This window comes from Herpailurus yagouaroundi, unplaced genomic scaffold (assembly GCF_014898765.1).
Source record: "Herpailurus yagouaroundi ecotype Mexico unplaced genomic scaffold, PumYag 67383, whole genome shotgun sequence".
Taxonomy (NCBI): Eukaryota; Metazoa; Chordata; class Mammalia; order Carnivora; family Felidae; genus Herpailurus; species Herpailurus yagouaroundi.
The window spans coordinates 1,183,024-1,240,623 of NW_024420199.1; the positions used below are offsets into that span (position 1 = coordinate 1,183,024).

Consider the following 57,600-nt stretch of genomic DNA (forward strand, 5'->3'; position numbering starts at 1 on the left):
TTTTTTTTTTTTTTTTTTTTTTGTCTTCTGAATATAGCCATTACTTTCAGGAGCAGGAATGCAAAAGGATACTAGGTAAGCTTGAGAAAAACATAGAAGACACTAGAGATTCCCTTACTGCAGAGATAGAAGAACTAAAAACTGGTCATGTAAGAATAAAATATGCTATAATTGAGATGCAAAACCAAATGGTACAATAACAATGAGGATGGATGGAGCAAAGGAATAAATCAGTGATATAGAAAATGAAATAATTGAGCTGAAAAAAAGAGGGAAAGAAAGGTATTGGATCACGAATGTAGACATAGGGAACTCAGTGACTCCTTAAAGTGTAATAATATTCACATCATATGATTACCAGAAGAAGAGAAAGACAAAGGGAAATAATGTCTATTTGAGCAAATTATAGCTGAAAACTTCAATAATCTGGGGAAGGAAACAGATGTCAAAATCCAAGAAGTAAAAAGAACTCCCACTAAATTCAACAAAAGCTGGCCATCACTAAGACATATCATAGTCAAATTCACCAAATACATAGGCAAGGAAAGAATCCTAAAGCAGCAAGGGAAAAAAGTCTTTAACCTACAAGGGAAGACAGATCAGATTTCCAGCAGATCTGTCCACAGAAACTTGGCAGGCTAGAAGGGAGTGGCTTGATATATTCAACGTTCTGAATGGGAAAAATGTGTGGTCAAGAATACTTTATCCAGCAAGGCTGTCATTTAGAATAGAAGGAGAGATAGAGTTTTCCAGACAAACAAAAACTAAATGAGTTTGTGACAACTAAACCAGCCTCGCAAGAAATAATAAAGGGGAGTCTTCACAGGGGGAAAAAAGACCAAAAGCAACAAAGACTACAGAGGAACAGAGAACATCACCAGAAACACCAACTTTACAGATAACACAATGGTACTAAATTCATATTTATCAATAATCAATCTGAATGTAAATGGACTAAATCCTCCAATCAAAGGACACAGGGTATTAGAATGGATAAGAAAATAAGATCCATCTATATATACTGTTTATAAGAGACCCATTTTAGACCTAAAGACACCTGCATATTGAAAGTGAGGGGACAGAGAACCATCTGTCATGCTAATGTATGCCAAAAGAAAGCTGGAATAGCCATACTTAGACAAACAAGATTTTAAACTAAAGACTGTAACAAGAGATGAGAAAGGACATTATATCATAATTAAGATATCTATCCATCAAGAATACCTAACAATTGTAAGCATTTATGCCCCCCAATTTGAACAGCCAAATACATAAATCAATGAATAACAAACATAAAAAAACTCACTGATAATAATGCAATAATAGTAGGGGACTTTAACACCCTACTTACATCAATGGACAGATCATCTAAATGGAAAACAACAAGGAAACAATGGCTTCGAATGACACACTGGACCAGATGGACTTAGCGGATATATTCAGAACACTTCATCCTAAAGCAGTGGAATGCAATTCTTTTCAGGTGCACATGGGAAATTCTCCAGAATAGATCACATACTGGGTCACAAATCAGCATTCAGCATTACAAAAACATTGAGATCATATCATGAATTTTTTCAAACCACAACAGTATGAAACTTGAAATCAATCACAGGAAAAAATTTGGAAAGACCACAAATAGATGGAAATTAAAGAACATTTTACTAAATAATGAATGGGTTAACCAGGAAATTAAAGAAGACATTAAAAAAATACATAGAGGCAAATGAAAATGAAAACACGAGAGTCCAAAACTTTTGGGATTTGGGAATGCAGCAAAGGCAGTCCTAAGAAGGAAGTGTATTGCAATATGGACCTACCTCAAGAAACAAGAAAAGTCTCAAATACACAATCTAACCTTAAACCTAAAGGAGCTAGAAACGAAACAGCAAATAAAACCTAAAGCCAGAAGGGAAATAATAAAGATTAAAGCAGAAATAAACAATATGGAAATGAAAAACAAACAAACAAACAAACAAACAAACAGTAGAACAGACCAACCAAACTAAAAGCTGGTTCATTGCAAGAACTAATAAAATTGATAAATCTCCAGCCAGACTTATCAAAAAGAAAAGAGAAAGGACCCAAATAAAATAAAAAATGAAAGAGGAGAAATCACGACCAACACCAAAAAAATAAAATCAATTATAAGAGAATATTATGAAAAATTATATGCCAACAAACTTGCCAACCTGGAAGAAATGGATAAATTTATAGATATATACAAACTACCAAAAGGAAACAGGAAGAAATAGAAAATTTTAATAGACCCATAACCAAAAGAAATTGAATCAATAATCAATCTCCCAGCAAACAAAAACCCAGAGCCAGATAGCTTACCTGGGAAATTATACCATATATTTAAAGAGGAATTCTTCCCAAACTTGTTAAAAATAGAGATACTAGAATTTAAATAAAAACTTGAAAAAAATACACGTCATATTTTTTATTTCAATAAAAGATTATGACAACATTGAAGGAAAAGTTTTAAAGTAAATCATCCACAAGCCCTCTAACACAGCAGCTATTTTCACTTTTGCATTTCCCTTATAGTCTGCATCCAATTTAATTAACTATTTAATTTTGTTTCATTTTATATTTTAAATCAAATTATATATATTAAAGTACACATTATGATTTGATATGTCTATGCATAAAGAAATGATTATTACTACAGTCAAACTTATCAATATATTATCTTCTCACATAGTTACCATGTTTTGTGATGAGAGCACCTGAAATCTGCTCTTTTACCAAATATCCCATATTCAATTCAGTATTATTAGTAATAATCATCATGCTGTACATTAGATCTCTAAATTTTTTTTGAGACAGAGAGAGTGCAAGCAGGGTAGCAGGGCAGAAGAGAGAATCGCAAGCAGGTTTCATGCTGAGTGATAAGGGGCTCAACCTCATGACATTGGGATCACGACCTCAGCCAAAATCAAGAGTTGGATGCTCAACTGACTGAGCCACCCAGGCGCCCCCAGATCTCTAGACTTATTCACCTTAAATAATTACAACTTGCATACACATTTTTTACATAGTTGCAATCCAAATAAACACAATTTAGTATTCTACCCTTCTTTCATAGCATCATATACTAAACATTTTCTATATCTCCACCTGATCTTCAATGTTTTCATGTTTTCATTTGAATTTTTGTGATTATAATGATTGTAGAAAATTCGGAAAGTACAACAAAGAATAAACTGGGAAAAGAGCACAATTTAACTATCAAAAGGCAAATGCAAAAAACATACTGGCCTATTGTCTTCTAGTCTTTTTATAATTGGTGCATTTTTCCTTACATAATTGAGATTATAATCTAGGTATTTATAGATCTATATGCTTTGTTTTATTAACATTATGTAATGAGAATTTCCCTATGCCCTTATGGGTTATTATACACATACTTTATGAGAAGTGCATGATTTTCCATTGTTTGGAAGCTCCCTAATGTAAGATGGTTTTTGATATTTCCCTAATATCAGTGATGCTTCAATGAGCATTGTTTTAGTTAAGATACTGCCAACTGCTTAACAAATAAACAGTCTCATGTGTAATGGCTTAAATTAGAAATTTGTTTCAAGCAATGGAATGAATTCTGAGTTGGGTCATGGTTTTACTTAATGCAGTCATTCAAGAATGCAGAGTTCTTCTGTCTTTTTTCAATGAAACTAAAAGCTGATTTTTTGAAAAAATAAAATTTATACCCTCCTAGCCAGACTTCTCAAAAAGAAAAGAGAGAGGACCCAAATACATAAAATCACGAATAAAAATGGTTTTATCACAGCCAATCCCTCAGAAATACAAGCAATTATTAGAGAATACTATTAAAAATTGTATGCCAACAAATTGGACAACCTGGAAGAAAAACCTAGGCACCCACACACTACAAAAACTCAAACAGGAAGAAATAGAAAAATTGAACAGACCCCTGACTATTGAGGAAATTGAATCAGTTATCAAAATATCACAACAAATAAGAGTAATGGGCCAGATGGCTAGGGGGAATTCTAGCAGACATTTAATGCAGAGTTAATACCTACCCTTCTAAAACTGTTCCAAAAAGTAGAAAGGGAAGGAAAACTTCCAGACTTATTCTATGAAGCCAGCATTACTTTGATTCCTAAACCCGGCAGAGACCCAGCAAAAAAAGAGAACTATAGGCCAATATCCCTGATGAATATGGATGCAAAAACTCTCAATAAGATACTAGCAAATCAAATTCAGTAGCATATAAAAAGAATTATTCACCATGATCAAGTGGGATTCCTTCCTGGGCTGCAGGGCTGGTTCAACATTCACAAATCAATCAATGTGATACATCACATTAATAAAAGAAAAGAAAAGAACCATATGATCCTGTCAATCGATGCAAAAAAAAAAAAAGCATTTGACAAAATTCAGCATTCTTTCTTAATAAAAACCCTCGAGAACGTCGGGATAGAAGGAACATACTTAAACATCATCAAAGCCATTTATGAAAAGCCCACAGCTAATATCATCCTCAGTGGGGAAAAACTGAGAGCTTTCTCCCTGAGATCAGGAACACGACAGGGATGTCCACTCTCACCGCTGTTGTTTAACAGAGTGTTGGAAGTTCTAGCATCATAAATAAGACAAGAAAAGGAAATCAAAGGTATCAAAATTGGCAAAGATGAAGTCAAGCTTTTACTTTTTGCAGATGACATGATATTATACATGGAAAACCCGATAGACTCCACCAAATGTCTGCTAGAACTGATACATGAATTCCAAAGTCTGCTAGAACTGATACATGAATTCGGCAAAGTCGCAGGATACAAAATCAATGTATAGAAATCAGTTGCATTCTTATACACTAATAATGAAGCAACAGAAAGACAAATAAAGACACTGATCCCATTCACAATTGCACCAAGAATCATAAAATACCTAGGAATAAATCTAACCAAAGATGTAAAAGATCTGTATGCTGAAAACTATAGAAAGCTTATGAAGGAAATTGAAAAAGATATAAAGAAATGGACAAACATTCCATGCTCATGGATTAGAAGAGTAAATATGGTTAAAATGTCAATACTACCCAAAGCTATCTGCACATTCAATAAAATCCTAATCAAAATTGCACCAGCATTCTTCCTGAAGCTAGAACAAGCAATTCTAAAATTTGTATGGAACCACAAAAGGCCCCGAATAGCCAAAGTAATATTGAAGAAGAGCACCACAGCAGGAGGCATCACAATTCCAGACTTTAGCCTCTACTACAAAGCTGTAATCATCAAGACAGCATGGTATTGGCACAGAAGCAGACACATCGGCCAATGGAATAGAGACTCCAGAATTGGACCCACAAAAGTATGGCCAACTAATCTTCGACAAAACAGGAAAGGATATCCAATGGAAAAAAGACAGTCTCTTTAACAAATGGTGCTGAGAGAACTGGATAGCAACATGCAGAAGAATGAAACTAGACCACTTTCTTACACCATTCATAAAAATAAACTCAAAATGGATCAAGGACCTGAATGTGAGAGAGAAAACCATCAAAACCCTTCTGCATTGCAAAGGAAACAATCAATAAAACTAAAAGGCAACAGACGGAATGGGAAAAGATATTTGCAAATGACATATCAGACAAAGGGCTAGTATACCAAATCTTTAAAGAATTCACCAAACTACACACCCAAAAACCAAATAATCCAGTGAAGAAATGGGCAGAAGACATGAATAGACATTTCTCTAAAGAAGACATCCAGATGGCCAACAGACACATGAAAAGATGCTCAAGTCACTCCTCATCAGGGAAATACAAATCAAAACCACACGTGAGATACCACCTCATGCCAGTCAGAGTGGGCTAAAATGAACAAATCAGGAGACTATAGATGCTGGAGAAGATGTGGAGAAATGGGAACCCTCTTGCACTGTTGGTGGGAATGTAAACTGGTGCAGCCACTCTGGAAAAACAGTGTGGAGGTTCCTCAATCAATTAAAAGTAGATCTACCCTATGACCCAGCAATAGCACAGCTAGGAATTTACTCAAGGGATACAGGAGTGCTGACACATAGGGGCACTTGTACCCCAATGTTTATAGCAGCACTTTCAACAATAGCCAAATTATGGAAAGAGCCTAAACATCCATCCACTGATGAATGAATAAAGAAGTTGTGGTTTATGTATACAATGGAATACTACTTGGCAATGGGAAATAATGAAATATGGCATTTTGTAGCAACATGGATGGAACTGGAGTGTCATGTTAAGTGAAATAAATCATACAGAGAGAGATAGATACCATATATTTTCACTCTTATGTGGATTCTGAGAAACTTAACAGAAGACCATGGGGGAGGGGAAGGAAAAATAAAGTTAGAGAGGGAGGGAGCCAAACCATAAGAGACTCTTAAAAACAGAATAAACTGATGGTTGATGGGGGGTGGGAGGGTGGGTGGTAGGCATTGAGGAAGGCACCTGTTGGGGATGAGTACTGGGTGTTGTACAGAAACCAATTTGATAATAAATTTCATATTAAAAAAAGGAAAGAAAGGGGGCGCTTGGGTGGCTCAGTCGGTTAAGCGGCCGACTTCGGCTCAGGTCACGATCTCACACTCCATGAGTTCGAGCCCCGCGTCGGGCCCTGTGCTGACTGCTCAGAGCCTGGAGCCTGTTTCAGATTCCGTGTCTCCCTCTCTCTGACCCTCCCCCGTTCATGCTCTGTCTCTCTCTGTCTCAAAAATAAATAAACGTTAAAAAAAATTAAAAAAAAAAAAAAAGGAAAGAAAGGATGCTGTATTTTGTCAACTGCTTTTTCTGCATCTATTGACAAGATCATATGGTTCTTATCCTTTCTTTTATTAACGTGATATATCACACTGATTGATTTGCGAATATTGAATCAGCCCTATAGCCCAGCAATTAATCCCACTTGACCATGGTGAATAATTCTTTTTATACGTGTTGAATTCGATTTGCTAGTATCTTGTTGAGAATTTTTGCATCCATATTCATCAAGGATATTGGCCTGTAGTTCTCTTTTTTTGCTGGGTCTCTGGTTTGGGAATCAAGTTAATGGTCGCTTCATGAATGAGTCCTGAAGCTTTCCTTGTCATTGTATTTTTTTGGAACAGCTTGAGAAAGATAGGTATTAACTCTACTTTCAATGTCTGCTAGAATTCCCCTGGGAAGCCATCTGGCCCATTACTCTTATTTGCTGTTATACTTTTGATAACTGATTCAATTTCTTCACTAGTTATGGGTCTGTTCTAATTTTCTATTTCATCCAGATTGAGTTTTGGTAGTGTGTGGTTGTTTACAAATTTGTCCATTTCTTTCAGGTTGTCCAATGTGTTGGCATATAATTTTTCATTGTATTCCCTGAAGATTGCTTGTATTTCTGAGGAATTGGTTGTAATAATTCCATTTTCATTCATGATTTTATCTATCTGGGTCCTCTCTCTTTTCTTTTTGAGAAGCCTCACTAGAGGTTTATCAATTTGGTTTATTTTTTTCAAAAAAACAGCTCTTAGTTTCATTGATCTGTTCTACTGTTTTTGTTTTTTTCTTGGATTCTATTTTGTTTTTTTATACTCTCATATTTATTATTTCTCTTCTTCTGCTGGCTTTTGGTGTCTTTGCTGTTCTGCTTCTAGTTCCGTTAGGTGTGCTGTTGGATTTTGTATTTGGGATTTTCCTTGTTTCTTGAGATAGACCTGGATTACAATGTATTTTCCTCTTAGGACTGCCTTTGCTGCATCCCAAAGAGTCTGGATTGTTGTATTTTCATTTTCATTTGTTTCCATATATTTTTTAATTTCTTCTTTAATTGCCTGGTTGCCCCATTCTTTCTTTAGTAGGATGTTCTTTAACCTCCATGCTTTTGGAATTTTTCCAGACTTTTTCCTGTGGTTTATTTCAAGTTTCATAGCATTGTGATCTGAATGTGTGCATCATATGACCTCAATTCTTTTATATTTAATAAGGGGTATTTTGTCACCCATTATGTGATCTGTCTTGGAGAATGTTCCATGTGCACTCGAGAAGAAAGTATATTCTGCTGCTTTAGGATGTAGAGTTCTAAATATATCTGTCAAGTCCATCTGGTCCAGTGTATCATTCAGGACCATTGTTTCTTTACTGATTTTTACCTCTAGATGATCTGTCCATTGTTGTATGTGGAATATTAAATTCCCCTGCAATTATTGCATTCTTACAAAAAGATTGCATATGTTTGTGATTAATTTTTATATATATTTGGGGGCTCCTACATTCAGTGTATAGACATTTATAATTGTTAGCTCTTCCTGATGGATAGACCCCTAATTATTATACAATATCCTTTTTCATCTCTTGTTACAGCCTTTAATTTAAAGTATAATTTTTCTGATATATGTATGGCTACTCCAGCTTTCTTTTGACTTCCAGTAGCATGGCAATAGTTCTCCATCCCCTCACTTTCAACCTGAAGGTGTCCTCAGGTCTAAAATGACTCTCTTGTAGACAGCAAATAGATGGGTATTTTTTTTTTTAATCCATTCTGATACCCTATGTCTTTTGGTTGGAGCATTTAGTCCATTTACATTCAGTGTTGTTATGGAAAGATATGGGTTTAGAGTAGTTGTGATGTCCGTAGGTTTCATGCTTGTAGTGGTGTCTCTGGTACTTTGTGGTCCTTGCAACATTTCACTCACGGAATCCCCCTTAGGATCTCTTGTACGGCTTGTTTAGTGGTGACGAATTCCTTCAGTTTTTGTTTGTTTGGTAAGACCTTTATCTCTCCTTCTATTCTGAATGACAGTCTTGTTGGATAAAGGATTCTTGGCTCCATATTTTTCCTGGTCATCACATTGAAGATTTCCTGCCACTTCCTTCTGGCTGCCAAGTTTCAGTAGCTAGGTCTGCTACTACTCTTATGTGTCTACCTTTGTGTGCTAAGGCAAGTTTATCCCCAGCTGCTTTCAGAATTCTTTCTTTATCCTTGTATTTTGCCAGTTTCACTATAATATGTCATGCAGAAGATTGATTCAAGTTACGTCTGAAGGGAGTTCTCTGTGACTCTTGGATTTCAATGTCTGTTTCTGTCTCCAGATTGGAGAAGTTCTCAGTTATGATTTGTTCAAGTGCACCTTCAGCCCCTTTCTCTTTCTTCTTCTTCTGGAATTCTTATGATATGTATATTGTTCTGTTTGATTGAATCACTTAGTTCTCTAATTCTCTCCTCATGATGGTGGATTTTTTTTATCTCTCTTTTTCTCAGCTTTCTCTTTTTCCTTAATTTATCTTCTATTTCTCTTATTCTCCCCTCTGCCTCTTCGATCTGTGCTTTGGCCACTTCCATTCTTTTGCACCTCATGTATAGTATTTTTTAAATCATCGTGACTAATTTTTAGTTCCTTGATCTCTGCAGCAATAGATTCTCTGCTATCTTCTATGCTTTTTTCAGGCCCAGTGATTAATCTTATGACAATTATTCTAAATTCTTGTTTAGTTATATTGTTTATATCTGTTTTTACCAGTTCTTTAGCTATCACTTCTTTCTGGAGTTTCTTTTGAGGAGAATTCTTCCATGTCATCATTTTGGCTAGTTTTATGTCCCTTTTGAGTCTTAAAAACTTTTTATGTGCTCTGCACTTGCAAGCACTGCTATATTAAAGAGGGGTCATACACTGCCCAGGGCCTGGCCCTTCAGGAGGTGTTTTTTTTTTTTTTTTGAGAGTTTTATTTGCTCTCTGTTGTGACTTTGGTTATTTTATTTCCCCACTCATAGTGATGTTTTGGACCCTCCACCAGGTGTGCTTTTACTTGTTCCTTGAAGTAGCCCTGGATAGGAAAACAGACAAACAGGAAACAAATACATGCAAACACACAAATAAAAGAAACAAACAAACAAACAAACAAAAATATCCAAAAGCAAAAAAACCAGAAACACCAGCTACAAGTAAAGAACAGGGTGGGGGCAGTGCTGATGGAAGAGCACAAAGAGAGAAATGACAGGGGCGGGGGGAAAGAAAAAATAAACATTGACCAGGAAGAGTAAAGGGCTTAATCCAGAGAGAGAGAAAGTAAAGTGTAGGAGGTGGGGAAAAAGAAATGAAGATAAAGTTACCCAGACAGAGAAACTATACAGCTTGATTATTCCAGCGAGAGAGAAAGGAAAGTAAAGGAGGTGTAGAACATATATCAAGAGAATGGTGGGAATGTAGATCCACATGTCCATTCTGTTAGACAATTTGGCACTATTATATCAAATTTTAAAATGCAAATATACTTTGATGCAGCAAATTCACTTATAAAAATGCTTGCACATGTGTACAAGGAGATGTATACAAGGATGTTTATAGTTTTAAAAGATTATAAACTACCTAATGTTTCATCTGTAGTCGAAAGATTAAATAAATTATTATACCTTCTTGCTATGAAATACCACTGTGCAGCTGTTAACAAATTGGAGCAGACCTATCTATCCTGGCATACAGAGGTCTACAAAGCATATTTTTAAATTAAAGGAGTAGGTATCATAAAAATGTATAGAGTATGATCCAATTTTTGTGAAAAATCAAACACCTCAAATTCTATACATGTGTTTGCATGTACATAGGAAAATTTGTGAAAAGATGTACACAAAATTGTTAGCATTGGAGTTATCTCTGGGGGAGTAATATAGAAAGGACAGTGATGATGAATAGAGGCTTTCATTTTTACTTTATATACTTTTTGTATGGCTAACATTTTGAAATTTTTTTATTGAGAATATTTGTAGATATTTTATGATGAGAATGCATTCTATTTGTGTATTACCTGAGTAATTAAAAAAAACATTTACAAAAAGTGAAGATAAGCAAATGGATTTGAAAGCTTTTCATATTCCTTCATATTGGGAGATAAGAAAGTGAAGATGGCAGATTCAGGAAGTGTAGGAAGTGAGTAAGACAAGATGCAATAATTCTAATTCTACCTCTCTTCCAATTCTACCATATATATTTTTAAAAATCAATGATACTTTAATTCAGTAGTTTGTTTAGGATCTTGTATAACTCAGAGTACAATTATGAGGGCAGTTCTATGGTATAAGAGATTTGTGATATCCTTATGGTTACACCTCTTATGAAAAAAAAAAGACCTCTTACAATTGTGGGAGGAACATATTGCAGGAGAGAAATAAAGGTCTGAAAAGAATAGTTCAAAGATCACCATAAAGATTACTAATCAGCTCCAGAGGAGGTGTAAAAGTTGGAATTTGGAGAGAAATCTAAAAGGCATGTCAGGTTGTGAGAGTTGGGCTGTGAAAGGGGCTGATGCAGAAAACTGTGGAAGATTGCTGGTTTTGTTTGGTTATACTGTCTCAGTGAGGTTGCAGTGAAGTATCTGGTGGTGAGCCTTAGGTAAGGAATAAATGTTGGAGATGGAGCAGAAAAACATGAGGGCAAATTGAAATATATCCATGCCTCTGTCTGTCTCTTCCTGCTTCTAACCAAAGGTGACATTTTTAGTGTAATGACTACTGCTTTACTTCAGCCTCTGAAATCTCTAACAATCTCACTTTTTCCAAACTCTAAGCAAACACTGTCCAAGGAAAAGGATTTTGGGAAATATAGTTTCCAGTGTACCCAAGTTGACAAGAGAATAAAGTAGCATAGATCCTATTCAATAATCACTAAAAGATAATAGGGGCATTACATAAACTGAAAGATAGGGTTGTGTATTTGTACTGAGGTTGGATTGGAAAAAAGTCTCTATTTTGTAGCTCTCTTTGAACTGGGCCTTTTGGTTTTGCTCTGTGACTGAGTTGCAGCGTTGTTTCCAGAAGTCAGAGATTAGCAGGAAGTGGTCCATACTAACAATTCATTCATGTCATTCAGCCAGTGAATATTTATCAGAGTCCCTAATATGAGGTTGGTGCTATGCTGGTGCTGGGGATATAGACTGAGCAAAACTAGACATGGTCTGTCCTTGTATAGTTCCCCTTCATAAGGGTGAATCACAAACGTGTGTGTACAATTGCAAGAGATATAAAAATTGTACATTTGGTAAATATTATGAATGAGTGTGTTATTATGGGGCATAGAGGATATTTAAGTGTTCAAGGAAGATTTGGGCTACAATTTAAAGACAAGTAAGAGTTAACTAAATGATAGACAATGTTGGTGGTCATAGTGGGAAATAAAGTACAGAATGTATGTATTTCTGTGCAAGAGTGAAGGCATGGATCTTCACTGAACAGAAGCTGAGAATGAAGAGAAACTGGGAAATTTTGATGGCTAATGACAGCAGCTCTGTGGGAGTTGGTACTAAATGGGTTTCTAGGCTTCCCAGTCACTTGGAAGCTAGTTTTGGTTGGGTTGGAAACTGGGCTTTTTGGGTCAGGAATAAGCTGGAGGTTAGAGCCTCTTAACTACAGCCCCATGGAAACATAGAATGTCTCCCTCCCCTGTAATTGGGGTTGAGATGTAGGTCAAACCCCAACCATTTCTATGATTTCAAGAAGACGAAGCAGTTTCAGTGGATGTGGCATGTACCTACCTTCTTGGTGGAGCACATTCAAAGTATATGCTACCAAAGCTTCTCTTTTAATATTAATTTGAGGAGGTATTAGGGTGCAGGTAGAGCAGAGTCTCCAGCTGCATCCTTAACTTGACACTCGTATCTGCAGGTCCTTGATTCCGTGTGGGTGACAGTGGGTCACAGAAACTATTGGCTCTAGGTAACATGCTATCAAACCCTCAATCTCTGATGGGGAGCCTGGATGAAGCATAGACTGGGATCCATGGAGCCAAGACAAAAATGGAGTTGCCAAAACCAAAAATATAAGCAGAGCTAAAAATTCTGCAGAAAGTCAGGTTTCCAGAGTTAGGAGGGGAATAGTCTGCCCATAGTCAGTTATGGGGATCTGTGCACAGATACAGGACTGACATGGTAATATATCAGAAACAGTGACTAAATATAGTAGTGGTGATGGTGGTGAGCATGTCTGTGACATTGGTCTAGAAAGATAAAGGCTGTCTGCTATTGTTTTATTTTCATTAATGGGGAGGTCAGGTGTTTATGGAATATCCAGTTAGAAATATCTTTGCGACTCCATGTGTGCAAAATCTTTCTCAGTTGCTGGTGTGTAAGATAAGGAATTTTAGCTAGATTGTAAGTCAACTATTTTACTGTGCATACTTTTATTTAGTTCAGCTGATTTTTTTGATAGAAAGACTTTCTCAAGGAAGGAAATGGTATGTTGATATGCATCATTCTGGCCAAGCTCCTTATCTTAAAATTTATGAGCACTTTGAATAGCTCTAGAGATAACTCTGGGCTAGAGTAAAATCTAGGAGTCATCAACATATTCCTAGTATTTGAAACTATGGAGTAGATAAGATTTCCCAGGACCCATACAAAGAATGAGGAGATAGCCAAGAACAGGACCCAGAAGGATAACAATATGTTTTATAGTTCATCTATTGAGCATTTTCTGTGCTAAGCACTTTGCATGCAATAACTCTAGAAGTATGATTATTCCTATTTTGTACAGGCAAATCAAGGCTAATGGTTACTAATATTTTGTACCCAATTTCAATGTGTGTGAGTTTTTCCAAACCACCAAGCAATTCTGTGACAGGAACTGGGTGTCCTACAATTCAGCTCAATTCTGACGCTGTCTACCTGAAAATAGCATCAGATCCCACATATTAAGAGCTCTGTTTCACAAGACTTCCCCCTCCCCACCTTCAGATGCCAATTGAAAGTCCAGTTTGTCACCTGTGCTTCTGATCTACTGACTATAGATTGGAGATTCCAAATGGCCCCCTCCTTGGGTTTGATTAATATGCTAGGGCAGCTCACAGAACACAGAGAAACATTTTTCTTACTAAATTATTACCAGCTTGTTATAAAAATATAATCAGGAACATCCATATGGAAGAGATGCATAGGGCAAGATATGGGGATGGGGCATGGAACTTCCATGCCCTTTCCCAGCCCACTTCTTTCCAGCATTTCCATGTGTCCATCAACTTGGAAGCTCTCTGAACCTGTCCTTTTGTTTTTTTATGGAGGTTTCACTACATAGCCATGATTGATTAAATCATTGGTCATTGGTGACTGATTCAACCTCCAGCTCCAACCCTTCCCATAGGTCAGAGGGTAAGACTGAAAGTTCTGAGTATGGAAAGGGTTTACAGTAAGCAGGGATAGATAAGGGATCCTTGGGGAGGCTGATTGAAGCTGCAGGCTCCACCCAGGCCCAAGGCTCACCAAAGAGGTAGGGCCTCTGCCCTCCTACTTCGACTCCTCCGTGCTAGTGCCATTGCATCCCCTGCCCCCACCCCCTGCCGATGCAGGTGGGAGGCTATAGCTACGGAAAGGATTTTGGAAGAAAAAAGATAAAAGTATTCCAGATCTGGCCATGCTTGGTGCCATGAATAGAATCTCACAAACTGTTTTACAATTCCTGATAAGGTCCCAATAAAAAGTCAAAGACAAAGACCCTTGGCAGCAAGCCAGTCGGGAACCCTCTCATTCTTGAGAGCTTTGTACTTCCCCTTAATAAACCCTATAGCTTTGGTCACTCTCTGTTGTCCAGGAAATCCATTCTTCATGACTCCATGAGACAAGGTCTAGCATCTCTCCCACCCTCCTGTAACAGTTCCAACCCTCTAATCACATTTTTGGGTCCCTAGCAACCAGCTACCTTCCTTAGGTGTGGTGCAAAAGTCATCTTGTTAACATAGCAAATGACATCTTTATTGCTCTTATTGCTTAGGAAATTCCAAGGGTTTTAGGAGCTCTGTGTCAGAAACAGAACAAACACCAAATCTATATTTCCTATTTTAAGTCACTATATCATAGCTACAAAGCTAGGAAGTAGCAGGACTAGGAATATAACCCAAGCTCTCTGATGCCAGAACCTACACTCTTAATTTCTAAGATCTACCAGGGAACTGTCTGGAAGGAGAAACCTCCCAAGAGCCTCTTACCAATAGCAGCTTATGAGATAGAAGGTGCTTGGGGGCGGAATCATATGGGGGTCCAAAATGGTTCACTGGATCAAGGTCTGTAAACAACAAAAAAGGGAGCTGAAATGGGCTCATGAGAATTAGGGTCTGGGCACACACCAGAGACAGTTCCTAATATCAAAAGTGGCCTTTATAGTTTGTTTGATGGAGTGAATGTGTTACACAAATTTTCTTGATTTGTTTTTATAGGTATTGTGCAACTGAATAAAGGACACTTCATTTAGAATAGAGTTGATAGGCCATTAGGGACAATTCTCATGCCCTACTGAGGCAGAGAAGCTAAAGGGACACCACGAAAAACTGATTTTTCTCTCATTTTCCTGCTTCTGTTGCTAGTATTTACACCCTCTTCCCCCTACACATACCTTACAGGATAGATAATGCATGTCTTCCTTGTAAGGGTCAAGGATTTAATCATCTCTTTGGAGTCTTTCAGCACAATAGATAATATATAAGGTGTGACCACGTGGGGTCATCATGAACATTTTCCAAGATCACTCATTCATCCAGACCCCTGACTCTAGGGCACAAGTGACTTATGAAGAACATCTAACCACTCATCTTTCTTCCTAGATTACTAAGAAAGACACGTGCACCAAACTATTATTCTCAATAAAAACCCTAGGCCCCAAGCAAAGAATGAGGCTCACTCTTCTTTCATTTCTGAGTCTCCCAGATGCTCTGTCCATATCTACACTCTCTATGCCTTCAATAAACGTTACTTTTACTTATTCTCAGCTCACTTTGATTTCTATTCTGTGTGAAGCCAAGGACCCTCTGGGCTGGTACTGTGGGACCCCCTCTGTGTCCTCAAACCCAGCCAGCCTGTATAACTACCACTCATTTTCAATTGCAGACCCTAACAGGAAGAGGCCTACTTTGCTACTCTGGCAGGAGAAAGGAATAATTTCTCCTTGCCCAGCAACGAGCTCAACCAATAAGAAAATACCACCACTCCACTGATGAGAAATCATCACCACCCTGAACTCTGGCTTTTGAAAGAGGACTAGTGAGTGAGGACTACAACTACCTCCATTTTGACCTCAGTCTGTAGTTTTTAATTGATTAAGTTCTTCTTTCCGGCTTATCTTTTAACTTAGGAAAAAGACCCCGTGGGCAAAACATACTGTGATGGGAACCAAAACTACTCCTTCAAGCAATAATGACTGCCCTGACACCAGCAAGACCCCACATGATTGAACTGAAAACAATGATCAACCTGACCTTTACGGCCTAGCTGCATGTGCTCACTGACCTTTGTCCCACATTTTCCTTACATAAACCTAGCAGTATTTTCAGCATTTTGGAGACAGGCTTTGAGACATTAGTCCACCGTCTTCCTGGTGTTGGCCTCACTGAACCAAATTCCTTTCTTGTTTCACCACCACTCATTTCTATACTTTTGGATTTTGTCATTGGCAAGTGGCCAAGCCTGGTCTGTTTGCAACCCCCAGAGTCAGGTGCTTTTGCATCCCCGTGCCCTGATTACACTATCATTCAAAAGATAACCCCCAGAATCCTCTTTTTCTCTTTAAAGTAATGTTCCTCTCCTTTGATCTCTGGACTTGCACATGGTTTCCTATGCCTTACATATCCTGAATTGCATTTCTGCTTCTATTCCTTAATAAACTCATTTTTCTGGTAAAATAGCTGGCTGCTTTGCTTTTAAGCTTGATGTTATGATGCATGGTGCATGGCAGAGTGCCCTGGCTTAAAGGGCCAAAAGTGGAACAGATGGTTATTGGATGTTGGAAATATTTTGATCATGTTGGACTGACTTGTTTGGAATGTTGTGAGATGATCCACTTGTGGCAGGGATGGGAAGAAAGCTTCTGAGACCTGTGAAGAGCTGAGAATTTGAGCTGGGAGAGACCTGAGCTTTCTCCAGCCTCAGGGTACCTTGTAATTTTTGTTTTGTAAATGGAATGAGAAAGATTTGGGTCCTGTGAAACAGGAATAAGTGGGCAGGCACCTCAGGAGCTTGGGCTTCTGAAAGAGAATAACCTGCAGTTTTCTGCTATTTCAGCAGGCAAGAGGGAATTAAATGAGAAAAAAGCTGTCACAGAAGCCATGTGCCTTCCTATGATCCCAGAACAATAGGCAGCAAATCTGACCTTCTTCAAAGAAGAGAAACTGCCTTAATTTGCAACTAGTGACTGGTTCAAAGCAAATAAAACTCATCTCTACTTTATTTACTTCAAACACATACAACTACATGATGCTATATTATAGATTAATTCATTTTCTCTCACCACTCTTCACCTGTTATACCCCACTAGATATTTCATGTTGGTAGACCTTGTTCACTGTTATAGCACTATGCCTAGAACAGTGCCTGGCACATTATAGGTCTTTAATAAGTATCTGTTGAATGAATGAAAAGACAGAAATGAATTTTGGAGGTGGGAGAACAGGGACCCATAGCCACAGAAATGTTTATGAGGAACAAAGAATAGTTACAAACAGAGACTGGCACTAAATTGTTTTGCTTCAAATCATATGACTCTCACTTATTAACTATGTGATCTTGGGCAAGTTGGTTTTTTTTAAGCAAAATTCAGTTTATTCATCTGTCTATGACACAGTACACAAGAGGTAAACTGTTTCACATCATAGATTTCACTTCCAACTCCTTGGAATGTTCATTTCTTTGGATAAAAGGAGAGACTAGACATGAGAGGTAGGAAATGCTTAGGCAGCTTAAATAAGGGTGGGAAGGGGGCAATGCTAACATAATCCTTTCAGGGATGGGCATAAGGGGACTGTTAGTCACAAGCTAATTTCTAGAACTCTTAGCTAGAACTAAAGGAGCACCACTCCTGACACCCATGCTGTTGTGGACCTCATTCATCTCCACCACACAAGTACAGCAGTGCTTTCTGGTAACTCCACTTTGTGTCTTGCTGGATGCAGTAGTACAGGGATTTGGCATACTTTTCTCTTGAATTCAGACCTAATTTTCAACATGTCCACTTCACTGCGAGAGACCATTATTCTAATCAGGACTTTATCGCAATTCCCCCTGGAGTTGTACAGTGAGTCAACAAAATACAGGGGTTTGTTCTGAATGCACTGGACCAAGTTCAGGAAAGCATTTTCCAGGTCTCCTTGGATCTCCTTCTTGATGCTTTCCAGCATGTCATAAGGGCTGTAGCTCTTGTACTTGACAAATACTTTTCTGGAGGTGAAACATACTCTGCTTGGTCATGATGCTGATCCATTTGGGCACATCATTCCTTTCCTCTTCAATCCTAGCATCATAGAGATCCAAGGCATCTTGGTCAATCAGTTCACAAGCAATTACAGAGACATCCTCTGCTCTTCTACCTTTGCAAGGGCAACCATCAGCTTGCAGAAGTCACCAGATGTGTCTGAAACAATGTCCTTCTCTAGATCAGTCTTGTATATTTCCTTGTAAACTCCATTAATTTCCTGAAGCTCCTGGTTGATCTTTGAGCAGATGATCTCAATGAAGGAGTCCTCATCAGTTCCCAGCCCCTTCATGGAGGCTTCTAGCTCAGAAGCCTCATACTGAACAGATATTTTGAATAGGCCCAGAATCATGGTCTCCAGGTGGCCAGACAAGGCTGACTTTAGTGCTGATGCAAACTCCTTTTTGGTCCTTTTTCAGTAGGTAAAGGCAATATCCTGTCTCTGTTCATTGCTGCAGTTGGCCAAAATATTGACAATGGTAACCTTATCCACAGCTTTGGTTGTGGTTGCCATTTCAATGTTCAGAGCATCATGCTCAGCATCAAAATTGGTGTATGCTTTGACCCATATTCACTTGGGGTGTGGAGTGATCACTCCAAGCTGAGCTTGCAGAGAATTTCGTGAACAGTAGACATTTTGAAAGAAGCTGGTCCAGGTACCGAGAGCTGCAAGTGTCCCTCGTTGTGGAGCTTGGGCAAGTTGTTTAAGTTGTGCTTTAAATTTCTAATCTGGAAATGGAGAAACTATGATCTATTTCATAGGGTTTTTATGGCTTGAATGAGCTAATAGGTGTGAAACATTTAGAATAGTGCCTGGCACATAATAAAACCAATATAAATGTTTGCTACAGTAACTATTATTATTTTGGAAAGGTTGGCGAAGGAAAATACTAAGTACATGGAAAAAGACAGGTTAATATTCTAGAAGCAGCTGCTATGTTCCAGAAACTCTGCTTTATGAATTACTTGCACTACTTTATTGACTCTAACTATAATCTTGTGAGATAGGTTGCATTACTATCCCATGCTGCAGATGACGACACTGTATCCCAAGTCATGAAGAGCTGAAACTAAACCTTCACGCTGTGTCCAAGCTCTTCCCACTTTAAAGTACTAACTGCAAGCTCCAGATCATAAGAAAGGGCTGTGTCTGCTTTTGTTTATAATTTTATTCTCAGCTGCTAGCAAATAGTGGGTACTCACAAATGATTCATGGATTTGAATGAATGATGAATAAATAAATGCTTTTAAGAACAGCAGAAAGGGAAATTCCAACTAAAAACTATGGAAGAACCTAGGAAAATTGTGGAGGCTGTCAGTTTGAAGTAGGACTAAAGCAGACCAGAGTGGGCAATCTGAGTCTGCCCACATGGTAATGAAGAAGGCCTTTGGGTGTTACAGTGCCCATAAGAAGCCACTTTTGAATCTTGAACTGTGGATAGAGATTACAATTATGTTTTTAAATTAAAAAATAAAAATATAAATATATGAAATACATTCTCACTTTTTAAATGCACACTATAAAATTCAGGGGAAGATGGCAGAATAAGAAGACCCTATGTTCACCTCATCCCATGGATACAACTATGTAACACTCATATCAGCATAATTAACCCAGAAAGCAGTGAAAAGACTGGAAGAACAGTCTCCATAGCTAAAGATAGAGAAGAGACCACATAGAAGAAGGTAGGAAGAGGTAGAGAAGAGGCCACATAGAAGGTGGGAAGGCAGAGATGTGGTTTGGGAGCAAAATGGACTATACACAACTGAGGTCAAGAGGGAGCTGAGGGTGTGATAAAGGGCCAGAAATAATCACCCAGGGCAACCTTCTTGGGGAAGACAAATCCCCATAACATTTGACTTTGAAAGCAAGATGGGCCGAATTTCATGAGTTCTTACAACCAATGGGATTTAAAGCCTGGAATTTTAAAAAATCAACAGGCTCAGCTCTGGGAGAGCCAAGAAGGTGGTAGGAAGCTGAGTCTCTTCCCTTAAGGAGACAGTATGACAGCCACTGGAGATAAAGGATAGAAGCAGCAGTTTGAAAAATGCCTGGGGTACACAGGAGGGAGAGTTATTTATTCATCTCAGAGCATGCCCCAGAGAGACAGGGATCACAGCGAGACCCCACCAGGAACAAAGGAGCTGGCAGGTGCCGTTTCCTTCCCAGATCCCCCAGAATAGACACATGGCCACTTGTGGAAGCCAGCACAGCTCTGATACTTGATACCTAACTTGTTTGCATCAAGCCCTGCTACCCACACTTCTGTGGAGCTGCCCTTTCCAGTCATGCTTGCCTAGTATCAGCAGTGCAGGTCCCCTCCTCCAGAAGACTGGTGAAAACCTTAACAGCAACTCATCTCCTGACCCAAGACCTCAATTCTGGCAGTGGAAGGTCTCATTTTGTAAACAGAGCAGAGCACACATGGTTAAAATGCAACCCACCTGGCCAAGGACAAAACACTGATGACAACAGGCAAAGGGAGCCTCTCCAGACAACTGGACTGATGGAAAAAGTGGCCAGGACACAATAACAGGACACATGCAACACAAAAAAAGACAGTACCTGAATCAACAGGTTATAGAGAACAGGGAACCCTACACTACAGGGCACTATAGGACCTTTTCTTTATAAGGCCATTACCTTCAAGAGAAGGAGAGGTAGCTGACTTTCCTAACACACAGGAATAGACACAGAAAATAAGGCAAAATGATGAGACTGAGGAGTCTGTCCCAAATGAAAAAAATAAGACAAAATCACGAGAGACCTAAGTGAAATGGAGATAAGTAATATGCCTGATAGAAAATTTAAAGCAACGATCATAAAAACACTCAGTGGACTGGATAAAAGAGTGGAGGACAACAGTGAGACCCTTACTACAGAGAACAAAAATAACCAGTCAGACATGAAGAACACAATAATTGAAAGAAAACATACACTAGATGGAATAAACAGCAGGCCAGAGGAGCAGAATAACAAATCAGTGTCATGAAGGACAGAGTAATGCAATATAATCAAGCTGAACATGTGAGAGAAAAAATATGCAAAGTGAGAATAAACTTAGGGAAGTCAGTGACTCCATCAAATGTAATATCATCATCATTATATGGCTCTCAGAAGAAAGAGAAAAGGGGGAAAAAGACTTATTTGAAGAAATAATAGCTGAAAACTTCCCTAATCAGGGGAAGGAAACATATATCCAGATCCAGTAGGCACCGAGATCCTACTGCAAAATCAACCCAAGGAGGTCCACACCAAGACACATACTAATTAAAATATCAAAAAGTGGAGACAAAGAAAATATTTTAATGCAGCAAGAGAAAAGAGGACAGTTACATACAAGGGAAACCCCATAAGCCTATCAGGGGATTTTTCAGCAGAAACTTTGCAGGCCAGAAGGGGATGGCATGATACATTCAAAGTGTTGAAAGGGAAAAATCTGCAGCCAAAAATACTCTATCCAGCAAGGCTATCTATCATTCAGAATGGAAGGAAAAATACAAGGTTTTCCAGACAGACAAAAACTAAAATAATTCATGACCATTAAACCAGCCCTACAAGAAATATTAAAGAGGACTCTTTGGGTTGCCTGGGTGGCTCAATCAGATAAGCATCTGACTTCGGCTCAGACCATGATCTCGAGATTCATGAGTTTGAGCCCCACATCAGGCTCTGTGCTGACAGCTCAGCGCCTGGAGCCTGCTTCAAATTCTGTGTCTTCTTCTCTCACTGTCCTTCCCCCCACACACTCTGTCTCTCTCCCTCAAAAATAAATAAACATTTAAAAAAGAAGACTCTTTGAGTGGAAAGAAAAGACCACAAGGAGAGTATGAAAAGTAGAAGCATAAAGCAATAAAAATAAGTATTTTTATAAAATCAGTCAAGGGATTCACAAAATAAAAGCATGTAAAATATGACTCCATTTACCTAAAACTTGTGTGGGAGGAAGAAGAGTAAGTAATGGATTCAAATTTAAGCAATCATCAAATTAATATAGACTGTTAAACAAGAGATAAAGAAGGACACTATATAATAATACAGGGGGAAATCCAGCAAGAAGGTATAACAATTATAAATATTTATGCACCCAAATGGGAGCACCCAGATACATTAAACAGTTAATAACGACCATAAAGGTACTAATCTATAATAATCCAATAATAGTACGGGACTTTATCACACCATTACATCAATAAACATATAATCCAAACAGAAAATCAACAAGGAGACAGTGGCTTTGAATGACACACTGGACTAGATGGATTTAAAAGGTATATTCAGAACATTCCATCCTAAAACAACACAATACACATTCTCTTCAAGTACACATGGAATATTCTTCAGAATAGATCACATATTACATCACAGAGCAAGTCTCAACTAATTAAAAAAGAAAGAAGTCATATCATGCATCTTTTTTTTTAATTTTTAAGTTTCTATTAATGTTGTATTATTTATTTTTGAGAGAGATGGCCCAGCATGAGTGAGGGAGGGGCAGAGAGAGAGAGAGGGAGATACAGAATCTGAAGGAGCTCCAGGCTCTGAGCTGTCAGCACAGAGCCCGATGCAGTGCTCGAACTCATGAACTGCGAGATCATAACCTAAGCTGAAGTCAGACACTTAACCAACTCAGCCACCCAGGCACCCCTCATGCAACTTTTCTGAGAACACTATGCAACTAGAAATCAAACACAAGAAAATATCTGGAAAGATCACAAATACGTGGAGGCTAAATAACATGCTAGTAAACAATGAATGAGTCAACCAAGAAATCAAAGAAGAAATTATAAATTACATGGAAACAAATGAGAATGAAAACACAATGGTCCAAAACCTTTGGGATGCAGCAAAAATAGTTCTAAGAGGGAAGTTTATAACAATACAAGCTTACATCAAGAAGCAACAAGGGGCACCTGGATGGTTCAATTGGTTACGTGTCCGACTTTGGCTAAGATCATGATCTTGAAGCTTGTGAGTTCGAGCCCCACATCAGGCTCTGTGCTGACAGCTCAGAGCCTGGAGCATGCTTCAGAATCTGTATCTCCCTCTCTCTCTTCTCCACCCTACTCGCTCTCTCTTTATCTCTCAAAATAATAATTAAAACATTAAAAAATCTTTAAAAAAAGAAGCAACAAAAATATCAAAAGAACAACCTAACCTTTCACCTAAAGTAGCTAGAAAAACAAGAACAAACAAAACTGAAAACCACTAGAAGGAAGGAAATAATAAATAATAGAGCATGGAGGCTAAAGAACATCCTTCTTGGGGCATCTCAGTTTAGTGTCAGACTTCAGCTCTGGTCATGATCTCATGGTTCACAAGTTTGAGCCCTGTGTCAGGCTCTGTGCTGACAGCTCGGAGCCTAGAGCCTGCTTTGGAATCTTTGTCTCCGTCTCTCTATGACCCTCCCCCTGCTCTCTCTCTCTCTCTCTCAAAAATAAATAAATATTTTTAAAAAATGTAAAAAAGGGGCACCTGGATGGTTCAGTCAGTTAAACGTCTGACTCTTGGTTTCAGTTCAGGTCGTGATATCATGGTTCATGAGTTTAAACCCCACATCAGGCTCTGTGCTGACAGCATGGAGCCTGGTTGGCATTCTCTCTCTCCCTCTCTCTCTGCCTCTCCCATGTTCACTCTCTCACTCTTTCTCTAAAAATAAATAAGTAAACTTTAAAAAATAAACAAAAAGTCCTTATTTAAAAAGGGGGGCATCCTACTAAATAATGAATGGGGTAACCAGGAAATTAAAAAAGAAATTGAAAAATATATGGAAGCAAATGAACATGAAAACATGATAGTCCAAACCCTTGGGATGCAGCAAAGACAATACGAAGAGGAAAATACATTGCAATTCATGCCTTTTTCAAGAAGCAAGAAAAGTCCCAAATACGCAACCTAACCTTACACCTAAAGGAGAAAGAAAAGGAGCAGCAAATAAACCCCAAAGTCAGCAGATGAAGGGAAATAATAAAGATTAGAGCAGAAATAAATGATATAGAATAAAAAAAAAACAATGGAACAGATCAATGAAACTAAGACCTGGTTTTTTGAAAGTTTAAACCAAATTGATACCCCTAGCCAGACTCCTCAAAAAGAAAAGATTAATGACCCAAATAGACAAAATCACAAATGAAAGAGGAGAGATCACAACCAACGTCACATAAATACAAACAATTATTAGAGAATACTATGAAAAGTGATATGCCAACAAACTGGACAATTTGGAAGACATGGAAAAATTCCTAGACACTCACACACTACCAAAATTCAAACAGGAGGAAAGAGAAATTTGAACAGGCCCATAACCAGCAAAGAAATTGAGTCACTTATCAAAAATCTCCCAACAAACTAAGAGCCCTGGGTCAGATGGCCTTCTAGTGGAATTGTACCAGACATTTAAATGAAGACTTAATCCTTATTCTCCTCAAAATGTTCCAAAAAACAGAAATGGAAGGAAAGCTTCCAGTCTCACTCTATGAAGCCAGAATTACCTTGATTCCAAACCCAGACAATGACCCCACAAGAAAGGAGAATTATGGGCCTATATCCCTGATGAACCAGGGTGCAAAAATTCTCAACAAGATACTAGCAAATCAAATTCAACAGTACATTAAAAGAAGTATACCCCATAGTGAAGTGGGATTTATTCCTGGGCTTTAGGGCTAGTTCAATATTCTTGAATCAATCAACATGATATACTACAATAATAAAAGAAAGGATAAGAACCATATGATCCTTTCAAAAGATGCAGAAAAAGCATTTGACAAAATACAGCATCCTTTCTTGATAAAGACCCTCAAGAAAGCAGGGATAGAAGGAACATAGCGTAACATCATAAAGGTCATATATGAAAGGCCCACAGCTAATATCATCCTCAATGGAGAAAAATTGAGAGCTTTCCCCTTAAGATCAGGAACACGACAGGGATGTCCACTCTCACCACTGTTGTTCAACATAGTACTTGAAGTCTTAGCCTCAGCAATCAGACAACAATAAGGAATAAAAGCCATTCAAATCAGCAAGGAAGAAGTCAAACATTCACTCTTTGCAAATCACATGATACTCTACATGGAAAACCTGAAAGAATCCACCAAAAACCTGATAGAGCTGATACAGGAATTCAGCAAATTTGCAGGATATAAAATCAATGTTCAGAAATAGGTTGCATTTCTATACACCAATCTTGAAGCAGGAGAAAGAGATCAAGGAATCAATCCCATTTACAACTGCACCAAAAAGAATATGATACCTAGGAATAAACCTAACTAAAGAAGTAAAATATCTGTATACTGATAACTATAGAAAGCATATGAAAGAAATTGAGGACACAAGGAAATGGAAAAATACTCCATGCTCATGGATTGGAAGAACAAATATTGTTAAAATGTCAATACTACCCAAAGCAATTTACACATTCAATGTAATCCTAATCAAAATTGCACCAGCATTCTTCTCAAAGCTAGAACAAACAATCCTAAAATTTGTATGGAACTATAAAAGACCTCAAGTAGCCAAAGTAACGTTGAAAAAAAAATCAAAGTTGGAGGCATCACAATCCTGGAATTTAAGCTGTATTACAAAGCTGTAATCATCAAGATGGCATAGTACTGGCACAAAAACAAAGACATAGATCAATGGAAGATTATAGAAAACCAGAAATGGACACATAAATACATGGCCAATTAATCTTCAAGAAAGCAGGAAAGAGTATCCAATGGAAAAAAGACAGTCTTTTCAGCAAATGGTGTTAGGAGAACTGTACAGTGACATCTAGAGAGTGAAATGGGACCACTTTCTTACACCATACCCAAAAATAAATGCAAAGGATGAAAGACCCAAATGTGAGACAAGAAACCATCAAATCCTACAGGAGAATGCAGGCAGCACCCTCTTGGACCTAGGCTGTAACGACTTCTTACCTGTCTCCAGAGGCAAGGGAAATAAAAGCAAAAATAAACTATTGGGACCTCATCAGGGTAAAAAGCTTCTGCACAGCAAAGGAAACAATAAAACTAATAGGCAACTGATGGAATGGGAGAAGATATTTGCAAATGACATATCAGATAAAGGGTTAGTATCCAAAATTTATAAAGAACTTACCAAACTCAACACCCAAAAACTAAATAATCCACTGAAAAAATGGGCAGAGGACATGAATGGACACTTTTCTAAAGAAGACATCCAGATGGCTAACAAACACATGAAAAGATGCTCAACATCACTCATCATCAGGGAAATACAAATAAAACTCACAATGACGTACCACCTCACACCTGTAAGAATAGCTAAAATTAACACCTAAAGAAACAGATGTTGGCAAGAATGTGGAGAAAGGGGAACCCTTTTGCACTGTTGGTGGGAATGCAAACTGGTGCAGCTACTCTGGAAAACAGTATGGAGGGTCCTCAAACAGTATGGGTCTTCTCCCCATGCCTCACCCACACCTGTGTCTGTGGAGGGGACCAAATACCCCTCACTTTCATTGAAGTATCTGACTAGAAAACTTCCTCTGTGCATTTGCTTACATTTGAACTGAGCTCTAGATGTTTAGTCTAAACTCGTGGTGGTATTTCAGGTGTTAATTCCTGGGCACAAAAGGATTATTTGAACCTCACAGCCTCCAGGTACCTCTTAAACTATAGCAAATTGTCAGTAAGCAAATTCCTTCTTTACCTCAGGCCTGTACATGGTTCAGAGTGGGCATATTGTATGAGGTCCTCAAGGGTCCTTTCCTCTTGAATAGTAAGAAGATATTTTTCCCCTTGCTTATAGATGTGGTTCAGATGTCAGTTTTCAGAAACAGCCTAATCCGTATTATCAAACTGTCAAGAGAATGGGATTCCATTTGGCTTAGTAATTGTTTTCCTTTAATTAACTTTTTAGTGACAATTTTCCCTTCATTGTAATTAGACCTAGTGATTAGAATCTCTAGAATTTGCTCTTTAAGTACCAGCAAGTGTTAAAGTGTCTAGGATCGTGAAGAAAGCTGAAGTTTGAGTTGTTGGTGGAAAGGGGAGGTTTAGGCAGGCCCTCAGTCTCTAGAGCTGTTGATTTAGAACAGGCATTAGGTGCCCAGAGAGACTTGGGAGAAAGGTGTTTATAGGGGCCATTAATGAATCCACAGGGGAGAATGAATTATTTCTCTAATAATGTGGTCCATTTATTTTTAAGATCATTTGTGGGTTCCTTATATCATCTACTTTGTGGTGGAAAGAGAGGAAAGGGAATATTTCTGTCCTTTTCCTCTTTGGATTTTGGAGAACTTTGCCCTGATAAAGACATAAAAGCTCCAAAGTAAAGTAGTACTGTAGGTATGGAAATGGCCTTTAAAGACAAATACTTGATATTATTAATATATAATGAGCACCTATAGATTAATAAGAAAAATATGAACATCCCAATAGACAAAAAGACAAAGGAAATGGACAATTTACACACACACACATACATGCAAAGACAAAAAACAATGAAATAAAAATGGCCAATGATCATAATTTGAAGAACAATGAACTCACATGCTCTAATACCTAAAACATTGTCAGCAATTAACAGGTTAAAAACAAACTGTCATGGCCAATGTTGGACAGTTTAAGGGAGAAACATTTCTAGAGGAGTTGTAAACTGGTTTGACCTTTCTGAAGAACAATTTGAGAATACACCCCAAAAGCTATAATATTTGCATATCTTTTGACCCAGTATTTTCACTGTTAGGTATTTATCTTAAAGAAATAATTAAGAATGTACAAAAAGAGGGAAGAGCCAAGATGGCAGAACAGGATGGAAGATTTTTTTGTGTGTCTCACATCCATGAAATATAGCCAGATCAACACTAAACCATCCTGCACACCTTGAAAACTGATCTAAGGGTTAACACAACAATCTGCACAACCTGAAACACAGAACTCAGCAGGTAAAAGGCATAGAGAAGTGAAATTGGGGAGAGAGAAGCCACGGAGGGCAGGAAGCTGTTTTTGCTTGCAGAGAGAGGACAGAGATGGGGGGAGAATATGGAAAAAGCACCCCCCCCCAAAGCAGCTGGAGATAAAGTGGAAAAGTGGAAACAGCCACAGGGACTGAACTAAAAAAGGGAGAAGGGAGAAAAGAAGGCATTTAAATTCCATTAATACTCTATAAACAGGGGGAGTGCAGAGTCTGAAACCCTGCAACTCAATAACTGGCAGTGCTCTGATGAGAAGGGCAAATCCCCAGGAGCAGAGTGGGGTCCAAGGGTCTTTGGGCCACACAGGGAGATGTGGTTCCCCTACTGGGAAGACATGTAGTAGAAGCTGTGTGGCTCCCCACAGGAAAAGGCGCCAGTAGACTCGGGGAAACAACCACATTCGCTGGTACTGGAACAAGGTCATTGGGGGTGTAGCCTGGTGCCAGATGTGTTGTGATTTTCCATAATCCCTGAAATCCTGCTGCTACATGACTGCATGCTTTTTCTGGGGCAGGATGGCACCCAGCTGCAGTCTTGGCATCAGCAGCAGTGACGTACCACGAATGTTCCTGGGTGCAGCCGGCACCCAGCCATTGCTCAGTGAGATCATCCTGCAGAAGGGCAGAAAGGGTGAAAGCTGCAGTCCCTCAGAAATAAGGGGTTGGTAAAAACAGCTGCATCTGAGATAAAACTCAGGAGGGAGGTACCACCTGGTAACCTGATGGCTTGGTCACAGACAGTGTAAAAGTGGGGAGTAGACTGAGACCAAAGACAAAGGATGGGTGCACGATTGCTGATCAGGGAGAACAGAGTTCCAATAACTAGAGACTGGTAGCTGGGTGATGCCATTTTCACCCCTCTAGTGCATGCACATACACACCTAACAAGTGCCACAACAATCGACCCCAATAAGCTAAGCAGTGCCTTCTAGTGGAGAATGGAGCCATTACACTAAGCCCTGCCCAACTGGGGCCAAGATCGCTCTTCAGCAATATGATTAGTCTCTCACTTGCTGAGTTTATGGGCTATAAAGTCCTTCATAGTTTGACTTCTAGGGTAAACTGATGTAATTTCAATCACATTTCAGTTTGTTCACTGATCCATCTATTTATTTATTTTTATTCTTTATCTTTTTTTCTTATACTTGAACACAGAAAGAGAAAAAAATTCGTTTTCTTTTCAATGTTTAGTAAAAATATTTTCTTTAATTTTTTTTCTACTATATTTTTTCACTTTTGTGTAAATTGTTTCAAACTCCATTTTACTTCCATCATTTAATTTTATTCTATTTCAGTGTATTCTTTTTTTTTTTGAATTTTCAGATGATTTCCTTTTTTATTTTCTTGTCCTTTCCCGTTTTTTTAAATGATTTTTCAAGTGCTTTTCAAAACCCAGATGAAAACACACCTAGTATCTAGCACCATTTATTTGATTTTTGTGTGTGTGTTGTTTTAAATTTTTTTCTAATTTTAATTTTTTTACCTCATTAATTCCTTTTCTCTATTCAAAATGATGAAACGAAGGAATTTACCCCAAAAGAAAGAGTAGGAAGAAACGACAACCAGGGACTTAACCAACATATATACAAGCAGGATGAGTGAACCAGAATTTAGAATCACGATAATATGAATACTAGCTGGAGTCAAAAATAGATTAGAATCCCTTTCTGTGGAGATAAAAGAAGTAAAATCTAGTCAGGATGAAATAAAAAAATGCTATAACTGAGCTGTGATTTTGAATGCTTGCCACAGTGGCAAGGATGGATGAGGCCGAGCAGACAATCATTGATATAGAGGACAAACTTATGGAGAATAATGAAGCAGAAAAAAATAGGGAGACTAAGGCAAAAGAGCTCAGTTTAAGAATTAGAGAAATCAGTGACTCATTAAAAAGGAACAACACCAGAATCATAGGGGTCCCAGAAGATGAAGAGAGAAAAAAAGGGGTAGAAGGGTGATGTGAGCAAATCATAACAGAAAACATTCCTAACCCGGGGAAAAACACAGACTTTAAAATCCAGGAAGCACAGAACTCCCATTACAGGCAACAAAAACCAACCATCAACAAGACATATCAGGGTCAAATTCACAAAATACTCAGGCAAGGAAAGAATCATGAAAGTGGCAAGGGGAAAAAAGTCCTTATCCTACAAGGGAAGACAGATCAGGTTTGCAGCAGACCTATCCACAGAAACTTGGCAGGCCAGAAAGGAGTGGCAGCATATATTCAATGTGCTGAATCAGAAAAATATGCAGCCAAGAATTCTTTCTTCAGCAAGGCTGTCATTCAAAATAGAAGGAGACATAAAACGTTTCCCAGACAAACAAAAACTAAAGGAATTTGTGACCACTAAACCAGCCCTGCAAGAAATTTTAAGGGGGAGTCTCTGAGGGTAGAAAAGATGAAAAAAAATAAATAAAGACCGAAAGCAACAAAGACTAGAAAGGACCAGAGAACACCATCAGAAACTCCAACTCTACAAGCAACATAATGGCAATAAATTCATATCTTTCAGTACACATTCTAAACGTCAATGGACTAAATGCTCCAATCAAAAGACATAGGGTAACAGAATGGATAAGAAAACAAGGTCCATCTCTATGCTGGTTAGAAGAGACACACTTTAGATCTAAAGACACCTTCAGATTAAAAGTGAGGGATGGAGAACCATCTATCATGCTAATGGTCAAGAAAAGAAAGCCAGAGTAGCCATACTTATATGAGACAGTCTAGACTTTAAAGAATGTATCAAGAGAGGCAGAAGGGCATTATATCATAATTAAGGGGTCAATACACCAAGAAAACCTAACAATTGTAAATATTTATGCGCTAAATGTGGAAGCACCCAAATATTTAAATCAATCACAAACACACAGAAACTCATTGATAATAATACCATAGTAGTAGGGGACTTCAACACCACACTTACAACAATGGACAGATCATCTAATCAGAAAATCAACAATGGCTTTGAATGACACACTGGACCAGATGGAATTAACAGATATATTCAGAACATTTCATCCTAAAGCAGCAGAATACACATTCTTCTCCAGTGCACATGGAACATTCTCCAGAATAGATCATATACTGGGACACAAATCAGCCCTAAGTAAGTACAAAAAGATTGAGGTCATACCATGAATATTTTCAGGCCACAATGCTATGAAATTTGAAATCAACCACAAGAAAAAATTTGGAAAGGTAACAAATACTTGAGGACTAAAGAACATCCTACTAAAAATGAATGGGCTAAGCAAGAAGTTAAAGAGGAAATTAAAAAGTACATGGAACCCAATGAAAATGATAACACCAAAGCCCAAAACCTCTGGGATGCAGCAAAGGCGGTCATAAAAGGAAAGTATATAGCAATCCAAGCCTTTCTAAAGAAGGAAGAAAATCTTCAGACACACAACCTAAACTTATACTTTTAAAGCTGGAAAAGAACAGCAAAAAAAACCCAACAACAGCAGAAGATAGGAAATAATAAACATTGGAGCAGAAATTAACACTATTGAAACAAAAAAAAAAAAAACAAAACAAAACAAAAAACAGTACAACAGATCAATGAAACCAGAAGCTGAATCTTTGAAAGAATTAACAAAATTGATAAACCACTAGCCAGTTTGATCAAAAAGAAAAAGGAAAGGACAAAAATAAATAAAATCAAGAATGAAAGAGGAGAGATCACAACCAACACTGAAGAAATAAAAACAATAATAAGAGAATATTTTGAGCAATTATATGCCAATAAAATGGGCAATCTGGAAGAAATGGACAAATTCTTAGAAACATATACACTACCAAAACTGAAACAGGATGAAATAGAAAATTTGAACAAACCCATAACCATCAAGAAAATCAAATTAGTATTCAAAAATCTCCCCCCAAAAAACAAGAGTCGAGGGCCAGATGGCTTTCCAGGGGAATTCTACCAAACCTTTAAGGAAGAGTTAAAACCGATTCTCTTGAAGCTGTTCCAAGAAATTGAAATGGAAGGAAGACTTCCAAACTCTTTCAATGAAGGCAGCTTTACCTTGATTCCAAAACCAGACAAAGACCCCACTAAAAAGGAGAACTTTCGACCAATTTCCATGGTGAACATGGATGCAAAAATCCTCACCAAGATATTAGCCAACCAGATCCAACAATGCATTAAAAAATTATTCACCACAACCAAGTGGGGTTTATACCTGGGATGCAGGGCTGGTTCAATACTCACAAAACAATCAATGTGATTCATCACATCAGTAAAAGAAAGTGAAAGAACCATATGATCCTCTCAATAGATGCAGATAAAGCATTTGCCAAAATACAGCATCCTTATTCATAAAAACCCGCAAGAGAGTAGGAATAGAAGGATCATACCTGGAGATCATAAAAGCCATATATGAAAGACCAATGCTAATAACATCCTCAGTGGGGAAAACTGAGAGCTTTCCCCCTAAAGCCAGGAACAAGACAGGGATTTTCACTCTCACCACTGTTATTCAACATAGTATTGGAAGTCTCAGCCTCAGCAATCAGACAAAGAAATAAAATGCATCCAAATCAGCCAGGAGGAGGTCAAACTTTCACTCTTCAGAGATGACATGATACTCCACATGGAAAACCTGAAAGACTCCACCAAAAAACTTCCAGAACAGATCCATGAATTCAGCAAAGTTGCAGGATGTAAAATCAATGCACAGAAATCAGTTGCATTCCTATACACCAACAATGAAGCGACAGAAAGAAAAATCAAGGAATCGATCCCATTTACAATTGCACCAAAACCCATAAATTACCTAGGAATAAATCTAACCAAAGAGGTGAAAAATCTATACACTGAAAACTATAGAAAGCTTATGAAAGAAACTGAAAAAACGCAAAAAAATGGAAAAAGATTCCATGATCTTGGATAGGAAGAACAAATATTGTTAAAATGTCAACACTACCCAAAGCAATGTACCTATTAAATGCAATCCCTATCAAAATAACACTAGAATTCCATGTAGAGTATCATCAAGATAAAAAGACCTCATCAAGATAAAAACCTTCTGCACTGCAAAGAAACAATCAACAAAACTAAAAGGCAACCGACAGAATGGGAAAAGATATTTGCAAAAGACATATTGGATAAAGGGCTAGTATCCAAAATCCAAAAAGAACTCACCAAACTCCACACCAGAAAACCAAATAATCTAGTGAATAAATGGGCAGAAAACATGAATAGACACTTTTCTAAAGAAGACATCCAGATGGCCAGCAGACACATGAAAAGATGCTCAACGTCACTCCTCATCAGGGAAATACAAATCAAAACCACACTCAGATATCACCTCACGCCAGTCAGAGTGGCCAAAATGAACAAATCAGGAGACTATAGATGCTGGCGAGGATGTGGAGAAATGGGAACCTTCTTGCACTGTTGGTGGGAATGCAAACTGGTGCAGCCACTCTGGAAAACAGTGTGGAGGTTCCTCAAAAGATTAAAAATAGATCTACCCTATGACCCAGAAATAGCACTGCTAGGAATTTACCCAAGGGATACAGGAGTGCTGATGCATAGGGGCACTTGTACCCCAATGTTTATAGTAGCACTTTCAACAATAGCCAAATTATGGAAAGAGCCTAAATGTCCATCAAGTGATGAATGGATAACGATGATGTGGTTTATATATATACAATTGAATAGTACTTGGCAATGAGAAAGAATGAAATCTGTCCTTTTGCAGCAATGTGGATGGAACTGGAGGGTATTATGCTAAGTAAAATAAGTCAGGCAGAGAATGACATATACCATATGTTTTCACTCTTATGTGGATCCTGAGAAATTTAACAGAGAACCATGAGGGAGGCAAAGGGGGGGGGGAGTTACAGAGAGGGAGGGAGGCAAATCATAAGAGACCCTTAAATACTGAGAACAAACTGATGGTTGATGGGGGAGGGGGGAGAGGGGAAAGCAGGTGGTGGGCATTGAGGATGGCACCTGTTGAGATGAGCACTGGGTGTTGTATGAAACCAATCTGACAATAAATTATATTTAATAAAAAAACATAAAAAAGGGCATACTGATGATGATGATGATGATAATAATAATAATAATAATAAACCTTTGAGATTTGTTGAGACTTAAAAAAAAACAAGAAAAACAAAAACAAAATAACACCAGAAAAAAAATCCAAAAAATTGTATGGAACCAGAAAAAACTCTGAATAGCCAAAGCAATCTTGAAAAAGAAAACCAAAGCAGGAGGCGTCATAGTCCCAGACTTCAAGCTGTATTACAAAGCTATAATCATCAATACAGTATGGTACTTGCACATAAACAAACACTCAGATCAATGAAACAGAATAGAGAACCCAGAAATGGACCCACAAACATATGGCCAACTAATCTTTGACAAAGCAGGAAAGAATATCCAATGGAATAAAGACAGTCTTTTCAGCAAGTGGTGCTGGGAAAACTGGACAGTGACATGCAGAAGAATGAACCTGGACCACTTTCTTACACCATACACAAAAATAAACTCAAAATGGATGAAAGACCTAAATGTAAGATAGGAATCCATCAGAATCCTTAAGGAGAAAGTAGGCAAAAACTTCTTTGATCTTGACGGCAGCAACTTCTTACTCAACACGTCTCTGGAGGCAAGGGAAACAAAAGCAAAAATGAACTACTGGGACCTTATCAAAATAAAAATCTTCTGCACAGCAAAGGAAACAATCAGCAAAACTAAAAGGCAACTGATAAAGTGGGAGAAGATATTTGCAAACGACATATCAGATAAAGGGTTAATATCCAAAATCTATGAAGAACTTATCCAACTCAACACCAAAAAATCAAATAACCTGGTGAAGCAATGGGCAAAAGACATGAATAGACACTTCTCCAAAGACATCCAGATGGCCAACCAACACATGAAAAAATGCTCAACATCACTCATCACCAGAGAACTACAAATCAAAACCATGAGATACCACCTCACACCTGTCAGAATGGCTAACAATGATAACTCAGTCAGCAACAGATGTTGGCAAGGATGCGGAGAAAGAGGATCTCTTTTGCACTGCTGATGGGAATGCAAACTTGTGCAGCCCCTCTGGAAAGCAGTATGGAGACTCCTCAAAAAATTAAAAATAGAACTACCCTACGACCCAGCAATTGCACTACTAGGTTTTTATCCAAGGGATACAGGTATGCTGTTTTGAATGGTCAGATGCACCCCAATGTTTATAGCAGCACTATCAACAATAGCCAAATCATGGAAAGAGCCCGAAGGTCCATTGATGGATGAATGGATAAAGAAGATGTGGTGTATATATATATATATATATATATATACACACACACACACACATACACAAACATACATACAATGGAATATTACTCGGCAATCAAAAAGAATGAAATCTTGCCATTTGCAACTACGTGATGTAACTAGAGGGCATTACGCTAAGCAAAATTAGAGAAAAACAAATATTGTATGACTTCACTCATATGAGGACTTTAAGACACAGAACAGATGAACACAAGAGAAAGAAGCAAAAATAATATAAAAACAGGGAGGGGGACAAAACACAAGAGACTGTTAAATATGGAGAACAAATAGAGGGTTACTGGAGGGGTTATGGGAGGGGGGATGGGCTATATGGGTAAGGGGCATTAAAAAATCTACTCCTGAAATCATTGTTTCACTATATGCTAACTTAGATGTACATTAAGAAAATAAAATTAAAATTAAAAAATAAAAAAACCAGAATGTGCAAAAGGATTTAGATACAAAAACAATTGCAGAAGTAAAATTTGGAAGTAACTAAATATCTAAATATTGGAAACTGGTTAAATTATGATATAGGCAAAGAATAGAAAATTATACAGCTATTTAAAATCATGATTTGAAATGAGAAAATGCTCATGATATAATAATATTAAAATAAGAAAGTAAAATATGAAGCTGTGTATACATAATGTGATTCCAATTTCATAAACAAAAGTATATAAGAAGACAAGAAGAAAATATACTTAAATGTTAACAATGATTATCTCTGGGAGGTGGGATGATAGGTTATCTTTACTTTCTTCTTTTTAGGCTTTTATGTCTTTTCAAAATTTCATACAGTGAGTATGTGCTAACTTTTATAATTAGAAAAAACAAGAACAACATAGAAACAGTATTTTTAAAAAGACATTTAAGCTTGTTTCTGAAATCTAATCTTTGATTTAATTTTTCTCTTCAAATTTAAACATAGTCATTTCCTTTAGGAAATGAGGAAAAACATGTTTACTGTCTGGTGGGAGAAATTATATAAATGCAATTTTTTTCTGGGGCATGCAGGGAATATCACAAGGTAAAAGTATTCCAGTGGAATGTATATATTCCAGACTGACCCTTCTTTGAAAGGCTTTATGTTACTTTTAAAACTGCTTTATTGAGATATAACTCACATACCATAAAATTTACCCATTTAAAGTGTACAACTCAGTGTTTTCTTAGGATATTGGCAGGATTGTGTAGCCATCACCATTTAATTCCAAAAAATTTTTATTGCCCTATTAGCAGTCACTCTCTATTTCTTCCTCTCCCCACCAACTGACAACCACTAATTTACTTTCAGTCTCTACGAATTTGCCTCATGTGGATATTTTGTATAAATGGAATCACACAATATGTGAGCTTTTGTGAGCTCTCATTTAATACAATGCTTTTAAGGTTCATCCCTGTTTTAGCATGCATCAGTACTTCATTTCTTTTATGGCTGAGTAATATGTAATTGTATGGATATGCCAACAAGCTTTTTTTATTCATTTATCAGTTAATAAACATTTGAGTTTTGTTTTCAGTTTTTGGATCTTATGAATAATACTGCTGTGAACATTTGTGTACAGGGTTTTGGATAAAAATATGTTTCCATTTCTCTTGGGTATGTAACTATGAATAAAATTGGTAAGTCATATGATAACTCTATGATTAATCTTTTGAGGAACTACTGAACTATTTTCCAAAGCAGCTGCACCACTTTATATTCCTACATGTTACGTTCCATCCAACAATTCTTACATGTGCCATAAGAAATATGTACAAAGTTGATCATGGTGATATCATAAACTAGAAACAACCAAATATCCATAAATAGGGGGTCAGTTAAGTCAATTATGATATATTTAGGCTATGGAGTACTATGTAGCCACTATAAAGGATAAGGTACTATGTATATTCTTACTGAAAAAGATACTCAAGAAATATTAGGTTGAAAAAACAAGTTTTAGTGCAGTATATGTGGTGTTATTTGTGTAAAATTCAATTATTACACATATACTAATATATGTATAGAACATTGCTGGAAGTACATCTAGGAAATTGTTAACAGTAGTTATTGCTGGAGAGTGGGACTGGGGTATGTTGTTGATGATCTGAAGTGTGGTGTGGGGAAGGAACTTACTTTTCAATTTAAGGCCTTCTGTACATTAGATTTTCAAGTACTATGTATTATTTTATAGTGATAAGAAAGCCTACATTAGCAAAATTTAGTGTTTTCATTGGAGTAGATAGTTTGCTTTTCATTATTCCTGCAAGTGCACTGGGGAGGAATTACATATTTCATAGTCTCCATAGCACTTGATTATAGTGCAGAACCTCCTCTACATCAGTAGTCCAGAGTTATTTAATCTCTTTTGGGATAGTAAGCCAACATTTAGAAACTAACACCTTTTGTTTTTTTCTATTGCATCCAGATGCGTAAATTTATCTTATCATGAAACATGTTTCTAGGAAAAATTTATGTCTTGTAAACATTTCAGTAAAAGTAGAGCCTTCAAGATTAAAGTAGGAAAGATGTGGGAGACAATATTGAGATATATTTGTTGGTAACCAATTTTTTTTAAATTTTTTTTTCAACGTTTATTTATCTTTGGGACAGAGAGAGACAGAGCATGAACGGGGGAGGGGCAGAGAGAGAGGTAGACACACAATCGGAAACAGGCTCCAGGCTCTGAGCCATCAGCCCAGAGCCTGACGCGGGGCTCGAACACACGGACCGAGAGATCGTGACCTGGCTGAAGTCGGACGCTTAACCGACTGCGCCACCCAGGCGCCCCGATAACCAATTTTTGATAAACTGTATTTTCTAAATAAGAGTTTGGCAGGACAGTTTGTTGTATGACAAAAATTTAGAAATCTCTAAAGCCATTTCTGGGTTAGAAAAAAATTACTTGAACAATATTGGATCATGTGACTACACATAGAATTTAATCATTCAAAATGAGCCAGATCTTGAAAGAAAACAGATATTGCTGCTTTTTAAAAGATGTTGCAGGGGCGCCTGGGTGGCGCAGTCGGTTAAGCATCCGACTTCAGCCAGGTCACGATCTCGCGGTCCGTGAGTTCGAGCCCAGCGTCGGGCTCTGGGCTGATGGCTCAGAGCCTGGAGCCTGCTTCCGATTCTGTGTCTCCCGCTCTCTCTGCCCCTCCCCTATTCATGCTCTGTCTCTCTCTGTCTCAAAAATAAATAAAAACGTTAAAAAATTAAAAATAAATAAATAAATAAATAAAAGATGTTGCATTAAAATCCCCTTGATATGAAACCCTGTGGTAGGGAGAAGGTAGGCACTAGTGTTTGGAGTAATTGCCCATTATTTTAATGGGAAAAAGTAAGTTGCCTTGGCTCTCAGATTAAGAGAGCCACATGAGATGAACAGTGTGGTGCCCTAGGTATAGTGAGGATGTAACTTGCTCTGTTAAATACCTTTACAATAGATTGCCTTCATTAATTCCTTTCAATTTGGTTACACATCCTTTTCCATTCTATTGTAAGAAACTCAATCAAGTACCTAAGGGTGTGTCAAGCATTATGTTAATCTCTGTAGTGGATACAATTATGAATGAGACTAGGTTCCCATTCCTAAGGAACTGATTTTGTGGCTATTTACAGATAATTTATTAAAGCTTGCCCTTTTTACTTTAATGCATATCTTATATGCACATAACTGGTTATATTGTCTTTGTTGAGCTTTTAAAGGCTTAAGATGCAATTGTAACACTAATTAAGTGGTCTAATTCATCTAAGGTAAACTTTTGAATTCACCTAGGGAATGGTCCAATGTGTAGCAGAAGCCTGTTTTATTATGGTGTAGGCTAGAGAATTTAAGGCTGTGTTCCTCTGCCTCTGGCTTTCCTATCATAATACCTGGAATCCCTCATACCTCAGAAGAATTGTGTTTCAACAAAGTCTTCTAAATGTAAAGTTTTATTATGGGAATCCTATATTCCATTGAATAAAAAGAAAGACGAAAGAAAGAAAGAAAGAAAGAAAGAAAGAAAGAAAGAAAGAAAAAAAGAAGAAATACGTGCATTTTGACTGAAAAAAATGGCCCTCATCTCTAATATAATAAAAATGGAATAAATACATGCCAATACTCCTATGCCAATATATATATGCCAATACTACTCCTCCCACACCGTGTTAATGCTTCTACCAGCTGTACCTAAAATCAATTTCATTTTATAAACAACAACAGTAGCAACAATGAAAAACCCACTGGTAGAGGTAACTTACAGCCAAGAAGGACTTTAGTGCTCTTCTGCCATCCTTTGCTTCATACACTGTTCCTGCTGTAGTAGTATCAATCCTTAAAACTTTAACACATATGCTGATTTTCACCATCCTTGAACATCTTCAGCATTTCTAAATATATATTCAAGATGATTCTATTATTATTTCTGTCACCTTTCACATCACTTGAATTTACACGCCTCTTTTCAGACATTTTCTGGTGACACGTGTACAGTTAATTACAGTGTTCTTGATTGAGACAAACTAACATCATCCACAGGGAGGGATTGCAATATCCAGTCCTTATTTGGCAGTGGTTGTTCAGTTGCAGTTTCTGCTGGGAGAGGGTTCCACATTATGTAGCTAATACTGTTAACTAGATGCCTTATGAGGAGTTGCAAAGGCAGCACCTCCAGGCCATGAATTTTAAATGGCATGGTTCAAGAGACTTAAAGATGGATTTGGCCATTATACTAGGAATTTGGTTTGCTGGGGGACATAGCCAGCCTAAATAAAGATGGAAGAATTACTCTAGGTGAGCACATTTGACTTTTAACTTTGAGAAACTAACAATGGCAACAATTCTCTGGATCTTGTGTATCTTACAGAAGTAATTTGGGTTAAGAGTTTCGGCCAATGTCAACATGATTTCTGGCAATCAAACTTGCATGAATGTTGGCTGGGGAAGGGAATGGTGAATGGGAGAACAATTTTCCTGCCAAGAATTGCTTTTTCTAGATGTGATCCTTCTTAGGTATGTAAACTTGGGTAAGTTACCTATCTTCTCTAAGCCCCAGTTTCCTTTTTGTGCAGTGAATATAATAATCCCTATTATGTAGATGAGACAGGGAAACTGAAAGACCCCATGAAAGATTGCTTTTTTGTTGCCTGTATTCTTGCTAGTACCTACACCCCTACCTTACACATACCTTATAGAACAGATAATGTATGTACTTCTTGTAAAGGTCAGGGAGTTAATAATTTCTTTGGAAAAAGCACAATAGATAACATCTAAAGAATGACCAGGAAGAATTGTCAAGAATGTTTTCCTAGACTACAAATTCCAGACACCTTGACCCCAATACCCTTGGCTTAAATGACTTGTGGAACACACCTAAACACGTGTCTTTGTTTTAACCAGTTCCTGGGTGCCTGAGAAGACATGTACACCAGACCACTGTCCTCAATAAAAACCCCATACCCCAAGCGAAGACAAGACTCACTCTTCTTTCTTTTTTGAGTCTCCCAGATGTTCTGTCTATATCTGCAGTCTCTCTATGTCTTCAATAAACTCTCCTCTCACTTCTTGGCTCATGTGTGATTTCTATTCTGCATGAAGCCTAAGATCCTATTGGCAGGTCCTATGGAGCCCCTCTGGGTCCCCGAACCCAACCAGCCTGCACCAGTATCACTTTCATTGATAGCTGTTCAACCTTCTCTATGTATTTTTCCTTATAAACACTTTGTAGTAAGACACCTTATTTTAAGCAAGAAAAGGAGGTTTGAAGCCTTAATATTCACTGTTCCATTTGCCTCAAATTCAATCTTTAGAGACTCCCTCCCATGCCTGTGATAATAATCATGAAGAAAATAAAACTACAGTGTTCCTCTTCTAATGCTTATTTCACTTTCTTTTTTAAAAATAATTTTCATTGCTTTTCCTAGGAAAAGTCTCTGTTTAAATGCCAAGTTAAGACTTGCCACTCAATGATCTCTACAATCTGCCCACAACTTACCTTTGTACATTTCCAACTTTTGTATCCCACCAACTTCCTGCAGACTGAGCTTGTCTCTGTTCCTGGGACAAAGCATATTCACACCTACATTCATCCTTTCTTGATGCCATCCATCTTGCCCTCCTGGCTGCCCTTTAATCATTCAAATGCTCCTTATTCCTCAAGGAGGAACTCAAGAGCATGCCCATATGATGTTTTACTGGTCTATCTTAGCTCAGAGTAATTGCTCTCTCTTTTGAATTTCTAGTCCTTATGCTTGGACATATTCATATTATAAAGCCTTGTAATTTTTCTTATTTTCATTGCCATGCATTGTTATTATATTTATTATGCATATATGTTTTGAGTATCTTCTATGTTCTTGACCCTGTCCAAGGACCTGAGGATACAGGAATGAACAAAGACATACAAATTGCTGCTCTCAAGGGGCATGCATTCTAGTGGGTGGAGTTTAGTAGATAATTGAAAAAAAGAATAAGTGAGATAATTTCAGGTAGTGATGAGTACCATGAAAAAATAAAACAGTGAAATAAGGGACCTCCATAGTTATTATTGTAGGCATGAGAGTATCTAGGGAAAGGCATTTCAGGCAGAGGAAATAGCCAATGTTAAGGCCCCAAACCTCCTGTTTTTGATTAGAGTATGGGATCTTAATAGTAAAGGGGTTAAAAGGAAAAATATATAGAGAGGGCCATGAAGGCATCTGGATGTGGGAATAGCTGAACTTTATTTACAGTGATTACTGTGCACATTCCTTCTTTTATTTGCCTTATAAATTGAAAAGTGCTATACAAACAGGTTTCCAAAATATTTCACCTGAATATCACAATCAGCCTTCAACTTTGATAAGTTAGGTATTATTATCCCATTTTTTTAGTGAGAAAACTGAGGGGTTAGATGACTTGCCCACAGTTTTATATTTAACATCTTTTGTTTCATTTCTTCCACCACAATGGAAACACCTGAAGTCAGGGACCTTGAAGTGAGGGTAATGAAAAGCACTCTGGAGGCACCCAGATTAGAGTTCCAGTCCTGACTCTGCCTTTTCCTAGCTATGGAATCTTGGGCAAGTTATTTTACCCTTTGTGTCTCAGTTTCCTCCTTTGTGAAATAAGGATATCTCATGGGGTTGTTGTGCAGAATGAAAAAGATAATGCAGGGAAAGCTACTGCCACAACCTTAATAAATGGTCCCACCTGTTATTATCATTAAAATGAATATAATAAACAATGGTAAAATATTAGTATTTGCCAAGATCATAGTTCTCAGGGAGCTTTCTGTTCCACTTACATTACATGTATGGTACCATTAACTATTGGCTGATATTTTTCTCTGTACCTAACACAATCTCCATACGTTATTAGATACCAGATCATTTGAGTTGCAGTGATTTTGTGAGGGTGATGCAAAAGAACCTGCAAAAGCATTTATCATAGAGGTTGGTATATAGTAGTTCTTTCATTCGTCGTTGCTGTTATTATATAAGCCATTGTTTCTATATTCCTAGGTTGTCTAACATTGTGCTGAGTGCACAGGTGTTCAAATAATATCAAGTGAGTGAATTAATAATGAATTTAAAGTACAAAATGGCTTTGTTTAGTTGCAGCTAAAAGAGAGACAAATGAATTAAAACTGGACTTTGTCTATTGTTTCTTTTTTTTTTAATTTCTTTTTTTCAACGTTTTTATTTATTTTGGGACAGAGAGAGACAGAGCATGAACGGGGGAGGGGCAGAGAGAGAGGGAGACACAGAATCGGAAACAGGCTCCAGGCTCTGAGCCATCAGCCCAGAGCCTGACGCGGGGCTCGAACTCACACACCGCGAGATCGTGACCTGGCTGAAGTCGGACGCTTAACCGACTGCGCCACCCAGGCGCCCCTGTCTATTGTTTCTTTATATTCCCACTGTTGTTTTGACTAACCTAAGAGGACAAACCATGCTCCTATTTCCTTTGTGTCCCACTCCCACTCTCATTTCCATTGGTTACTGTGCTTAGTTCAATCTTTTGTACAAAGTGAGCAATGAATAACTACATGTTGATGAGCAATTGATAACTAGATGTTGAATGCATTACCACTTTACATTGTCTAGAGGCTCATTTCTAACTGATCAAATTCCACGACATCTCAATGACTCACACCTGCATTACTATCATTGTTCGAAGGGGAAACTGAGTCTGAGGGTTCTGGAAATTTGAGGATGGGACTTCATGATTCTGGTTTTAATTCAATATCTGGCACAGGCAAGTGCCCAATACAAGGTTGTTGAAAAAAATGAGTGAATATTGAATTAATGCATCTTTCACTTTTGCAACTAGATGTTTCTTTTGTCACCATTATGTCATAGCAGGGAAGTCCAAGATTTTCATTTCTTTGTCTTGCCAGTGCTTAGAGCCAAAGGGATCCCTTTGGATCTAAGCCATTGTTTCTATATTCCTAGGTTGCCTAACATTGTGCTGAGTACATAGGTGTTCAAGGGATTGCTTAGGGATCCCTTGAGCAATGCCATCTTATTTGAATGCCATTAGGCAAGTCTCTCAACAGAAGCAATTTGGCCTTTGGGTCATCAGATGCCTTATTTTCCAGTGACTGTTCTGCCCAAGTCAGTAAGAAGCAATCTGCTCAGCCTTGGCTGAGTGGGCCTTTGTGCCTGTGATTCAGCCTACTAGAGATCCAGCCAAGTGGGGCCATATTTCCACCTCCAGAGACAGCAGGCTCTGAAAGTGTGTTGTGATTGAAATTGATATCTTTCTTGAATTAGCATTGGAACCTGGTTGACACCATTAGGTTTGCAGCTTGAGAACTATAAATAGAATTTGGGTCCCTCCATCTAAAAAAAACCCAGCCATTTATTGTCAGAATAACTATGTGTTAGTGGCCTGGGTGAGGAGGAGGAAATTCTGTTTAAGGATGTTAGGCATTATTTAAATGGTTTTCTATTGCTTATAATAGGTTTTCATTTTTTGCTAATTAAATTTATTTACTTTTGAAGTTGGTGTGCAAGTTCCTGGTTGGGACGGTGTGTGTGTGTGTGTGTGTGTGTGTGTGTGTGTGTGACCTTCTTAACTTTGTAGCACTTTAATGCAAATGAAATTTAGATGGTGGGGAAGCAAGCCAAACCAACCTAATGACAATGAAATCATTTAATAAATATGTTTACAATCAAATATCTCTCTCAATAATTTGATTTGTAGGAAATGACAGAGTGCAGCATTTTATACAGAATCTTTTCAATAATTCATCCTTATCTCACTGATGTGCAGGACTTTGGTTAGGTTGGTGACTGCGATAGGTGCTTTTGCATTGGGGAGAAATTCATTTGAACTTTGAAATAAATGTACCCCCTATCTGACCCATCCATCTAATGCTGCTATATCCCTATGACTAGAGGCTTTTCAACCTTAGTGGGTTCCTACAGTTCCCTTTTCCAGGGTACTGGTAATATTTGAAGATTGTGCTTTCTCCTCATTTAATTTTTTTGGGGAATTTATATTTATATAATTGTTATTAAGCTACCCAAATGCTTAAACTCCTCTGTAGATACTTCTGGAAAATTGACACTCTCAAGTGTTAGCTTTTGGGAGCCTGAGGAAATAGAAAACAGTGGGAAGTGGCAATTCAGGGAGTGTCTTCTACTAGATGAAAAGATAAGCCTCTCGTCACAAGGTCTAGTGAACTTGAATACACAGGGAGTAAAGAGTCTAAAAGGCATTTGAAATCTCCAAGTTTGAGCCAACTTCTAAAGTAGTCTTTTCCTGGGAACTTACATTCTTGTAGTGGGTCTTCACAGAGTATCTACAAGATGGAGTTTCTCTGTTCTTGTGTAGGGGTGGGGGAAATCTTTATCAAGCTAGTTCCTGTGGACTTTTTTTCTGTAAAATGGAGCAGGAGGAGGTAGGATAGAGGGAAAAAGTGAGGAGAAAATGGCATGGTACACCCAGTCATCTCAATCAGAGTCCCAGAATCCTCGGGGAGTAGTGTGCTGAGGCTTTGGCACTGAAAGAAGCCAGACAGTGATTACCTCTTTTGTAATAATAGACAGGATACATGGAGTTTGCTATTGTGCTGCTACTGCTGCTGCTCTGAAACTTTGTGAAACAATTGATCTGACTTCAATGAACCATAATACTATTGATTTGGTGTCAGATCACTGGTTGGCACTTGAGTCACAGGCTGAGTGGATGTGGTGTTACATTTAAATTGTTCTTTTGTTTGCTTTCTAGTTTTCAAAATCTCTTGATAGAATGTGTGCTGCCAAGTGCCTGTACAGTCCTTATTAGAGTTCAAGTGCCAAGAACATCTGCTGCATCATTAAACAAAATGGGTGGCACTTGGCCAAATTCTATTGGTCAAACATATATAATATTTGGTTAGCCTGTTTTTCTCTAACTCGCTCAGAAAGGCACAGGGTCTTGTCCTCTTAAGCTGGAGAGGGTAGAAGCAAATCATCCATCACACCCCCTTATTTCCAATCTTATTCATAGCTGAGATTCATGCCATTCCAACAACATTTTTGGCTGTGCCAGGACTGAGAAAACATTTTATAAGGTATGAAAATCCAGCAGGTTGAAAAGTACCTTGGGCTGTCACAAAGTCAGTGAGGGGAAAAATCAGTGGAATTACTTTGACACATTTTCCCCAGGTTATAGTTCCAAATTAGGTCTCATACAGGCACAATATGATAGAGATGTGTAAACTCATGGAGAACATTCCTTTGTTTATTTCAGTCATTATTCTTATTTAGTGATTACATATTGAGAACTTGCTAGATGCTAGGCACAGTGCTTAGTGCTAGACATATATTAGTGAACCAGAATGACATGCCGCCTATCCTCAAAACACAGTTTAGGGGGGAAAGAAGGACCAAATATCTATAATGAAGAATCCTAGATGCAATGATAGAAAAGGGGAGAGAGTGTGGTGCAAAGGACATGGGCTTTGAATCTGGTAGCTCTGCCATTGAATTTAAATGAGTTGTTTGTTGTTGAACAAATTACTTCTTTTCTTTGAGCCTTAGTTTTCTCCTCTGTAAAATGATGAACATAATAGTGCACACCTCAAAGAATTGTTGCCAGAATTAAATGAAAATATGCATGTAAAAGTCTGGCTCAAGGCTTGACACTACTACATACTTAACGGCAGTGGGAAGGAGGAATGGAAAAGTGGTGGAAGAAAGCACACTGACAAGTATATGAAGGTTCGAGAACAAAGGTGAGGGTTCATGACTAGTTAGGAGACTGTTGCAGTAACACAAATGAGAAATGATGATGTCCAAGACTACAGTGGTGGCAATGGGGATGGAGAAGAAGGGACACATGCCCATGTTACAGATGCAGATAGAGGAGATGAGAGTGAGAGAGATGCTAATCTCCATGTGTCCAGCTATAATAATTGGGTATCTAAGGGTTCTCTTTATGCAATAGAGAATAAAATAAGAGGGGATTTTGGATAAATTAAATATTAAATGTCTGTGGGACCTCCAGGTATGTATCAGATGTCCAGTAAATATGCGATTAAATACATAAGTGCAAAGCTCAGTGGACAGATGAGGGTTAGAGATTTAGATTTGAAAATAGTCTGCACATAGATTGAAACTTTAGCTATGAGATATTTCATGAAGAGAATATGGAATGAGAATGGAAGAAAATCAGGGACAGATTTATGGGGCACAATTTGGCAGCCTCCCCCTACTATGTTTAATACTCTTCCCACATTTCCAGAGAAGGATATATGAGGTTCTTTAGGCATTTTGTAGAATTTTCTTTTGTGTAACTGATTTATTAGTCACCAATGAAAGGAACAGATAGCTGTCATTTAGATTATGTCTGTATTTTTTTTTTTAGCAGATGGGAACACAGATGTATCATGAAATTGTCAAGGTCACCCAGGTAGCACCAAACTCAGGACTCCTTGCCCACCTGCCCATGTCAATTCCTTCTTCCCAGTCCTTTTTGAAATAGAGCTGTTCAGTCCTTTGAGTCTAGATATGACATTGTGAATTACTCATGCCTTGATCTCCTCATCTATAATGACATGGGTTGTTATTTAGGGTTGTTTGTGTTGGGAGGAGGGAAAAAGGTAGGGAATGGGAAGACTCTGTTTTGAGCATGATTTGCCACTGTAGACAGAGGAAACAACAAGAAGTCTGTGGGAGATGATGACATTATGCAGTAGGGAAACAAAGAAAAAGAAATTGAAGAAAGTAGAGTTAAAAGAAGTGGACATGTAGTAAAAGACACAGGAAAATACTGTTTAGAGAACTCAGCATGAAGAATCCCGGGAGTCAAGAGACTCAAGTGGAGGAGGTTGTAAGTTCATGTGTGCATGGCAAGAAGCTTGGTTTTTTCCCTTTTAGTTTATTCAGAGTTTGTTAATGAAGGCCCAGCAGCAGGAGATGGACAGTCCATTTAGGAATGACAAGGACCGCTAATCTAGGATTTACCTATGCTTGTTGGAGGTGAAAACCCCTGCTACTAAATTATTTCAAGTGAATGCACTGTCTCAAGCAGGGATCTAGTTGTCTGGCTGGGTCAAGACTTTGAATTAATGCTTTAGCTCATGACGGTGGAAGTAAAATCTTGAACTGGATTTCCATATTTGTCTAATACAGACTCAGGCAAGAGCCCAGGATGAAGATTGAAGCCTCTGTTTGTTTAAGGAGGCATGCAGAATTTCAACGAGCTTCATTTCCATGAATCAGTGGCTGAAATATGACTCCTAATCACACTGTGAGTTTGAGTGTGCTTTGTACTGGCTGGTTTCAGAGGGGCAACTTTAACCTCTTTGGCATTAGCCTATAGAGAAATCATGCCTTACTGCCCCAGTGCTTTTTTCCATCATCCCCAGTGAATCAAGAACAGCAACAAGATGATAAATACTGGTTGATGGTATTGTTTGCTTGGTTTCTCTCCTAATATCAATGGTGGGAGCAGGTGCCTGCTTGGCAGCTCTGGAGCCCTGGACCATCACAGAACAACTACAGTCATGAGTCCTTAACCCATAGCCCCTCCACAGGGTCTTTCTGCTTGGCAGACCTGATATGCCCTGATAAACAAGGCTCACCAGCTAGCATCTGCTCTCTGGAAACTAGTCTGAGAATCTCCCCTTAGTACCCCAATTAGCCTGATGCAGATAGATAGGAGGCTTCTGGTAGTATCTATGGGTAAGGGCCATTGTTTGAAGAAAGAATTATTCAATTCCAGACTCCCAGATTCGGGAGTTCATACCCTCTTTCTTAAACATCCTTTAACAATACTCCTTTGTATTTTTAAAATTTTTAAATGTTTATTTATTTTTGAGAGAAAGAGTGTGCATGGGGGAGGGGCAGAGAGAGGAAGACACAGAATTTGAAGCAGGATCCAGGCCTTGAGCTGTCAGCACAGAGCCGGATGCGAGGCTCAAACTCATGAACTGTGAGATCATAACCTGAGCCCAAGTCAGAAGCTTAACTGGCTGAGCAACACAGGCACCCCTCCCATTGTTAACATGGTAAACAATTTTTACTAAGTGCTTCAGTCCTGACCAGAGTAACACCTAGCAGCTCAAAGTGCTGAAAAGCTCTTGATTTCCCCATATGTAGTTCAAATGTGAAAATACTAAACCATAAAAAAGTATAGAAAGTCCAAAAATCTTCTTATTTTGACATAATGACTATCTTGCTTTCTAATAGAAAACATAATAATTTTTTTTTAATTTTTGTTAAATTTAGATAATCTGGAAGTGGCTCCAGGCTGACTCTAACAGAATCAGGGGAAAGAGGCTACTTCTGCAGAGAAACCAATTGAAGTCTATATGCAGAGAGTCCATTATTCCAAAGTTCACAACCTCCTTCCCCAACTCATTTTAGAGACTATTACAAACAAATATGCCCTTGTAAGGTGCTCCGGACTGATCCTAGTGAGCCTATGTCATCACTCAAATGGTCCGTGTTTCTCTTCTGGAAAGTACCAAAGAAATCCCGATTGCACAGACTGGCCCAATTTGTCTGAGCTACCTGATTCCCTCTTAATGCTTGATTAGAAAAATCAATCTGGTTAATCAAAGAAGATGATCACTCTGGCAACTCCTCAAATCTTCAAATTCACATCTTGTCTTGAATGTATGACTTGATACTAGCTGTTGTTTGCAGGAACTTCTACCAGGAATTTTGCTTGGCTGCCCAATTTTCATATGAAACAATTCTCACTTTCCTTTAAGCAAAGCTATTACTGAGGTGTAGGTGGTTTGGGCTGAAAGAGAGGATGGATTTTCTCAGTTCTGTAGTGTGGCAGAACAATCCATCATTAAGTACACAGATGGCCCAAGGGAAACAACTCAAAGATTAGCCCAAAGAGGTATTCCTTGATTTTTTCTCTGTGTTTTTTTTTTCTTTTCTTTCATTTTAATGGAGACAAAATTATTGCTAATGGGAGATATACCTTTTTCCACATGAGCACATGGAGCACTGAAAACCAACTTTGCTGAACCAAGTAGAGAGATATAAAAACCTCTAGCAGGAGGAAGTTATAACCAAGAACATTCTGTTTATTCAACAATTTAACCTTAAAGCTCATTGTTGATTAGCCCTAAATAATGATACACTTTCTGGTATACTTCCACTTATGTAGGATTCAGATAAATGGAACAGGGCTTACTGTACTGTGTATTCAGTTGCTAAACAAGTCTTGAATACCTAGGGAGCTACTTGAAGTAGCAAGGGACTGATCTTACTCTGGACCTGGGTTTATGTCTATGCTAGGGAGACCAAGGGCCAGGGCTGTTTGGGTGAATTCCTATTCTGAAAAACACCTTAAAGTCTCTGTTTTACTGATTGCGGCTCAATAATCTTATTTCTATTTAAAGGACACTGCATTCTATTTTTCAAAAGTGATTCCCTCTGAAACATCTATTATTTATATTAAATAATGCAATGTATATGTTGGATTGGTTTATAGAAACCCAGACTGTAGTTTTGTAACATAATATTTTGCTTCCTTATAACTGTTCTTCCTGCAGCAAGCAATCAAACAGAAACATTATTAGTGAACTTGACTTGCATTTTGGAATGGGGGAAAGAACCTACTTATCCATCTTACCAACTGGTTTTGGAATCACAAATGTGGGTCTGTAATTCCCAATTACACACTATTTTCCCTAAAGGGATATCTTATAATTGTGTGATCGATATGGCCAGAGAAATGTTTACTAATTTTCTGATAAGAAAACAGGTATGGGCTGGTTAAGCAATGTTCCCAGGTATAGTGGGTTGCATAGTTCCCTCCCTCAAATTAATTTCCACCTAAGACCTGTGAATATGATCTTGTTTGGAAATAGGTTCTTTTCAAATGTAATCAAGTTAATATGAAGTCATACTGGATTAGGGTGTGCCTTAAATATAGTGACTGGTGTCCTTTTAAGGAAAGGAAGGTTTGGAGACAAAGGCATAGAGACCATAGGGTAGAAGATGATGTGATGGCAGGTAAAGTTTTCAGTGATGCAGCCACAAGTCAAAGAACTCAAATGATTGCCAGCAACCACCAGAAGACAGAAGAGAAGCATGGAAGAGATTCTTCCATAGATCCTTCAGAGACAGCATGGCACTGCAGACTCCTTGATTTCAGACTTCTAGGCTCCTAAACTATGAAAGAATAAATTACTGTTGTTTTTAGTTCCCAGTTTGTGGTAATTTATTAAGGCAACCCTATGAAACTAATACATCAGAGTTGCATAGGTAGTAAATAGTACGTTCCTAGGGTGCCTGGATGGCTCAGTTGGCTAAACGGCTGACTTTGGCTCAGGTCATGATCTCTCAGTTCAAGAGTTTGAGCTCCACATTGGGCTCTGTGCTGACAGCTCAGAACCTGGAGCCTGCTTTGGATTCTGGGTCTCCCTCTCCCTCTCTCCCTCCCCTGCTTGTGGTCTGTCTGTCTCTCTCTCAAAAATAAATAAATATTGGAGGAGCCAAGATGGCGGGACAGCATGGAAGCTTTTTGTGTGTCTCCCATCCATGAAATACAGTCAGACCAACACTAAACCATCCTACACACCTAGAAAACTGATTGGAAGATTAATACAACAATCTGCACAACCTGAACCACAGAATTCAGTAGGTACACGACAGGAAGAGCTGAACTTGGGGAGAAAGAAATCCCGAAAGGTAGGGAACCCCTTTTGTGAGCGGAGAGAGGACGGAGACTGGGGGGGGAAGCATATGGGAAAAGCATCCCTCCCCAAAAGCAGCTGGAGAGAAAGTGGAAAATTGGAAACAGCCACAGGGACTAAACTAAAAAGGAAAAAAGGAGAAAAGAGAGAGTTTAAATTCCATTAAGACTGTAAACAAGGGGAGTGCAAAGGCTGCAACTCCACAGTTCGATACCTGGTGGTGCTCTGGTGGGAAAGGTGAATCCCCAGGAATGGAGTGGGGTCCGGGAGGTTCTCAGACCACACGGGGAAAAGCAGTTCCACTGCTGGAAGGACATTTGGTAGAGACTGTTGAAGCCACCTGGTCCCACCAGACCCCGGAAGGCAGCCACATTCGCTGGCGCTGGGGCAAGGTTGTTGAGGGTGAAGCCTGGTGCCAGATATGTGTTGCGATTTTCCATGGTCCCTGAAACGCTGAGGCTACACTGCCTCACTATCTTTTTTGGGGTGGGCTGGCACCTGGCCGCAGTCTTCGGGCACCGGCAACAGTAGGGTACAGAGGGCGTTCCTGGGTGCAGCTGACATTTGACCATTGCTCATTCGGCCATTGCTCAGTGAGACCCTCCTGCAGAGGGGCAGAGCAGGTCAAAGCCACAGTCCTTCTGAAGTAAGGGGCCAGGGAAAACAGCCTCATCTGAGACAAAACTTGGGAGAGAGGTACGGCCTGGGTCACGGAGAGTGCAAAAGCAGGGAGTGGACAAGAGCTGAAGATGGAGGACTGGTGCGTGAATCCTGATCAGGGAGAACAGACTGGGTGGCTGGGTGGCGCCATTTTTCACTGCTCCTGCGCATGCGCACCAAAAAGCACCGCAACAATCCACCCCAGTAGGCTAGCAGTGCCATCTAGTGGAGAGCGGAGCTGTTACACTGAGTCCTGCCCAACTGGGCCAACTTCGCTCTTCAAGAACAAAAACCTCACCGCCAGCTTAATTTATGGACTACAAAGAGCTACATGGACTGACCTCTAGGGGAAAATGAAGCAATTTCCATCCTACTTCAATCTGTTAACAGGTTCATCTATTCAATTTTTTTCTCTCTTTTTCCTTTTTCTCTTTTATAATTCTTTACTTTTTCTTGAATACAGAAAGACAAAAAACTCATTTTTATTTTCAATTTTTATTAAAAATATCTGTATTTAATTTTTATTACTATATTTTTTAACTTTTGTGTAAATTTTTTCAAATTCTACTTTATTCCATCATTTTATTTTAATCTACTTCAGTGTTTTCACCTTTTCAAATTTTCAAACAATTTCCTTTCTTTCTTTTTATTTTTTTTTCTCTTTTTCATTTCTTTTCTTTTTCTTGAATGCAGAAAGACAAACACTTCATTTTTACTTTAAATTTCTTTTTAAAATATTTTTATTTAATTTTTATTACTATCTTTTTTGCTTTTATGTAAATTTTTTCAAATTTTATCTACTCCCATCATTTTATTTCAATCTACTACAGTGTATTCACTTTTTCAAACTTTCAAACGATTTCTTCTTTTTTATCTTCTTCATTTTTTTCTTTTTCCTTAAATACAGAAAATGAAAAAAAATCATGTTTTTTTTAACTTTTATTAAAAATATTTTTCTATAATTCCTTTTTTCTACTACATTCTCTACTTTTGTGTATTTTAGTCTACTTTAGTGTATTCATTTGTTCAAATTCTCAGACGATTTCCTTTTTTTCTCTCCCCCCCTTTTTTTTTTGTTTGTTTGTTAGTTTCTCTAAGCTGTCAAACCACTTTCTACACCCAGACTAAAACACACCTAGGATCTAGCATCATCTATTCGATTTTTCTGTGTGTGTATTTAATTTTTAATTGTAATATATTTTTTAATTTTAATTTTTTTAATTTCAACTTTTCTACCTCATTAATTCCTTTCCTCCCTTCAAAATGACAAAACAAAGGAATTCACCCCAAAAGAAAGAGCACAAAGAAATGACAGCCAGGTATTTAACCAACACAGACACAAGCAATATGTCTGAACCAGAATTTAGAATCACGATAATATGAATACTAGCTGGAGTTGAAAATAGATTAAAATCCCTTTCTTCAGAGATAAAAGAAGGAAAAAATAGCCAGAATGAAATAAAAAATGCTATAACTGAGCTGCAATCATGGATGGATGCAGCGGCGGCAAGGATGGACATGGCAGAACAGAGAATCAGTGATATACAGGACAAACTTATAGAGAATAATGAAGCAGAAAAAAAGAGGGAGATTAAGGCAAAAGAGCACGATTTAAGAATTAGATAAATCAGTGACTCACTAAAAAGGAACATCATCAGAATCATAGTGGTCCCAGAGGAGGAAGAGAGAGAAATAGGGGTAGAAGGGTTATGTGAGCAAATCATAGTGGAAAATTTTCATAACCTGGAGAAAGACACAGGCATCAAAATCCAGGAAGCACAGAGGACTCCCATTATTTTCAACAAAAACCGACCATCAGCAAGGCATATCATATTTAAATTCAGAAAATACTCAGACAAGGAGAGAATCATGAAAGCAGCAAGGGAAAAAAGGTCCCTAACCTACAAGGGAAGACAGATTAGGTTTGCAGCAGACCTATACACAGAACCTTGGCAGGCCAGAAAGGAGTGGCAGGATATATTCAGTGTGATGAATCAGAAAAATATGCAGCCAAGAATTCTTTATCCAGCATGGCTGTCATTCAAAATAGAAGGAGACATAAAAAGTTTCCCAGACAAACAAAACTTAAAGGAGTTTGTGACCCCTAAACCAGCCCTGCAAAAATTTTTAAGGGGGACTCTCTGAGGGGAATAAAAGATGAATATATATATATATATATATACATATATATATATGATAAAAATATAATAACAAATAATATAATAATAAATATATATAACCAGTAAGGAAATAATATAATGATAAATATATATAACCACTAAGGAAGTCGAATTACTAATCAAAAATGTGCCAAAAAGCGAGTCCAGGGCCAGATGGCTTTCCAGGGGAATTCCACCAAACATTTAAGGCAGAGTTAACACCTATTCTCTTGAAACTGTTCCAAAATATAGAAATGGAAGGAAAACTTCCAAACTCTTTCTATGAAGCCAGAATTACCTTGAGTGCAAAACCAGACAAAGTCCCCCCTAAAAAGGAGAACAATAGACCAATTTCCTGATGAACATGGAAGCAAAAATCTTCAAGACATTAGTCAACCAGATCCAACAATACATTAAAAAATTATTCACCACGACCAAGTGGGATTTATACCTGGGATGCAGGACTGGTTCAATATCCGCAAAACAATTAACGTGATTCATCACATCAATAAAAGAAAGGGCAAGAACCATATGATACTCTCAATAGATGCAGAGAAAGCATTTGACAAAATACAGCATCCTTTCTTAATAAAAACCCTCAAGAAAGTAGGGATAGAAGGATCATACCTCGAGATGATAAAGGCCATATATGAGTGACCCAACGCTAATATCATCCTCAATGGGAAAAAACTGAGAGTTTTTCCCCTAAGGTCAGGAACAAGACAGGGATTTCCATTCTCACCACTGTTATTCAACATAGTATTGGAAGTATTAGCCTCTGCAATCAGACAACACAAAGAAATAAAAGACATCCAAATCAGCCAGGAGGAGATCAAACTTTCACACTTTTTTACTCTACATGGAAAATCCAAAAGATTCCATCAAAAATTGCTACAACTGATTCATGAATTCAGCAAAGTTGCAGGATATAAAATCAATGCACAGAAATTGGTTGCATTCCTATACACCAACAATGAAGCAACAGAAAGAGAAATCAAGGAATCGATCCCATTTACAGTTGCACCAAAAACCATAAAATACCTAGGAATAAATCTCACCAAAGAGGTGAAAAATCTATACACTGAAAACTATAGAAAGCTTATGAAAGAAATTGAAGAAGACACAAATAAACGGAAAAAGATTCCATGCTCCTGGATAGGAAGAACAAATATTGTTAAAATGCCAATACCTACCAAAGCAAACTACATATTCAATGCAATACCAGCATTCTTCACAGAGCTAAAGCAAAGATTCCTAAAATTTGTATGGAACCAGAAAAGACCCGAATAGCCAAAGCAATCTTGAAAAAGAAAACCAGGGGCGCCTGGGTGGCTCAGTCGGTTGAGCATCCAACTTCAGCTCAGGTCATGATCTCACGGTTCGTGAGTTCGAGCCCTGCATCAGGCTCTGGGCTGATGGCTCAGAGACTGGAGCCTGCTTCCGATTCTGTGTCTTCCTCTATCTCTGCCCCTCCCCCATTCATGCTCTGTCTCTCTCTGTCTCAAAAATAAATAAACATTAAAAAAATTAAAAAAAAAAGAAAAAGAAAACCAAAGCAGGAGGCATCACAATCCCAGATTTCAAGCTATACCACAAAGCTATAATCATCAAGACAGTATAGTACTGGCACAAGAACAGACACTCAGATCAATAGAACAGAATAGAGGACCCAGAAATGGACCCACAAACATATGACCAACTAATCTTTGACAAAGCAGGAAATAATATCCAATGGAATAAAGACAGTCTCTTCAGCACGTGGTGCTGGGAAAACTGGACAGCGACATGCAGAAGAATGAACCTGGACCACTTATACCATACACAAAAATAAACTCAAAGTGGATGAAAGACCTCAATGTAAGACAGGAAGCCATCAAAATCCTCGAAGAGAAAGCAGGCAAAAACCTCTTTGACCTTGTCTGCAGCAATTTCTTACTCAACACATCTCTGGAAGCAAGGGAAACAAAAGCAAAAATGAACTATTGGGACCGCATCAAAATAAAATCTTCTGCACAGTAGGGGCGCCTGGGTGGCGCAGTCGGTTAAGCGTCCAACTTCAACCAGGTCACGATCTCGTGGTCCGTGAGTTCGAGCCCCGCGTCAGGCTCTGGGCTGATGGCTCAGAGCCTGGAGGCTGTTTCCGATTCTGTGTCTCCCTCTCTCTCTGCCCCTCCCCCGTTCATGCTCTGTCTCTCTCTGTCCCAAAAATAAATAAACGTTGAAAAAAAAATTAAAAAAAAAAACTTCTGCACAGCGAAGGAAACCATCAGCAAAACTAAAAGGCAACCGACAGAATGGGAGAAGATATTTGCAAATGACATATCAGATAAAGGGTTAGTATCCAAAATCTAAAAAGAATTTATCAAACTCCACACCCAAAAAACAAATAATCCAGTGAAGAAATGGGCAAAAGACATGAATAGACACTTCTCCAAGGAAGACATCCAGATGGCCAACCGACACATGAAAAAGTGCTCAACATCACTCATCATCAGGGAAATACAAACCAAAACCACAATGAGATACCACCTGACACCTGTCAGAATGGCTAACATTAACAACTCAGGCAATAACAGATGTTGGTGAGGATGCAGAGAAAGAGGATCTCTTTGGCATTGTTGGTGGGAATGCAAGCTGGTGCAGCCACTCTGGAAAACAGTATGGAGGTTTCTCAAAAAACTACAAATAGAACTACCCTATGATCCAAAAATTGCACTACTAGGCATTTATCCAAGCGATACAGGTGTGCTGTTTCAAAGGGACACATACATCCCAATGTTTATAGCAGCACCATCAACAATAGCCAAAGTATGGAAAGAGCCCAAATGTCCATTGATGGATGAATGGATAAAGAATATGTGGTATATATACACAATGGAGTATTACTCGGCAATAAAAAAGAATGAAATCTTGCCATTAGCAACTATGTGGATGGAACTGGAGGGTATTATGCTAAGTGAAATTAGTCAGTCAGAGAAAGACAAAAATCATATGACTTCACTCATATGAGGACTTTAAGAGACAAAACAGATGAACATATGGGAAGGGAAACAAAAATAATATAAAAACAGGGAGGGAGAGAAAACAAAAGAGACTCATAAATATGGAGAACAAACTGAGGGTTGCTGGAGGGGTTGTGGGAAGGTGGTTGGGCTAAATGGGTTCGGGGCATTAAGGAATCTACTCCTGAAATTATTGCTTCACTATATACTAACTAATTTCAATGTAAATTA

General features: G+C 38.1%; 1 pseudogene; it reads right to left on the bottom strand.

The window, feature by feature from the left end:
• Positions 1 to 17,533: 17,533 nt before the first annotated feature.
• LOC121024945 (annexin A2-like) lies at positions 17,534 to 18,870 on the bottom strand (annotated as a pseudogene).
• Between the last annotated feature and the right edge of the window lie 38,730 nt (positions 18,871 to 57,600).